Source organism: Alligator mississippiensis, chromosome 11 (genome assembly GCF_030867095.1).
Source record: "Alligator mississippiensis isolate rAllMis1 chromosome 11, rAllMis1, whole genome shotgun sequence".
NCBI classification, from domain to species: domain Eukaryota; kingdom Metazoa; phylum Chordata; order Crocodylia; family Alligatoridae; genus Alligator; species Alligator mississippiensis.
Window position 1 is genome coordinate 10227649 of NC_081834.1, and position 72089 is coordinate 10299737.

At 41.3% G+C, this 72089-nt stretch overlaps 1 long non-coding RNA gene across 1 annotated transcript; it reads left to right on the forward strand.

Annotated features, from left to right (window-relative positions):
- Nucleotides 1–44029: 44029 nt before the first annotated feature.
- On the forward strand, nt 44030–46826 carry LOC109280595 (uncharacterized). Its single transcript, XR_009455848.1, has 2 exons — nt 44030–44360; nt 46142–46826. It is a non-coding gene; the product is annotated as an uncharacterized LOC109280595 (long non-coding RNA).
- The last annotated feature ends 25263 nt before the right edge of the window (nt 46827–72089 follow it).

The window sequence follows — 72089 nt, forward strand, 5'->3', positions numbered from 1 at the left end:
CTTGAAAAAAAAAATTGGATCCATAATGAAAATCCATATAGATATATCTATCTATAATCCATATAGATATATCTATCTGTATCTATCTATATATATATATCTGTATCTATATGGATTTTTGTCTATTTTTCTATCTATATCTATATATAGATAGATATAGATATATATTCTCCATTTTATTCTCCATCATATCTATATCTATCTATATCTATCTATAAATATAGATATTTCTATCTATATCTATCTATATATAGATATATATTCTCCATTTTATTCTCCATCATATCTATATCTATATCTATCTATATCTATCTATAAATATAGATATATCTATCTATATCTATCTATAAATATATATAGATATATATTCTCCATTTTGTATCTTAAAAATGCATCCAGGCTAACAGTTTGTTTCCAGATGATATTAGATGCTCCTATCTTTTCTGGAAATAGGACTTTCATGACTGGACTGAAAGGTACTGTTCAGATTGAGGTTGTGTATTTGAACCTCACTCAGTTCATGGGGTGTGTATATTGGGTTGCTTCTTTTCTTTTTGGATCCAGAGCTCTTAGTTAAGGGTTTTGACTCTGGCGGGGGCACATCCCAAGCTGGAATTCTTTTCTAGACTGGATTTATTTGCTGTCACTAAAGTCCAATATATTCACTTGTAATTGAAGAAAAAAACCTTACTTAACCTTCAGATTTTTGTGCGCGCACAAATCGGAACATACTACACTGCGGCTGGAAAGCAAATACTTACTGACATATTCTATAACACTATGGCTATTTCAAGCTAAATCAGTACACTAATGTTTCTCTAAATGTGACATCCATGCAGGATTCTGACTCCAATGCTGTTAGTCACTTTGTGGTCTTTGCGATGACAGACTCAATGCAGTGAGTTTTAAAAGTCTTAGCTGTAACAGGAAACAAGTGATTGTTTGGAGAAATTATATGAGAACAAAATGTGCAGCAAGCCAGCTCCTACAGACCCTTACTTTATCACTCCCAAATAATCCCCATTGGAGTCTATGGGCTTCATTCATCGTCATCCGATGGCCTCTGCGGTGAAGAGCCCTTTCCACGTTGTGCAAGAAGTGAGAGAGGGCAATCTCAGGGCTTGCTGAAGGCAGGAGGAAGCATGAAGGGGATTTCCCTAAGGTCTGATGATTCTCCCCCGCTGCAAGTCCTGTATAGAGTTGATAACAGTGGTGAATATAAAAAGCCACTCCTCCTTGGTCCATGCTTTGACCTTAGTACCAACACTGGACTAGATCCCATTTATTTTGCAGGACAAGACTCCTTGAATGCAAAGCCCAGGCTGCCTCCTTATTCTGTACAGCCCCAAACACGCAAAGGACTCTAAATAACTAATAATATGTATTTATTATTTCTAAATACATGCCAACAATACAGAAAGCAGCTTTACTGTCATTTCAGTCCAAAGAAAGCAACTCAAAGCCACTCTGACTTTGTAAGGGGATGAATGGCCTTTAAAAAAATACCTAAAATGGGTGAGAATAAAATCCAAAAGAATTAAAAAAAAATAAAACAGTCAAGTCACATTTTAATTCTACTTACCAGAAGACTGACAGAATAGGATACTCCCCACCTCCTACCCCCCACAATTTTCCATTAAGCTTGTTCTTTAAAACACATCTGAACTTTTCCCATCCTGGCGATTCCCACGGACAATTGGCAGAGAATCTAGGACAACTTGCAATACTGGGATTTTTTCCAGGCATGAGTAACTTGTTAAAAAGCCACTATTTCCCTAATACTAACAGTAAACAGAGTTCACATCCACATGAAATCCTCTGTGACCCATTGGGGAAAGTTTTTTGTATATTTATATAGAGAGATATATGAAATCATTTAATTCCTTTATCCATCAAGCACTTGGAACTCAGCATGTCTGTTTATATTTCCCCTTTTTTAAAATAAATACATGCATGCCAGCTAGATTTAAAAGTATCCTTTCTCCCAGTTGCCAGCTCCAAAGCCATGGTTTTCTAAGGAAAGATCTTACGAAGAAGACCTTTTCCTTTTACTAAAACATTGCTTTACGTCACATAGATGAAATAGTATTTACGCAAATGTATTTTACAGTGTAAGAGCCAAGGAACGTCTGCTCTTCTTCATCAATAATGAAGGCATCTCATGAAAAATCATGGAGTAGAATAGTATTTGGCATGTATTAGGATATAGGAATTTGGTGCTCAGGTTCTTCATGTGAATAGTTGGCCTCAGTGATCATGTCTACACTGGACCCAGCAGGGCTAGAGAGCGCCGCTGTGAAAACATGTCCTGCCCACTTCACAAACTTTGAATAGCAAAACAAGGCATTTGGCTACCACTTTCATGAGCCCGTTGAAATCTAAGAGCTGGAGACTGGTGCTCAGCCTGCTCTGAATGGCCCCGAGAAGGCAGCTCCATGACTTTTTTCACCTCCATTATGTACCAAAAGTGAGAGAATGAGAAGGGTAGTGCTCCATAGTGTTACTCAAGGTGGTGTGTCCAGGCCCATTGTAACTGTGTCTTGATCTATGGCAAGTTCGGCTTTGCATCCAGAGCATGGGGTAGGGAATCAGGAAGCCTGGGTCTCATTCGGTTCTGGTGCCCTAATAGTTGATCTTGGGAAAGTCTGTTCTAAGCTCTATGACTCGGTTTCCCCCATCAGTAAACTTAGGATAATTAATTGGACCTTTTTGGTACAGTTCTTTGAAATCTCAGAGTGAAAAGTGGCCAGGCAAAACAAAACAAAAAATCAGGCAAAAATCTCCTTAATTGCAACATTAGAGTTGCCCGAATAGGGACTTAAGTATTGAATTGTATTTGTTTCACAGGCAGAACAGGCACTGTTGTGCATAGACACGCACCAAGCTTTAGCCCCTGCAGTGGTGTGACCTGGCCTCAGACAGTTAAGAGCATCCTCCTGCCAGCTGAAGTCACAGGGAACCAACTAGAGACTTCAGACCACCTCCCAGGATTTCTCAGAGGTTGGTAGGATTGGGTGCTATACTTAAGTCCAGAACATGTGTGAAGATCAGTCTTGTGGTCTGAACCTTGCCTTAACAACAGCGGGTTGTTGAAGGGAAACTTCCAACGTCTAGTTCTTAAGTTTATGCTCAGGTCCATTGTTTCTGATGCGTAACCAAACCACCTCTATGGTTCTTTCACGAGCAAAAGAGCTAGTGAAAAGAAACCACAGCATGATACTCCTGGAATGTCCTCTGTCTTATCAAGGTGTAAGTAGCATAGATAGCTGGAGGTTAGGATGAAAGCATCTGAACAGAGCTGTGTAGCGGAAGGTCTCACAGTAAACCTTTTCTCACATGGCCCCCAACATGGAACAATATCCGTGAAGTCAATAGGAAACTCTACAGCTTTTCCTTGATAGACTTAAGGACAGAACAGGGTTCACCCTCTGGATAGTGAGCAGGATTTTAGTCCCTAATTCAGCAGATCTCCAGGGACTCCCCAGATGCTGCAGCCAGTTGTGTGGAGACCCTGAATCTCTGCCTTGTCTCCTTTTTTTCTCTGGCCTTGGCTCCAGAACAGGCAGCTCCTAGAAGATCAGTGATACTAAGAAGTGGTCTTTAGACCACTTTCTGACAGTGATGGAAGATTCTCTGACAGTAAGTTTATTCTAGACTAGTCAGTAGAACTGGCTGGAAAATAGCAATTCCTTCCAGTGGGAAAAATTAAAATAAACACAAGCAAGGAAAAACTCACAACTTTTTGATAAGGTTGAAATTTCCCAACATAAAAAAAAAAAAAATTGTGGAAAAGGCTTTTCCTGTCCATAAGTCATTATGAATAGCATTCAAGCATTGGGACAGGCCACCTAGAGAAGCTGTGGAATCTCCTTCCCTAGACATGTTCGAGAGTAGGTTGGCAGACTCTTGCCTGGGGTGGTTTGGCCAGGGGTTATCCTGCCTTGAGGAAGGGGCTAGACTGCATGTCCTCATGAGGTCCCTTCCTATGACCCTATGATAAGGGAGCATCAGGTTGAGCCCTCCATTTTAAAATAAGGAACTTGCATATGGGGAAAGGAGATTTTGTCTTGTCGGGGTTTTTTTATTTACTGAAGGGCTTTTGCTTCATTACGGCCCATTGGCATAGTTTGAAATATTCTGAATGCACAAACATCCTTTTAATCCAAGCGTCCTTTTGTGTTCCCTGACAAACAAGTCCTGAGTTAGGATGTTCCAGGGCTATGTTACAGATGAACAAAAGCCATATAGCCAGTCAAAATGTCCTCAGTGACATCTTGAAGAGCCCAACCTGGAAGTTCATTTGCTAAACGAATGATGAAGCAGCAAAATCAATTCCTATCTGCATAAGCAGACATCCTAGAGAAGCACTTTAAAGGGATGGTTTAGACAAGGATAAGAAAAGGGTTGGACCCCCTGAAAGCCCTTCCAGCTTTACTTTTCTATGTTTCTGTTTTTAAATGCATCCATTTAACTAGGCAGGCAAGATTTTTGGGGGTAAATCTGATGTCTTTTATTAAACCAACTAAAATAGTTGGAAAAATTCTTCTTTGCAAGCTTTCATCTACAAACACTCTTCATCATGCTAAGGAAGCCCTGTTAACCTATCCATCCTGAAAAGTACTGTTGCATACATAGTTGGGCTTTATATGGAAGCTCTTGTTAGCGCTCATTCCTGTATCTCTCCAATGTCTACTCTATGATGAGAAACTCTGAAAAACAAGCCCAGAAAATCTGATGGAATGATGTAAGATTATATTAGACCTCCCATGACAATAGAGATCAGGCTGAATAAAAAAAGCCAAACAGTATCAGTTCCTTCTCAAAAGGCTTAAGCTGATATATTTAAAAATATATATATTAGTTTTGGCATAAAGAAAAATATTTTGCATTTAAAAAAAAGTATGATCGTTACAGCAACAGGCTGAGTTTTGTTGTTTGGGTGAAACATTGCAGTCTTGCTGGGAATAAGTAGATCAGCTTTCCCAGCTCCTCAAGGACTCGGTGCCAATCTAGTGAACGCCTTCAAACTTTCTCAAAGTTAGACTGAAGCCAAGATCTGCTCTCTCTGGACAATTATGCTGAAGGGCTGTCAAAGGGCTCAGTCCTGCACTCACCAGTGTAGTGTTTTCCTTGACAAGGAAGTTCAGGATTAGGCCCAACATGTGTGAACATCGTACACCTGGAATGGGTAAGCCAGAAGTTGACATTCCTCTAAATCCTAACTATAACCACCAAAAACTTTGACTTTGACTTTTCTGTGATTTTCTGAACAGGGTCTAGGTATCTGCCTACATACACTTCATTACAGGATCAGAAACCGTTCATTTTCAAGGCTGAAAAAATAGCTTACTGGGATTTTTTAGTGTCTTGGATCTTTTTCGTATGGTTATTTATGCACTTTTCTACATTTTATGCTTTATGAATACCTGAAAGTTGGTATGTCATGGTGGTTGCTTAGAGCTGCCTTGAAAGTAAGAGGCACTCAAAACCTTACCAGAAACTTTGCTTATATGCCCGTTATATTCTAATTTATGGACTGGGCAATCTGGCTCCTTAAATATACCTTCAAATATTTTGAGTTTCTTAATAATAAGAATAATAATTAATAATACTAATACCAAAGGGCAACACGTGGTTACATAGAGATTGTTTTAAAATGACAGAATTTTAGGCTTTCATCATCGGAAGTGGAATATTGCATCCACTTTTCTTTTAAGGCATGTACACAGTACATTTATACCCATGCCGTACCAAACTATTATTTTGATCCTATTTAATGCCAGAAAAAAAGCTGTTTATTTAAATAAGTTCTTATGTCATGGACTAAACCCAGCATTTTGAGGGGAGTTGTTTGTTTTGGGGTTTTTTTTGCGGGGGGGAGAGGAGGGTTTGGCTCAGCCAAAAAGAATGCAATATTGCAATTAACAGATGCACCACCAAACCATCCAATTCTCTTTAATTTGGTCCTTGGCATCTTTGTGCTACTTCTGTCAAACTGAATCAAACTGAGTGTTAATTTTTGAAGCAAAACGTCTATGATCATTTCACTTGTGATTTAATCCAGATCCAGCCTCGGGCTATTGAAGGTCAGAGGTCAAGGAACCAATCCCCTATCAGTAACCAGGGCTCTTGTCGTGTCTGGCTTCTATTAATGTAGATTATACATTCATTGCACAGACGATTGTGGGTTCTGCATGGAACTGGGCATGATTGTAAGTGGGCAGCTTTAAGTGACTTTGGGAGATGTGCACGGTGGCATACGGACCATACCATATATATCAGATAGGAATAAACCTCCAGAATGGACTAAATCCTATCAGTGAATGAGAGTGCTCCTATTGGCCTCAAAAAGAATCCGATTCTTGACATGCCTTCAGACAGTCCGGGGTGAAAAGTGTTAGCTAACAAAGGCTGCAGTAAGTCGAGGCTGCTACGAAGTTTCCTTAATTGCACGCTCACTTGGGAATCTGATATGGGACAATCTGAGCAAATTCAACTGCCCGCCTGACTTTTCAGCAGCCCCTGGGAACGCAGGCACCTGACCTGGATTTCTGCACTTGCCTGAGCTGAACCCTGGTTACATTGGTTCACCGGAGGCTTGGCTTTCTTTGAGCGCTGCCCCCACAGCCAAAGTATGCACAAAGTATGCCAATACACATTTTAATTGTGTTTTGCTAAAAGTTGTACAAACCCAAAACAAAATAAACAAACACAAAAACAACCCACAGGCCAATCAAAGTTGCGAAATAAATCTAGGAAGAGGCCATCATTTTTAAAAAAGGGGGGAAAAAGAGCATCCTCATCTCTGGAGGGAAATGGGTTCTGTACTTGCTATACGTCCCAGGCAGTTGTCACGATGCATCATTCACTTGCCTGGAATATATCTTTTCCACATGTACCTGGAAACCTCTGCCTTATTTCTTCCCTCCCTCCCCATAACTCTTCCTGCCTCTGCATTGGAGGCAAAATTGGCCTCCATAGATAAAATGATAAGAGAGAAGCTATATGAAGAGGGCCTCACCCTTGGTCCCATCCCTATATATTTCTTTATAGGATCCCGGCAGGGTCTCATGGCTCAGTGAACCTCACCTTAAGAGGAGGAAATGTTGAGAGGATGCCATGGCAGAAGAGCTTATTGTAATAGACCCAGTTGCACATGGAGTTAGAGAAGAAAATGTAGGCAACTCCTGAGATGTTTTAATGAAGCATCAAAGGAATTTTTATGAGATGCTCCTGGGCTAGTTTCAGTCCAGACGTGACACCACAGACCCAGAAATGGAGTTTGAAGATGCTCTTATCAGAAAGGTTTCCCAGAAAGGGCACTAACAAGAGCCCAACAGCGCTCCATATGATACAGCTCCCTTTTTTGTGCATAACAGCTCTGGAGAGGAAACAGGGGGTTGGAAAACATCGAAAGCACCCACGATTCCTCTCCCTTCCCTTTCCCCCCTCCCAATTTTTTAACAAACTTTTATTTCAATAAACATTTTCCAACCAGTTCTCTGTCTACTCCCCTCCAGGCATTGCCAGTTTCCTGTACATTTTCCCTATGTGGTGTCTACTACTTCTCCCTATATAAATATAATCTATTTGACCCGCACACTTGTACACAGAGCCTATAGTGTGTACAGATATGCATAAGAGCCACTGAAGTCATCCCAAACCCAATGGGCTCTGCATGTCATTCTGCATATATAAATATTCTATTTTTAGAGTATTACATATCTTTTCCATCTTTCTTTTAGGCGTAACCTTTGCGCAGAAAGGTCACAATGTGTATTGCAGCCACACCGGGCTGGGAAAAAATGGCATTAGCAGTAAAACAATAATCTCGCTGCCAAACGTACAAATATTTGTTAATAACTGCCTCACACTCGCAGGCCCGGAGGAGTGCTTTGTCTTATTAGCCTGGCCTGGTTTTTGACAGAGGGCTTCCCTTTAAATCCTTCCACCACTCAGCTGTTCACAGCTTTCTGATTCATACCAGCTCGGCTCTCACAGCCCGGCCCGGCTGGGCGACCGCGGTCTGAAGCCTCAGCCTTTTGTGTAGGCAGACGGGTTCACGGGGCTGCCCTTCTGTCACCGTGCGGACAGTTTGTGTCTGACCACTTGTCCTGCTGTTGATCACAGAAGGTCGAGCGGTGACCCAAAAGGGAAAGTGAGAGACAGCCAGGCTTACTGCTTTGCTTCTGTTCGAGTTGCGCGAGCTCTAGTTATGTACCGCAGAATAAACCGCGCCTGGGCTTGCATCCACGCACACAAACACCGCGTGTTCCCTGGGTGAACCGGGCTGCACCAGGAGACCACCAGAAACTGCACTGCAGAGAGCAAAAAGGAGCATTCGTGAAATTAATTGAAGCTTTCAAATAAAACGCCTTTAATGTAAAACCGATAAATCCATTAAATACATATTATGACTGCTGTTACTTTATTCGGGCATAAGATTTATTCATGGAACAATTTACTGTTTCCTGTGTAGTTATCAGTGAATAATACTGAGTGACGATCTGAGAGTTTCGTGCCCTGGCTTCCATTTAGAGCATAAACCCTCCCCAAAACTAACCCCCCTCACCAAAAAAAAACATCCTCCCAAATTAAAAGAGTTTTTGTTTCAGACTGGACTAGATTTTGTTCTCATTTATACTTGTGAAACCTCAGAGAGAGTGAAATGAAACCAGCTTATGTGGTCCAGTACATCTTATCTGTGTGCATTTGCGAATAGGTTTATATGCATGCCTATGTAATGCACGGCTTTAGTAGCTGATGTTTATGAAGCAGCATTTATACATACATATGGGCACACATGGAGGCTATGACCATCTATATCCTGCGAAGTGTATAAGGATTATATAGATTTTATAGATGTGAAAATAACCCGGAGGGAGACTTGCCCAGGCTCAGAGTCAGAAACAGAGCCCAAAAACCCCAATACCAAGTCTCCTGAATTCTGCTAGTTTATACAGACACATGCCTGTATACGCACATGTTGATAAGAGTCTGTTCGCAGTCTACCGTACCCCTCATTCGACCGTCCTTTGCAATCTGTGGTGTTGATTTGGAAAAGGGCAGGATCAGGCCCTAAGTTGTGCTCGGTCTTTCATTCTCTCATGCACATATGAAAATAAAGGCACTTCCTATTTGTGCTGATACAACCCTGAAAACATCTTTGGTTTTTATCCCCGAGCCAAGTGAGCAGCTGGAATACATTGTTGTTTTACTTTTTTCTATTTTTTTTTTCCTTTGCTGCCCCATCTATGACTTGGAGGGTCAAATCCATGGCAAGTTCATTTCTGGGCCAACTGTGCCAAATTATATGATGTGAATTAATGTCCACTAGAGCTTAGAACAGCAAACTCTGATTTAAGCTCTTAGGCTGAACTTGTCTACAATTGTCGAGGTGAAAGGCCAGTTCATACCCATTAATTAACCTAATCCATCTCAATCTACTTTATTTTATACCTTTTAGGGTTTGTGACTCCATGAAATATATTTAGATAAAGCAAGGCTGTATAAAATTGCGGAAACATCACTAAACAGACTCACCATCTACTCCAGGTTTCTATTAGAAATCACTTGAACCAGCCTCGAAACACTCAAAACTAATTTAATCACATATTTGTTAGTTAGTCCCAGCACACAGAGCAGTTTTCTATCCAAGTGATTCAAAGAAGCATTTCATTAATGATGGGGTTATTTTTTATTCTGATTTTTAATCTGTCCTTGGTAATTTCATTAATAGGCAAGCATTATTGTTAGCGTCCCCTGCCTTTTCCCTTTACTTCTTTCCCCCCTACCCCTATCATGGCACCAATGCCAAAACACATGAAAATGAGCAAGTGTGATAACCTTGTGAAATCTGAACCTAAACACGATCTCGAGCTTCAGTGTTTAGGAGCTGGTGTGAATGCAGTAGTGAGCGCAGAATATTCAGCGAGATTAGCAAGGTTCAAGCTTGATCTAAAAGCACATGGGAATTTCTTAAGAGGATCTAATCTAAAATAGGATTAAGACATATTACCAGATGTCTGTCCCCTAAATATTCATTTTCAGACTGAAGATGTTTCATGATTGAATGTTATTTAATAAGTTATTAGTGAATTGGAGAGGCGGCTGAAATTGAAATTCCTGAAACATGTCCTTAGTGATCATAATATAGATTTCAAAATAGTGTCTTCTCCGAATAGCTTTTTCTTCTGGGTTTTTTAAATCCACAGAATTTCAAGGTTGGGGGTTTATAGGTTTTACAAATAAAATCTATAAGGAACAGAAAAGTGAATATCCCATAGAACTGGGAAGCATACCATTAAGTGGAAATGCTGATGAGCCAACCACAAGTGGTTTGAGGCTTACTTTGATAAGAATGAGATAAGCATCCAAATATTTATCCAGACTTATCTGAAACTCTTGATTTTGGAAATCAGGCCAGAAACCACAAGAGCATCATGTGCTATTTAGGCTTTGTGTATTTGTTGGGTTGACAAGAAGCATTTCTTCAAGATCTAACTCTGATATGGTCAGATAAATAGAAACTAGATATCAGCCTTTGGCTTCCAGCAATGAGATATATTTGGGACTGAACAGCAGAGCTTGGATTCAGTTCTAGACCTGGTTCCTGATTCCTATTTTTCTAAGACTTGTCTGAGTTCAGGTCTAGCTTTTAGTTTCTCTGTGGGGAAAAAAAAAGAAAAGAAAACGATTTTCAAACTTGGGTTCAAGTTCCACTTGTTCAAGGTCACTTGGGAGGCCCGTGGCTGAGTCAGGCTGAGCCATATAGTCATTAAATACATATGTGCTGTGTTAAACTAGGCCAGAACCACTGCATGAATACCTTTGTGGTAAAATTGGGTATTTCTGCTTTAATGAAAGATCTTCTTTACTTTTCATTTTCACCCCTTGTCCCATGTTCCAGCAAAAGTGGGTGAAGGGGTTAAAAAAAGAGTGTTTTTCCCCCCACATTTTTCTCTTCTTTATTTGAGGAAAAGTTCAGACTGTCAAAAACCAAGCCAAAACAAACAGAAAAACCCATCACACCGTACCCACTTTGTTTTTATCTATATATTAAATGTTCTCTATTACTTCACCCAAAGTGTGAAGTTGTGGGGTTTTTTGTTTTTTTTTTGCTGAATACATCTTTAGGGCACTTGGTTTCATTAACTGAAGTTGCATGACATCCCTGATCCTAAAATGATTGCCTTCTTTAACTGAGAATGTGAGTTAACTCCATAGTAGGAAACCAAGGCAATTCGGCAAGGCAAACTGTCCGCACTGTGAGGGTACTGGGAGAAATCTTCGGCCCCTTTGAAAAGAAAGAAAGCATTCTCATTGATTTCAAGCTGTCCATTCATTGCCTTTTACCTGGGTAAGAAGAGATCAGCCTGTAGCTGAAGTCCTGGGAACAGCCACACTTGGGGAAGAAGTTTAGACCACACATTTTCCTGTTGCTGTCTGAATTAATGATGAAGCCAAGTCCATGGTGGGGAGCAAATTGAAGTATGTAGACTGTGCGTATTCTCCAGAGCAGGATGGAGATTAGCAGTGTACAGGCCAATCAGATAATCAGAGTGGAGAATGACTAACAAGTGTGATGTGGATATTTTGGCTAATGACTGAAGAAGACTGTTCCATCTTCCCCTGCATGTACCTAAAATTTTGGCTCCGGGTAAGATCCGACTTTTTATTGTTGTATTTTTTTTTTATTTATTTTTTTTTGTCCAGCCAGAATAATTAGTTTTAGGAAAGAAAATGCAGTGGAGGCAAGCATTCTTGAAGCAAACTTTCCATTCCTTTTCCTTTTCCTTCATCATTTGCCAACCACAGGCAGAATGCTCGGCACTTGGCTGCTTCTGCAGGAAGAGGCAAACAAGAAGATAAAGGGATGAAAAACACACTGCAGGGAAGACACAGCACCTCATGCCTAAAATATTTCTGCTTTCTTTTGTGATATACAAAAGGATGAAAGTCTGGTATTAGACCAAAAATACCATGCTAAGTGTATTATATAAGGGGGCTAAGTGATACCACAGCCAGGGATAGTGCATCATTATAGGTCAACCCATAATAAAAGCCATTCCAATGGTGGGAGTCCTAGCTTGACCCTTGGATCAACTTCTTGCTCTCCCAGGTTTCCTGTGTAATACTGAGTATATCATTTTTTTTCATAGAGTTCATAGATTTCATAGACATTAGGGCTGGAAGGGACCTCAGAAGATCATCGAGTCCAGCCCCCTGCCCAAAGGGCAGGAAGTCAGCTGGGGTCATAGGATCCCAGCAATTTAATTTATTTTATTATTTATTAATTTAATTTATCTTCTTTGGTTGCTCATCTATAGAATGGAAACAGCATTTTCCTACTTCTAAGATGCATTGTAGGGATAAGTATTTGTCATTTGGTCTATAGGGGTAGAAGAATAGGGACAGGGAATAGGTAGAAGCAGCTGTGGCAGGGCTTCTTGTTGAAATAATCTCTCCAGATCAATGATAGCTATGCGGGGAGAGGAATAGGAAATCATTTGGGACCAACTCCTCATTACCAAGACTGACCGAGCTTTATGCAACGAATTTCCATTGTTTCTGGTATGGGAAAGCAAAATCATCCATGTGGACCACAGTGGTCCTTCAAGTATATGGGCAGCCTCTTCTATATGATGTCCTAGGGGACTCTATGGACTCTATGGGTATCTTTACACGTGCTCTGGGGTGGGGGGAGGAGGGGTGCTTTAATTAGAATGGCTTTCTAGAGCTGCTCTAATTAAAGTGCTTGCAATGTTTTGTGTGTTCAGAACCCTGTGCATCAAAATGGGGAAAACTTTAAAGTATCCCCACCACCATTTTGAAGCATGGGGATGCTGAATATACAAGATGTCGATGCTGCTGGAGTGTGCTAATTACAAGGAATTCATCAAGTTTGCTGCAATGTGCTAATTAGCACGTGCTGGACCAGGCGTTAGGCACATGTATAGGTGCCCTATGGTGGCTCTAGATCAACCAGTCAAGTCTGGACTTCTCTGCATTTCTCTACCTTGCACTGGTGAGATCCCCACTGAGCACAGAACCAAAGCCAAAATAATTAGTTTTAGAAAAGAAAATACGTGTTGCAGATCTGCTGCCTTTGACTTCTTTGTAATGGGGCTAGGCCTGGGGCCTTAGACATTATGCTAAGATGGGCAAAACTAGGGAAGATTTTAATAAGGGTGATTGTTAATAAAATCAAATCCAAGGGTGGTCTGCATCCAGACCCCATTTTATACAAACCCACAAAGATTTTATGTGTCTGAGGGGTGGGGAGGGAGTAGGTTCAGGTAAAAGCTACCAGTTGTTGGCCAATATCTTCATACTGTTGCAATTTCTCCCTGCTTCAGATGGTCCTGTGGTATGGGAAGTAAAAACATTGCATGAAAAGGCTTTATTTGCTTTCCAAATTTCATGCAATTTTGCCTTGCATACTCTTTACTCTGGCCCTTTTCTTTCTGTGGGTTGCCAAACTCGAGTTTTATACTGGACCATTAATGAAATAAGTGAAAACAAAACTTTTATTAACTAGAACATTTTTTTTTTCCACCACCGGGGCCTCAGCTAAAGTGACCTAAGGCTAAATAGGCTCTCAAAGAAAGCTTTCTTGCCAAAGAAATGTCATTGCTGTTAAACAGTACTAATGAATGCATAGATTTAGAACCTTATTTACATTGAAATTTGTTTAGTAAGCCAACTTAGGTCTGAAAATTGGGACAAACTGTTTCCTCGATAATTTAATAACTCCAAAGACCTCGTCCATTTGGAAAAGGCAAAGAGTTTCGCTGCCCACTTACAAATGCAAAGTCACGTTTCCCAAAATTGAATAAAATGCTAATAATACAGCAGATCCACACATCAGCAAGTAAGTGGCTTTTAGTTATGAGCTCAGCCTAAGCCTGAGTGAATAACAACCACCAGCTTGCTCTTGCCTAAGCAAAATGGTTTTATTGCATCAATTGCCCGGGTGCCAAGTGTTCAGGATGGTTCACATTTCTTTTCACAACCTCAGTGAATTTGGCACCCTTAGTTTTACCGCAGGAACCTTCAGGTCAGGCATTATTCACTGTAACAGGCAAGTTTACTTGGTCAGGTCCCTTCCTCTCTAAGAATTGTTTTTACGTTTGAGCCATATTACCGATTTGTTGAGGGGGAGGGGATCTATAATAATATAAATAAGCTCATTCATTTCAACCAAAGTTTTTTCCGGGGACCAGGTTGAAAAAGTATACCCAGACTATTGAAACTGCCAGTAGGTGGGCTATGAGGCATAGTTAGGCAAATAAATAATATATCTACATACATTCAAACACCTCTATGTTTGGAGGCACTCCAACTTTGTGGGATTCATTAGCCTCATCATTATATTTTATGGATATGAACTTGTACAGTCTGGAAATTCAAATACAAACTGCTCTGCCCAGACTGAACAAGAAGCCCAAATCCAAACCAGAATCCTATGCCCCTAAATTATAGGGACGTTCTAGTCCATATTATTTTTAGTTTGTCTTTTTGTATTTCAGAAGTAGACCTAAATATTTTAGAATTGCTTCTATTGTAACTATTGTGTGCTCTTTGGGTCTACGAGGACATTCATTTTAGACTAAGGAAAATAAAACTTGGTCTTTGCCTGGTGTATACATCTACTCAGAAACAGGCTGCAGCAACTCTGAGAACAACATAGCAGGTGTCAGGAATTTAAAAGATACAATAGATTGAAAACAAGGACATCCCAGCATAGTATGGGTTTAAACTGTAAATGCTAGACCTGTCTTAGGCAATGAATGCCAAAGGGTTTCATAGTGAAATAAGGGCCACCTCATGCCAGCAGCATTTGTGTTTCCAAATACTGCAGGTATGAAAAGTGATGCGGGCACTGTTGCTCAATATTGCATTCACAAAAGGCATTTTCTTTGAATGGTAAAAATACTGCTTGCCAAGAGTGTGAGAGAGCAGAGAATATTTCCTCCTTATTAGTTTGCATTCTTTAGCCTTCAATAATATAATTAAATTATAATAAAACATATAATTGATATCTTTTATCCAATCTTCTGGAAGAGTTTTAGAAAGGTAGGTAAGTAATATGTTCCCCCTTCTAGGGATAGGTCCAAACCAAACTAGTACACTGGATCCAAAACAACCCCCAAATCACGACATTTTGAAAACTTCAGAACCTGAATTGTACCAGAAATCAGTGATCATTTTCATTCATTCAGACCGAAGCATTACTCAAGTTACTTGGGCAATCCACACAATTACAAGAAGACCTAATGATTAATAGCAATAACTAGTTCTTATACTCAGTGCATCACAAAGTACTTTTAATATCATTGCACCCATGCTACAGATGGATAGACTGAGGCACAGGGTAGGTAAATAAATTAGTTAAGGTTGCCTAACTCAGTGGCCAAGTTGTGAATAGAATTTGGGTTCTCTGAGCCCCAATTCATTTATCTATCCACTGGGCTACCCTTGATCAATTGAATACCAGTCCAAGCATCAATTTATAAACTCATACACCCATTTTGTAAAAGAAAATTGTAAATGTAAAGGAGTAAAGAAACTTGTATACACTAGGCCACTTTTCCTTACCAGCTTTTTTTTTTTCTGAAAGTGAGGCAAATCTAAAACAAGAAGAGACCCCCTTCAGCATGTGACATGTTCTAACCCTACCTTCAAAATTATATTCTACCGTCATCCTACAAACCTTTCCTGGAGCACAGCAGGTTTCAATCAAAATAGAGCCCCACAAACAACCTGCCTTTCCCCCACTACAAACCATTAGGAAATGCATTTTTGAAGCACAGCCTCTTTCAGAATATGGTATTACATGACACTGTAACCTTTTTCCTTCCAGAAAACCACCCTTTATGAATAAAACATAGGTGACCTTTAAAAACTTAGCAGTTGTACTAGGTGATTGCATATTAACAAGCTTTTTGAAGAACTAGGACAGGCACTGTACGTTTCAGTTAAGGACAGATAATAGAACTATTCAAATAATTTATTATTTTATGCAATATGGGGAAATGTAAGAAAACTACCTCAACAAGAGTCTGCTTAAATTTTTGTGAGTATAATTTTATGCGATTCCCCCCATTCATCTAAATTATACAGTCACTGTTAAATGAAAGACTACCTTTGTAAGGACAACCCTGGTTCTCCTTTGCTTGAAGTTTATGAACAGCTTTAGTTTGAGGCTTCTTGATAGGCCACGCTCCAGTAACTACTGGGCTTTTTTTTTTTTAACTAAGGACCAAAGCACATTTTAGGCAGCTCATCCTTCTTTTGCATAGACAAAGATTTTTTTGTGGGGGGTCAGATCCTCAGCTGGTTTAAACCAGTGGAGCTCAAGCGACACCAGTGGAGGTGCATTAATTTATGTCAAGAAAATCTGGCCTTGACCTTACTTAATCCACTCCACTAAAACCGAGCGATGGGAATAAGGAATAGGCTTGCAGCAAAGAACGGAGGTCATGGTGGATGTCCAATAAGCATCCAAAAGCTTGGACACTTAATTCAAACAAATGTTGGTTGGTTTGGCAGTCATCCACCATCATTTCTGTTTTCATTAGTTTTTGAGCTCAACTCTCAAATGGTGAGAAGGGACTGCTCACCTCGGTCACCTAGTATGTGCTTTTTCAGTTGCATTGCTCACATCCTTAACTATGTACAAAAATCCTTTGAGACACTAATGTCTGTCAGTATGCAAAAGGAAATATCTTGGACTGTTTTCTGGGAATATTTTGTTTGTCTCCCTAACTTTCCTGTTGCAGTCCAACAGGATCCATCTATTAGGAATGCATAAGACCATCGTATCATGCTCTGAATGCCAATCAGTTTGATCAAGTCATTTAGTAATGAATGCTATTAACTCATTAAGTTTTGTAGCAATCCAACTAAATGTTTTCAGAAATATATATGTATCGCCAGGTCTCTCCTTCAAAATCCCTCGGAGGGAACCTGATAGAGCGAAGTTTAATCTAAAATTATGGCAATAAAACCTTATAACTTTTCTCATGTTTCCTTGAACCATCTCAGGTACAATTGCCTCAAGGTAGCTGGATGCTACTTCAACCTTTTTGCTACATAAGCTGCTTCCCCAGAGTATTGGAAATATATCCCGGCACAGGGAGGAAAAAATCACTGACATTCGTCATTTTAGCATTTAGACTCCTTGGTTTGTCTGCGCCGTTCCCAAGTGGGAGTGTGGGGGTGTGCGCGCGTGTGTGTAACTTTCCCTAATGTAAGCAGAGTACACAGTAGTTTATCCTTTGAGCCAACGGTGGGGAGGGAAAGGGAAAAAATGTTCCACAAGGCCAACCTGATAGGTTTTCTCCAATGTGTCATTACAGTGTTTCAGAGCATCTGTGTTGCTGCCATATGAACTGGATGGGAACACAAAGTAATCAATTTCAGTTGAGAGCACTAATTTATCACCTTGCCATCTTTTATTGCAAGGTAGAGAATTTCTCCCTCTCTCTCGCACACACTTCCTAAATGCAAAATCAGGACAATAAAGAGGCCCCTGTCCTCTCGATCGGTGTAACAGAAAACGCAATTAAAATAAATGCCCTGAAAAACAGAAACATGCATGATCATTCTCCGTCAATGCATGTTAACCGGCAAGAGCCTTTCGTATCTCTTGGGGGGGTGGGAAAAATGACTCGCAACAAGATTGCCAATGGTCCCAGTTTTCAGTCACCCTTCCGTGGTTAGGAGTCACCTCCTTAGCCAGAGACTCGCCGGAGCAATGCTGTACAAACTAGAGAAAATGAGTACCTTTTAGCCCGATGCTGCAAGTATAATAAATTCTCCCTGTTGTCCTTAATACACAAGCACTTCATCAGGTTTTGAAAAACTGCATATAATTAGCACAAAAGCCCCAACCTCTGAACATGAGAATCAAGGGCATGCTTCTGCACGTGCATACCCAGAGGGAAAACTGTTGGAGAGCTTGAATGGAAGGCAAAACTTTCCCTAAAAGCTTGTATGTTGGGCCATGCCTTGCTTGCTTTTTTTTCTGTGTGCGGCAAGATCTGGCTTTGGATCTCTCTATTTTTTGACATTCACCTGGCCCTGACTTACCCAAATTGTCATTTCTCCCCTCAAAATAAATTTTTGAGTGGATGTAGTACCACTTTCAGGAATGTTTCCCATGCTGGCCTGAAGAAGCTGGACATATGTGTATTTCTGCTTCACTCCACGATGTGCCCAAGTGGATCCCAGAAACTTTCTGGAACAAACAGCATCAACCTCTCTACAAACCACAGATGCTAGGATGCAGCCTAGAATTGGCCATGACTAGCTTGCAGAGTAGGAGATGTGTTGAGCCCTACCTACATTAGCCATCAACTGTGTTATCCAAATAAACACCCCCTCCAGCACACACATATCTACCTCTTCCCTATATAGTTTGCTGTCAGGAGCTTTTTTGTAAATCTAAAAGTCTTGCACCGACATTTTCCTTTAAAAAAAAATCCGAGTATTTATTAGGGTATATGTATGAGTGTGTGGGTGCATGCACAGATGCCTATGTGAGTACAGGTCTTGATGTTCCCCTGCAGTTCCGAATATTTCTCCCCAGACCCCAATTTCCAAACCAAAGCACATTACAGATCTGATGCTTTCCACAGCTTGGTAGCACATCAATAAACTAAAGATTATTGTGCTTTGTCAGGTTTTATTTTGTAACATTATGGGAAATTCTCTGCTGCTTTGGATGAGTGCATAAACTCTTATTGCTTGACAATTAACAGAGCTAGTAATAGAAAATGCAATGTAATTTACCTTAGTACAAGGGATTTCGGTTAACAAAAATTAAACTATTGAACTCCCCTCTTGTAGTAGAAGGACATTGTCTCATTATGTGCGCATTTTTTTTTTTGTGCCTAAATCAAAAAAAAAGAAGAGGAAATGGGTGCTTGGCCTTGGGTGGATTTATTGTGAAGATTATACTGAGTTTTTCTGAAGTGCTTGCTTTGGAGCTGGACAAAATGCTCTCTTTGCTAAATGAACATGTCTTATTCTTTTTCTGTGATGTAGAGAGAGTTCACGTAGATAAATAATGTTGAAGGGGGAGTTCCTTCCTATGCTGAGTAATTTCAGTATTGTGGAGAAAGCATACTTTTCACTTTCACTGACGAATCAGTAAGGACACTCCCCATCTCTTTCTCTTTCTTTCTGTGGCCTGCAGTGCTATCACTGTTCACATGACTATTTTGTAAGCGAAGGCTACTCGTGGTACTCAAGAACCAGATTTTGGAGTGGGGTCCTGATCCAGGATGCATTCAGAAATGGCCTCTGTAGCCTTGAGCATGCCTTCTGCTCCTTAGAAACTTTTCTTTTCCGTTAAAAAGGAAAGGAAGGGTTTGAATGACGGTGTCCCCATTTCTAAAATTGATGGGCTCTGAGTTTAAGGTTGGAGATCCTGCAGCTACTTACCTGCTGAAGGTCTGGGATGTTTTGAATGCCCTTCCTCACCCAAGGAGTGCTTGAAGACCTTCTATAGATGATCGGGGGTTTATAAGGGTAACTACTGGGATACAGGATCCTCTCCTATTCTTTGGTAATATGAAGACGGTTGCACTAAGGGGACAATTTGTTGGATGGTCACCGTGTAAGTCTTGCAAGCTCTACTGTTCACTGTGCTTCTCAGAGCATCTCCTACAGAAACATGGTAGCTTTAAATATCCAACAGCGCACCCCCTTTTCCATCTCCTCTATCACTGCCTCATCTTCATTGGACTGTCTGGGTCTTTCTTTGCAGAGGCATGATATGCACCAGTTTTATTTGACCAAAGAAATGATCCCATTTTAATTTTAAGCTCATTTCAAGTATTATTTTTTCCTCCTTGGATGTTTGTACCATAGTGTGCTGTCTGTCTCAGTCTTGGGAACTGAATATAACATCCTGACTGGGAAAAAAAGCAGAGTGAGAGCTCAGTGAGTAAAAGATTTGTGTCCGTCTGTCTATTTAGGTATCCATCCATCTTTAGCAACTTAAAATATGACATTAAATCTTAAATGCAGGCCAGCTCTTGAAGCCAATATTCATTTTTGGTCATTCTCTGTTACACTGATATGTTCTCAGTTTATTCAGTAATGACAGGAAAAATTGGACTTAAAAGGTAACTGTTGGGTTTTTGAAAGACACTTAAATACTTTATACTGAGTTCCTAACACCCTTAGGCTCCCAGGAAACTCCCAGTCTAAAATTGCAATGCTATTCTTTTATGGGGCTATAACATTTTGGTGAACAACATCAAAACTGGTTTAACAGCGGACGGCTGGGGCCCAGTTGAACATAGCTCTGATTGGTGAAATGGGTTTATTTGAACAGTGGTCTTTGTGAGCACCCAGCAATAGGCTCACATCAACAGATAATGATAGAGGTTATGGAATTGTGAACTGGGGTTTAAAATTGTGCCCTCCTGCCCTTGAGCCTCCTTATACATACAAATAAAACAAAGCAGAGTTTAGGATGGAAGCTTTAGACTAGGCTGGTTGAAAAGCTTTTCCTTTATTGGAGTGGGTAAGCCTGTATCAGATGTGTTGAAATCTCCTACTTGACCCTTGTCTAACCTTCAGTCCGGAAGGCATAAAGTAGGACAGAGCTAATCCCAGCAAGTAGGTTTAAGCAAACAGGCTAACAATTTAGCACCTCTTTAAGTTTGTTGCTTCCCCCACTTCCAACACACACATGAAAACACGAGGCATATAAAGCAGAGATGCATTACACAGAGAATATGAAACTCCACTTCAAATTCAGCGAACCCCTCCTTCTTCACCAGCAGTGAACACAACAGCTGTTTCTTTACTGGTACAGCTCATGGCATGTCCACGATTCATGGCTTTTCCAGATTATGGCATTATGTTTCTGCAGCAGCTTTCTGGCTTTCATCACTTCCCTGAGATCATTGTGTTTGTCATCAGGCGCGTTTACACGTCGCCTTATGGCAACAGTGCTACCTTTTGGAAGTATTCAAGCATGGCACAGTAACGTGCCCATGCAGAGCATAGTTAGATTTTCCTGCTATGTTGCCATCATGACATGCTAAAATGGAGGAGCACGCCGCTACAACGACATAGCTGGTGATCACGTCACTACATCGCCATAGCGTATTATACGGAGATGTATAGATACACCCATAGTGTTCTCAATGGTGAAAATCAAAACATTTCTATTTATTCTGCTGTGCATTTTGGCCTTTTTGAGGCTCTGATTTTTAAAGAAAATCATCTAACAGGATGTTATTTTGTTCGGGTGAGGAACCTCTGGGCATCTCCTGCATTGCCTTGCACCATAGAAGAGGAGAACAGTAGAGATTAAGACAGGGGTGGGCAAAATGTGGCCTGTGGGATGGATGCAGCCCACCAGGCCATTCTATCTGGTCTGCGGGGCCCCTAAAAAATTTAGAAAATGAACATATATCTGCCCCGGCTGCCTGTCATGAGGCCCTCGATGACTTGCTAAAACTCAGTAAGCGGCCCTCTACCTGAAATAATTGCCCACCCTTGAATTAAGAGTCTCCAAACTCAGCCCAAAGATTAGAAATTATAATTCCAAAAATTAATAAACCCAGATTCTATCAACTCTATTCAGGTAGAGTAGTCACTTAACTATCCAGGTAGTTTCACTGATGTTAGTACACCTATAACTAAATAAGCTCCTATGCAATCTGATGAAAAGTGGCAGTGTAAGACCCAAGGCACCAGTAAGTCTGCCAGTATCTGGACATCTTTCCTTTACTGAATAGCTCTTTTGAAGTCAAGATAGTAACCTGTAGGGTCAAATGTTACTCAGCACAAATGAAAAAAACACAATCTACCTGAACTCCCTGAACTTGAAGTGAATCTCAACACAGATTCTTACTTGGTGAGTGAGCTCTGCTTCTAAAACCAATCTCCTTCCGAAGTCTTGATTTGATTCTGTAACTGTACCGTATGACTTGGATCCATTGTTGATTACTGTTAACAAAGAAGAACGTGATGACTCCAGAGATCAGTTTGGCCTTTGTTACGATGACTTTCATGAACTCACTCCACCAAGAGACGCTTACAGGTCTACAAAAGGTGAGCTTTAAAGGTAAAGCAATGAAAGGTGCTGAGCAAGACACTCCTCTGTCAATGCCAGTGAAATCAAGGTAGCTACTTGGGTGTAACGGAAAGCAGGATTTGGCCCACTTCAGCTCAACACAAGGTCTCACATAAAATAGGGGAAACTAACCCAATGATTCTCTATCCTTAAATAAAACAAGTGATCATACTCCCCTTCTTCACAAGGACAGCCAGTTAACACAATATAAATGTGGACTCAGAAGCTGAGGCAGTCACCAAGGTGTTGCATGACCAACATGGGTCTTCATTGTGCCAGGGATCCATTGAGGTTTGTTGACCAGCATCTGAAATGCTCATTATATAGAGTAAGTAAAATTGCATTGTTGAAACATATTTGCTTTTTTTGGTCCATAGGAGAGCCAGTGGCTGTAGAAGAAGTGTCTGTTTTTCTAAAGGGGGCATAAATCTTCTGCTGTATTCATCTCCTTGAAAAAAACCCAGGAACACAAAGTCAAAACTAGGCTGCAAAGGTTGTTTGGTTGCCTACCCCTGTAAATGGACCCATAGATTTTAGGTTTTGGAGAGCAAGACAACTATGTTTTGCAATGTTTCCTCTACAGCTTAGATAAAAAGGAGTAGAAATACAAGGCAGGGCTTGTGTTCTTTAATGCATGCATGTCATGAATCGAATATATTCTTTTCTGATTAGGAAAAAACCTGCCCTAATTTCACGTCTCAAATTCATAAATTCACCTTAATATAAGACCTTCCTATGCATTGTTCTGTATGTGAAGTTCACTCAGTTGCCTGGAATTAAACAAGAAGATAACCCATGCATCTAAACCCTTTCCAGCTGCTTTCTTTGCTCCAGATACTGCTGCCATTTACACTAGTGTGAACCTGGAGTAACTGCTATGTTGTTATTATTATTGAGGGATCATGGAGGACACAACCCAGGCTTGAAACTTGTGATGAGATTTTGGAAGGAGTCTAAGAAAGGTAGGAAAATACTATTGTAAAATGTTTGCCCATGAGACCAGGCCCTACTGCATGAACTATAAAAAACAGAAGCACGGATCACTGAGGGTACCATGATATTTGTATAAAACCAGAAATGTTACCACATGAGCAACCTGATTTAGTTATATTCTGTTATCCCAATGAAGGAATTACTCCTCATTTTTTTTGGTCCCAATGTGTTGTCCAGATCTGCTGGCACTGAGAAGGCTGTCACCCTCCGCACAACTGGCTGCACCTCAGTGATTCCCATATGTTAATACTAATTACAATGAGTTTACAATGATGTCACAGCACTGATTTACTTTTCAGTGGAGTCACCCAGACTTTGAAACAAGAATTGCCTAATTTTACTTGCTCTCTCACTATTTAGCACTAAGAATTGAAATTTCTCCCCTAGAGCCAAATCTTCTCTGTTATAAGGAACTGCTCCCTGCCTTTATGGAATTGACTCTGGGCAGATAAAATAGAGACTGTGAAATCATGGTCTTTTCTGAAATGTCTGGCTAAGGTGTCACATTTGCTGGGTTTCTTATATATTGTCCTTCTTTAGATTTATTACTGCAAGTTGGTTCTGCAAGGCTGGATTAAAACTTTGACGGACGGTTCATTCGGGCCAGAAACAGTTCTGGCTGAAGAACAAGATACATTGAAAGGTAAAAGTTCAGCATCAGTACAGAGCTTCTGCAAATTATTGCCAAAATACACTGCTTTTGTGAAACACTTGTTGTTCCTTTTTATAGTTTGTTCCAGCATAAAAGTCTCCTTTTAAAGAGGCACCAGTGAAATACAGATCCTCGTTGAAAGGGACAAGGATGTGTGTCCCATTGAAATATAGAGTGAGCTCATTAAAAATAAAGTCAATTTTTTAATAGTAAAACCATTTTAACTTTGATTATATGGGCTGCATAAATCCTGCAGCCTGCATTATTGAGTCTGAAGTTGTGAAGCCTGCATTAGTCTTCCTTTTGCTAGTGGGTCTTTAACTGCCTGTAGTCTCAAGGAAGACATCTTCATCTGCAGAGCATGCAGCAGGGAGACTGAGGGCTGCCATTGCCGTTGTATACCTGAGGCTGCAGTAGCACTCATGTAATTGTGAACTCTGCCTCTGCCATCCTCCACCCACCTTATACCCCTGTGCTATTCCAGAGGTGTGATACCTAGAAAATACAGGCTTGGCATTGAATATATGCAGTACATGAAATAAAGAGAGAGAGTGAATGATTGTGTGTGGAAAGTTTGGGGATTTGGCTGAAATTCCGTATTGGTTCTTATTTGATTCCTTCCTCAATTTTGCTTCATACTGAATCTGCTGGCTTAACTGTTTCGCATTTATAGTACTTGATTTTTGTTGGCACTAGCAAGAATTTTTTCCTTTCATGAAAGAAGTGCCAAGGAGCATATATAAACACTATATGATGTTCTTGTAATGGTATATGAATGCACAGAGTTTTAAAAAGGGTAGGGAATATCCTTGTTCATTGTTCATGGGCGAAGATGGCCACATCCAGTGGGTGGGAAGAAGGAAGAAAATAGAAAATAAATGGGAAAGAAACAGGGATGGAGAAGGGAGAAAGGAGAAAAAAGAGGGAAGAGAGAGAGGAAAGAGAAGGGAGGGGGGTGGAGACTAGGTCACGTGGGTATGGAGGTGACTTATAAGTCCGATCTTAGCCTCAACAACCTTCTGAAGCAGGGGCAGGTAAGCGATGAGGACTGGGTACAAGAGGTTTTCATTTTCCTGGCCATATATTTCTTCATTTCTTCTGCCGTGTGTTGCTGTTCAAAGGCCAGTGCTCCGTTTTGGATTGATGACCTCCAGGGTGGACAGTCACAAGTGATTTGCTCCCATGACTCTATGTCAATGCTTAAACTCTTTAGAGACCCCTTTGGGGTGTCCTTGTACCGCTTCTTTGGTACTCTGCAAGAGAGTACTCCATTTGACAGTTTGCCATAGAAGATTGCCTTTGGCAGGTGAGTGCCGGGCATTTTTGAAAGGTGGCTGGCCTATCTTACTGGTGCCAATTTCAGTAAAGCGTGAATACTGGGGAGAGCTGATCTTCTGAGCACCTCGGTGTCCAGAATCTTGTCCTGCCACTTGATCTTTACTATCTTTTTCAGGCAGCATAGGTGGAAGCAGTTTAGTTTCTGGACATGATGCTGGTAGATGGTTCAGGTTTCACAGATGTAAAGGAGGGTCAGGAGAATGATGGCTTTGTCAACCTTCAATTTTGCCAACCTTCAGATGCCTCTGCGGTCCCAGACTGACTTATGGAGTCTGCCAAAAGCCACATTAGCTTTCGCTAGTCTTGCATTGACTTCATTGTCAATATGGATAGCACCGGAGACCATGCTGCCTAGATTGAAAACTTATCAACCATCGACAGTTGAGATGTGTGGCCCCTGGGGTGTTGTGCCAGGTGCAGGTTGAAACATCACTTTGGTCTTCTTTGTGTTAACAGTGAGTCCGAAGTTGTCAGAGGCTGATGAGGATAGCAGACGAGATCCAGTATTATGTTGACCAAAACAATGCGAAGAAGTTCTTTGATGCCCTAAAGGCTGTCTATGTTTCTTAGGTCCTCAGATCCTCCCCTCTGCTGTCTGCTGACAGGACCACGCTACTAGCTGACAAGACCCAGATTCTCCAGAAATGGGCTGAACACTTCAGCACTGTCCTCAGTCAGACCTCCTCCATCAACATGGATGCTATATGCAAGCTGCCTCAATTCGCTGTCATCACCTTGCTTGAAGCTCCACCTACAATCGCAGAAGTCCAAAAGACCATACAACAAATGTCTAGTAGCAAAGCTCCTGGAGCCGACGCAATTCCAGCTGAGGTCTACAAATCAGGTGGCCATGATCTCACAAAGAAACTAACCAAGGTCTTCTGCATTACGCGGGTACAGGAGGTAGTCCATCAAGAATTCAAGGATGCCTCCATTGTCCACCTGTACAAGAGGAAGGGAAATCGCCAACTCTGTGACAACCACAGAGTCATCTCCCTCTTCTCAGCTGATGTCAAGATACTCATGAGAGTCCTCCTCAACTGGCTGACTGACCATCTAAATGACATACTGCTTGAGAGCCGATGCAGCTTCAGAAAAGGACAGCGAACCACCAACATGGTGTTTGCAGCCTGGAAGCTTCAAGAAAAGTGCCAGGAACAGAACGTCGACCGTCTCCTTATGTTCATTAGCCTAACCAAAGCCTTTAACACGGTGAAGTGTGAAGGCCTCTGGAAAATCATGAAGAAGTATGGAAGCCCTAGAAAATTCATTAATATGGTTCAACAGTTCCACAACAGCATACTGGCATGTATCCTTGCAAATGGCAAATGCTCTGACCCCTTTCTGGTCACAAATGGTGTCAAGCAGGGCTGTGTGCTCGGACCTGCCCTTTTCAGCATGGTATTCTCTGCCATGCTGTCAGATATCGTCCAAGACGATGATTTTGGTATGGGGATCAGGTGCCATTTTGGAGACTTCTTCAACCTTCGCAGGTTGTGAGTGAGCTCCAAAGTCCTGACAGCCACACTTCACGATTTCCTCTTTCCTCTTTGTCACAGGCTGACATGCAACGATAAGGAATATACTTGCAATTAAAATCACATGCTGTATCTTACAAGTAGACTTTCACGTAATGAATGGCATCTTTAGCACTGATATAGTGATACCTCCCCATGGCCTGCTCGAGTTATGATTTTGTTGATAATATAACAACAATAGTAATAGTAATAATAATGACTCCTTGAACAATAAACACTTTTCAAAGCAGCACTCATCGGACAGGAAAGTCAGTGGTTATGATTTTCTCTAGTGTTTTTAAGCTTTTATTGGTGCATGGAAGTCAAAACAGTGTTAACATATTCTGATCCAACTGTAGGATTAGATTAGTAGCCTCGCATTTCTGAATTCTGATTCCTTCTTACATGCACACATACATGTACAAGCATGCACTATGGTACTCCTCGCCCCCACACACCAATTCTAGATCAAATCTCTGCCAGTCGAATTGGACCTATTATACTCAGGTAGATGCTGTGGCACTGCACTTATCTTAAGACTTTACAGAATAAGTTACTGCCTTCAGTATTTGGAAACAGTTTTGGAGCAGCAGTCTTATGAAAGGAGGCAGGGAAGGAAGTGAAGACTACACAGCTTCAACTAATTTGTTTATCTTCCATTTGCATTTTCAATTTATAGTTCAACTCTACCTTTTTACTAATGTTGGTTTTCCCTCGAGGCATGCGGGTTGGTTATTGTAGGTTCAAGTCTGAAGTCTGTAGTGTCAACTTGAGTTCATTATTATAAGGTTGCTTGCTAAAGGAGTGCTGATTGGACACACTGGTGTATTGCTCTAGATTTGTTCCAAGTACTTTATTTTCTGTAGGGGGTCAAGGAAGTGTTGCTGGCACTTACTTTTCTTTTTCCAGAGAGTAAAGAAAGAGCAAGAGAGATCTTATTGGTATCATACTGCAAAACAAAAGCAGCCAAACTTGTAGGCTGTGGAATGGAGTGGGCCACCCGAGCCATGGCTTGACCAAGTTTTAGCATGTTAATTTATAAAACTCACAAGTGCACAGTTGTCATTTTGGTTAAAACTGTATAGCTATTTTTTTAATTTCATAGCTAGCTAAATCAACGTGCTATACATTGGTTGGGCCATGGCCCGGGTGGCCCACCTCATTCCACAGCCTATGGCCAAACATACATTTACTAGAAATTGGGTTGCTTTGGTGAAGACTTAGCACTGAACTAGTAACCAAGCCCTCCCGAAACGACTGGCCCATGTCTTGAGTTCCTTTTCTCTTCCAATTATTCTGAAGTTGAACGCTTCACCATTGGTATTTATGAAAGGTAAGCGAAAGGGCATTCTCCTGTTTGACTAAACTTTTACACTGCGTAGGTAAGTTTTAGCACTGGGATAATGGTTGTAGAAGTCAGGGGAAAGTGGATACAAAACTCAAACAATAAGAATTCACACATTTTTTTCCATTATTAATTTTTATCCTTCTTGTATTTGCCACTTGTCCCACATTTCCAAAGTGTATGTCCTTCTTTGAGATCTTCATTGAGATCATTAGAAAGGTACCCTGGTCATGAGGCTTTTATGTTAAGCACATTTCCACAAGAAAGTATTGCTTTAACAAGGGCAGAAAATGCTGTCTTTAGAAAAGCAATTATCATTAAAGATTCATTATCAAAAGAATAGTTACCTAAAGCAGAAAAGTATGAACGGTCCTACTGATTCATTCTGCTGACAGTGTGACAGCAGTTCTAAGATGAATATATTTCAAAGACTTGAACAAATTTGGACTGTCTGTCTATGCATATCTAATGCACCTGGCGCTGAATTATCACATAGGGGCAGCTCTTCAGCTGATTCTGATGGTGCATACATTTGGCACTATACTTATAGGTCAAAGGATCACACTCATTTCTTTTTCCCTCTTTGTGCCTCACATTAAGCTATTTTTTCAAGTCAAGTTACTCTTGGGGCATCATCACCAAGTTGTACTAGGACTGAGATTGGATCAGCTTCCAAAATTTTCATACTGGTTCAAATCAAAACTTTTGAGATTCCAGCATTGTTCATTTCCAACTATTGATAGTTCAGAACTATGATTTCCATATGGCCTCAAGATGAAACAGATCATTTACACAGTGATATTTAAAGCCCTCAAGCTAATATGTCTGTGGCCCAGCTCTCATTTTTTGGCTGCACGTGGCTCATCCCTTCCTGCATGACCTTGGGAAAACAGACATTTACTTCACAGAAGTTTTGTGACGATCCATAAATTCTCATGAAAGGTGTGGCAAAACTATTGCTTTCAATATGTAAAAGAGGATATGTTGAAAACCCTCATGAAACACAAGTAGATTTATGTCTATTCAATATGAGTTATAAGCTCTATTTATTTATTTATTTGTATCAGAAGTTAAATCCAGTTGCGTAAGAGTAAATCTGATAAAATTAAGTCACGATGCCTCTGTCTCGCTAATAAAAAGAATGAAAGGTGGCTTTGGCAGAAAGAAAAATATAATTACAGTAACCAACTCCATTGGCTTTTGCAACCATTGCAGTGTTGGGCAGGAATACAGGACCAAATGGGGAAGTCTTTCATCAGGCACAGAACTCTCATTGAAATCAGTGGGAGTTGGTTTCAATAGGAAGTGAATTAAATCCTTGTAATTTGGAAAAATGGTAAATTTGCTCAGGTTGGGAATAAGACGACGAGAGTTGTCTCTTTCCCATTTCTGCCATTATATAAATGTTAGTTTCGTTAGGATGCCTTCCTTCACCCCCAGCCCCCAAGCAGTTCGTAGACAATAAAACACCAGGAATCCCTGAAGAGTGGTAAAATGCTGACATGATTTAAGGAGGAAGACTCTGATAAGAAGATAAAAATCTAATAAACAGAGTCTAGAGAACCTTGGCAAGTCTCAGCTGCCTGCCAGGGTAAGCAAAGCCTCTCCCAAGGAAAACAAAAGGAGCCCTTAATCTCAAGGACATTCCACTCACAAACCATCTGAAGGAGAAAGTTAAGGCCGTGACCTCTGCAGTCTGAAGTTATGAGCATACTGACAAGAAAATATTTGACTTGGTTCAAGAAGCAAAATCAGTCATTGGATTTTTTAATATCTTTTTTCCTCAATAAAAGACAAAATAATGTAGTACCATGTATGTGCATGGGTGTATATGTGCCCCACACATCCTTACTACTTATAGAGAGAGTGTTTTTACACCTGCGCATGATATATACATGTTGTTATATGTGCACGGGATATACATTGAATCAAATATCTATATTGCAAAAACTTCCCAAGATATATAAGCTTATTGTAGATGACTGATGACTACTGCGTTTTTGACCAGACTAGACACAATATCAAAGGATTAAATTTTGTAATTAATAGTCTAGCCATTGTGTCTTATTCTATGTATTTCTTAAGGCAGTTAAAAGCTTTCTAAAGACAGCTATGTTGTAATCTGTTGTAGAGTTGTCTAAAGTGGTTCAAGTAAATCTCTAAGGAATCTAAAATCCCTTCCAAAGAAAGTCAAAGCACCCTAAGTTTTGAAGCAGTTTGAACAATCTTCCCTCTTTTATTATGACTCACTGGGTGCATGTCTACATGTGCATGCCTGTACTGTGCAGTAAATACAGTGACTTATGCTGACTTGAAGGTAAATGTGATACCTGCATGATGCAAATTTAAGCCCGATTAGTTACTGTGCAGTAATGCACATGTAGACGCCTTACTGACCAGTAACACTATGTGTGTGGACTGATTTGAGACTAACTTTAGTTCCAAGTCAGTCTACACACAGAGTTAATGCACTTTAATACCTGCCCATATAGACACTGGCCTATATCTGCTTATTGCGCAGTAAATTTAAGCCGGTGTAAATTCACGTGTAGACACACCCACTCTTACGCCCTTATATATACTTAATAATTCCATTCATGCTTGGAAGTAGAAACACCAATGTCACTTCAAAAAGCTTTCTCCTTGTTTTTTTCAGTCATAGAAATTACATCTGTGATTGCGAATCTTGTGAGATATTTTTTGCGTCAAATTGACAGATTCATGGAGTTCAGAGAGTCCAAATTTTGGGTGCTTATGTGAACCTCACTTCTCAACTTCTTGCAGTACTTGGAAACTGAGTAGTCATTTCAAATTGTTATCCCAGCTATGGAATCCACACACCACTAAAAAGGGAAACATGCAGTCTGTCCTGTCATTCAAAACTAAGTTAAAGAATATTTGTGAAGGTTTCATAGATGCCTAGGGGAGTTAGGCACCTACAGCAACTACTTTTTACCCAATATTTCTCCTACCACTGTTTCTAGGAATACATGCATGCATCTTGGAGGTAATTCCCCCCATGCAGCAGATTGGACTTGGATGTTATAACCAACTCATCGTGAGATGATCTCAAGCAAAATGTTTCACTCAGATTTTGAATGCCCCATTTGTTTTTAAGTGCTGGTAACTCTATTAAGGTTAATTGTACAGTGCACTGATATATGGTGGTGATGTATTTGCATTCAAGTAGCTGCTATTATTGGCCTGTCATTCCTCGTCCCCTGGTATGTGTTTAGGCTTGTCATCTGGGGAATGCTATGCTACCAAGTGACCTGCAAGGAAGGCCTGTTGACTAAGCCAATAAGAGATATGTTCAACTTGTCTTAGTCCTAGTTGTTTCTTGTTTATCCATAAGGGCTATAAACTAGTCCTGATTCATCTCAAGACCAGTCTTAAACAAGCTCTATTTTGCCAGCGCCTGGGAAGACACAGGATAGAGTTTTATCTTGTAATGAAGAATGAAGGGTGAGGGGAGGATGATCGGTTAGTAAGATAAGCCTAACAGGCAGAATCTGGGTTCAGTCTGGAACTAGACTAACATCCATCAGGAGTCTGAGCTAATCTGAACTGAATCTGCCCCTCCAATAACCTGCCTTGTTGTCGTGGCACCTCATGACATTTTCTGCCGTGTTGTGTAATGACTTAAGGGCTGTAATGGGTTGCATGCTGTTAAATGTCATCAAATGCCATGAATCATAAACAATTCTGGCTTCTAAACCAGAGATTAGGGATATTTATGAAGTTTAGTCTCAGTTTGGGTTTTCCAGATCCTTGAAGTTCAGAGAGGTCCTTTTATTCTTCCCTTTTTTATTGCACAGGCTGCTTCCTGCTGCTGTGATTGACCCTGCTGCTAATATACCCAAACTACAGAGCTTGATGTTAATCCAAAGGAGTTGAACAGCTGAGCTGATTGCCCGCTGACAGCCACTGTAAAACTCAAAGACAGGAGGACTGCAAGATATTGAGATTAGATATCAGAGGGGGGAAAGGATACAACTGTTTCTTCTCTGTTGAAAAGTCAGGAAACAACCCCCATTATATTATACTACTCCTAAGTGCAGTTCCTTGTTCCCCAAACTTTTTAATGTTGCAAATGTTTTCATTGATCTTATACGAATGAAAACAGATTCAATGAAGCAGCCATAAAGTACCAAGATAACCACAAATAAAAGAGACAAGGCACTTATGGTTGTTTGCTACTGTCTTAAACAAAATTAAGTAAAACAAATTAAGACAAACACTGTAATAGGACAGAAGGGAGGCAAGATACCAATACAGCAGTAATTTCCCATATGGACATTGAGTCAAATTGTTGTACAGACACTGTTAGGATGCTACTTAGGCCAAACACGTTCTTATTTTATCCTTGCTAAGTTACCGAGTTAAATAGAAATTAAGAAAGAACAGAAGACATGGCCCTATGCTCTGTTCATCATTTCTACTGATATCATAATACCCCTATACACTATGGATACAGCTGGGGCACGTTTACACACTCATTAATATGCCATAATTATGACACATTAAGTTTAGTACTCGTAATTACAGGTACTAACTTAACGCGCTGTCATTGGTGCTACTGCACAGAAGTGCTGGCACACTTTTTTTGTGATGCTAATGCACAATAGACTAATTCTACTGCACATTAGCACGTTTTTTGCCTGTCGCACTAATATGCAGTAGATTTAGTCTGTTGTGCTTCTAGTGTCTTGTGTAGATGTGCCCACTGACTCCTCTGCAGGGTACCATTCAAGAGTAAATCCTACTCAAGAACTATTTTGAGCCATTTTGAGCCATATTTTGAGCCTTTTGGTTAAACCAATGGTTGATATTAAAAGTGTATCTTAATTGTGGATTACCTCTTGCCTATCTTGCGGGTATGAACTAGCCCTGATTCTGCTCAGGAAGTATGGATTAGGTCTGATTCTGCTCTGAATCAGCCTGATCCAGAAAAGAATCAACTCTTATATTTTGAGTGCACTTCAACGCGGAGGGAATATTTCCAGAGGATTTGCCTAGGTTTTTAGAATATCATGTTGCAGTGAAGAGTGGGGGGCACAGGTAGAAATGAGGTAGAGAAACCCCGTTATGAAGATGAACTTAAGCAGAATATGGGGGCCTTGAGGATTTTATTGGCATTTACCTGTCGGAGAATAATAGTGTAACTAGGATGGAATGAGAGGGTCACCAGCCGCAAGTGCTGACTATGAAGAGGTACCAGAATTGCCACCCCCAGAGTCTTTACCATGGCCTGGGCAGCCCTACAGTGCACCTGCCCAGCCATAGGAGCTGGACAATGCAATACGGCATCAAGCAGCATATCTAGGGTCATGGGGGTTAGTGGAGCAAGTGGAACGGTACTTCCCCCACCCCCCTGGGGAGCCTTTCTCACAGCAGGCACAGCCCTGAGCTCAATATGTCTGTATTTGGGAGGCTGGAGGGCGTGAACGGGGTACCAGAGCCTGTTCCCAGGGAGCCCAGCCATGAGACTGCTGCTACTGGAGCTGATGCAGCAGCAGGAGCCCAGGAAGGCAAGCCTTCTCCTGCCCTCACCCATGGCCCTCCTATCCACACCATTTACAGTGGTTGGCATACCACTATGCACCCTGACCCTCCACCCTAGGAGCTCAATGAGCTTGCTACACCTTTGCAGGATTGCACATAGATCCTGATCTTCTGCTTAGTGGTGAATTCCAGCCAAGATGCATAAAGGTCTAGGAGATGCTAAGGATTACTGCTCTCTTACCTAATCTACATTTGATACCGGCTTTGCCTTGCCGGTTCTCCTAATACTGCTGGTACTTATTTCTTCTCATTTCCAAGGCGCTCCAGTCACTGGAGCTCAAAAGGCTGAATTTGCTGAACTTCTCCCAGCCTGGAGGAGGAAAGCAGCATCACTTTGGTTCCCTGGTGCTTTGAGGATAATTAATCCCAAGTCTTGTACCTGAGTCACTGATGTACGGGCTGCTAAGGAATCAATTTGAGTGGTCTCTGCCACAGGAGGACAGACTGTTTTTTTTCTTTATCGCAGAGATCCTATTACACAAAGAGGTGGAAGGAGGGGAAATGTCTCCATCTCCTCTTCAGGCTATCTCTCACGCTATCTCTAGTGCTTGGACTCCCTCTCTCCTTATCCGAAAGCACCAGGCACCCACCCTTCATTCAGATCCTCCCACAAAATCCATTTCTTGCAGGAAGTCAGGAAACAGTCCTACGTTGCAGCAGTAAAAATAGCATCCATCACTTGATACTTTAAAGTAAAACCTTGCCTGTGTCCAGTCAGGGTTGCCCATGTGTTTAGATATCAGGATCCTAAGCTGGGGGCCAGGCCTCTGTAGGAGTTTGATGCAGTGGTCAGGACACTTTTGTCCTGGCAAATATAATTATAAATAATCTTGAATCCTTTCAAATGGTGCATGTCAGCAGGACAGCGGGCAAGCATATGCCTGGGCTTTTGCCCTACATAAGCAAGCAGATTGCTCGACCGCAACTACTGAAACTTTAATATAGCTAGGCTGGGATTTTCAAAGAGCCCAAGTGAGTTAGGTGCTCCAGTCCCCTTACAGTTAGGTATCTAACTCCTGTAGGCATGTTTGAAAATCCCAGCCTCAGGCACCTTACAACACATTTTGAAACCAAGGGCTTAAACCCCTGCCCCCAGCAAAAACTACATTTACATGCTCCCGTGCTGCTGAACTGTGCTCTTAGAAATCTATGCAACCATCCATCCCCCTTCAACTCTCCCTCCGCAGCCATCCTAAACTTGTATTAGGAGTCGAGGAAGAAGTCAGAGGTGGTTATTGTGCACAAATCATCTGCTGGGTGAAGTTTTTGGTGGCAGCCAAGAGAGAAGAAGGAAAAAAAATTAGAAAAATTTCAATTTCAGGACCATTATTATTTTCATTAATCATAAGAGGCGCTGTCACCCCTGTCCTTATTCTTTAGAGGGAGATCTATTATACGGTCCATTTAGTCCAAACCATATTACCTCATATGTTTTCCTGGCTGACCAAATAAGACTTAAGAGATAAAACAATTTACTGTTCATTATGATCCGTGTCACTGGAATCAATCTATTAACCTACATTAACTGGATATGTGACAATAGCTCACATACACGCTTCTCCGATTTAAAAAAAAGAAACAGAGGGCAAGGGAGGGGCTGCAGAGGGGGTGGGGGAAGCAGAGAGTGAGATAGAGAGAGGAAAGGAAATCAAGGCCCATAAAGTGCAGCAGACGTATAATTTGCCAAGCGAATACAACTTCATTTTCCAGCGGCCACTGCTGTGCCCTCCACATCTTCACGCAGCCCCTGACCTGTGAAGAATTCTAACAAATTGGCTTCTATTGTGAAGCCAAAAGGTGCCATCAATGAAGGGACGGTTCGCTGGTCCTAAAGTATGATGGGAAATCGCAGGCTGGAATAAAGAGCTGCAGTTTTATGAAGTTAACCCGTTGAGGTTAAATCCAAGCAGGGAGGCTGGAGCGGACTCTCGCCCCCTCAGATGACTTAATCGGGAGAGGAGAATTTATTCAGATGTGTTGCCCAGCCAAGGGAAATGTCCCTCGCCAAGCTAGGGCTAAGGAAGAAATTATCTCTCATACGCAGATGAGGCAACTTCTCCTGCTGTGCCCAGGGCAGATTCATTCTCTCTCTTTTGCTCTCTATGCTTGACAGATCGTAAGCATCTTCAGGGAGGAAAGTGAATCAATAGGTGGTCGTCTTGATGCTCTCTTGCACAGCAAAATAACTTTTGAGTAAACAGTCGATGAGTTAACATAGTGCCACCTATACACAGCTCAATCATCCTATTTATCCTGCATTTACAATTGCTTATTAAGAGCCCATCTGGGAACCAGCTCCTGTTCTTGTTTTTGGAAAGCCCCCTCTGATATGACGGTGTCCGTGTTGCAACTGGTGACGAGTATACGTCTGTGTTGTGCAGACTGCCAGGTTCTCCGTATCCCATGTGCTAGTTTGATTCAATCAGGCTGCCTCACAGTTGTTACAGTTAAAGCAGATTGCAACCACTGTGAAATACTCAGTGCCTGTTCCTGCCCTGGGACATTACATAGGCAACAGTCTGCCTTCAGGTACATGAGTGTAAATCAGGAAGGACTCCATTCGACTCCCAGAATCTAGCCTCCCATGTCCAGAGGATGGAGTCTGTCTGCAAGCACTGAATACACAGCCTAATATTGCTACAGTACCTACACGATTCATGCTAATAGAAACAAAATAAGGGCTTGATTTTACCACCCTTACACAGAGAATAGCAGCTTGGGTTACTCTCAGCTGATCTCCGTGCCAAAGGAATACCCTTAGCTGCCCATGCAAGGCAGTAGGGCCCATTTGAGCTGCAGAAGCATTGCAGAGGGGCCAAAGAGATTACATTTTACTAGACTGGTTGGCTTAGGGAACTGGGAATGGGATACAGGGCTTGTGGCTACTGCATCAAGTCTAGTTCAAGCAGGCGGTGGGAGAAGGTTGTTATAATTAGCTTTTAAGCAATGTGAAAAGGAGATCTAAGTCTTAGATATTGGTAGTAGTACCACAATGCCTAGGATCATAGTATATATAGTACAATATGGTCTGTGTGTACATGCACCAAAGTGCATGCAATATATGCGGCTTTCTCAAAGGACCAGATCCCGAAGCCACTATTCAGTGTTTAGTCGGTCATTTTTGGGCAAACCAACTCTGTGGAGGCTGTGGGAGTTCTCCCCAAGTAAGGAGCTAATTTAAAACTTGAAACCTCCAAATTTGGCTTATGCACAATACAGGCAATGAGTTGGTGGGTCGCCATGCATTTGACCTTCTCAGAATAGAAAATTAGGATTAACGAGGTTGCGGGCTTTTATTTCCTTAAAGATGGCTTCCTCCACAAAAGTGCCATTGATGATGCAAGAATACATATTTGGTATTGTACAATAATGCACTATTTTTTCATTATTCCAATATTTTGGGGCATTGTGGGGGGATTTGTATCTCTACCAGTTCTCTAGGTATGCAAGAAAGTTCATTTTCCAGAACCAGCAACTCAGTTGGGGGTCGGACTCGATGATCTATTGAGGTCCCTTCTGACCCTAACATCTAACATCTATGAAAAAAGCACCTTATATGAAGAGTGAATTGCCTTGGTGAAAGCAAGGAAACAAACAAAAAAGGAAAACCTAGAGAGGGTTCTGTTACATGGCTGGCTAATCAAAAAGAACAAGTCTGGTATTGCTGAATTAAGTAACACTTAAGGTTTGTTTATCTCATTGTAGGTGAAGATCAGAGAGAATTAATACTTCTGTGTTAAACAAATGGAGGGAATAGGAATGCCAGAAGCATCTCCCCTTGAGATCCTGGGGTCCCAAGAAAAAGCAGAAAAGTGAATGTACTAAAGGTCTTGCTAGTCAGCAATTGGTGGAGAAAGTAAAAGTTTGGAGTGTATTAATGCCAAGGAACCAGACTATTTCCTTTCCAGTGCACACACCATTGAAACCTCAAATTCTGAAAATTAAACAGAAAGGAAATGTTTGTTCTTACGAAATAGCAATTCATTACTGAGAATGGAGATATTTAACCAAGAAATGATTGCTAAATGGTGCGTGGGACTTTTTGCTGCCGCTACAAAAACCCTGCGTGTCGTTAAACAACCAAGAATACCTATGGAAAATGACATGCTTACAAATACCGTGGGGGATTTGTTTTGCCACCTGACAAATGGCCATAAACAAGGTTGCTTCCCTGTTATCCCTTATATAGCACAAATGCAGGGTCAGGATGGGGGTGAGATGGCAGTGGAAGAGGGCATTTTAGGATGGGAGAAATGATATCCAAAATATTCTTATGTTTCGGTAATTTTGCGTCCTGATAATCTTTCCTCACGTATATAAACATATCATATGGTATGAGATGAGATCATATATCATACCATATCATATTAATACAAATTATGACTTAGGTTTCCCATCATTCAGGGATAAGATACCCCAACAGAATGAAGACAAAGGCGTTGACTGATATATATTATTTCTTTCCCAAGAGTACAGATCTTAAGGGGGACCTCTGCTGGAGGAGGGTTGCTATCTTATGATGTCATTTCTGTCCTGGCTGTCTACAGAAACAAGCTGGACAAGCTTGTAATGGCCATTGTAAAACCTCATTCTTCTTCTGTGAAGAGCTCAAATTCCCAGCAGCCATGACAACCAGAGCTCCCATTTAGGGAGTACAGATTCAGGGATTTGGATGCCATGCTTCTCAAGGTAATTTCAGGCACCAAGGTTTCTTCAGCAGACTGTAGGGTGTGCTGCTCACTGCACCGTTTTTGAGATCCACTAGTTATCCCTAGCTGCAAGGATCTTTAACATTAGGGGCTCCCATCAGGACAATTATTGGGAGAAATCAAGTTACCCCTGGCATCACAGCCCCATGAAGAATAGAGCCCGCAGCAAGCTGTGCTCTTGAAAACCACTGGATGCTTTATCATTGCTAGAAACAAGTCATGACATCTGGAAATGAAATTTTGTATGTGTTTCACATACACACATGTGCATGCACACACACACAACATGCACATGCACTTAAAGAAGCATCCTTCTAAGTCCAGAGATTCCAGTGAGGTGATCTTCATTTCTCCTCTGTCCCAGGACACCGGGAGTTTCTCATAGTGACAGGCTCATAATTAGACACTTCCTCACTCATTAGTATTCTGTCCTCAGCCTCTGCTGGCACACAGACCATCCTGAGATATTTTACTTTGTCTTTTGGCAGCTGAGCTTTCTAGTTCTGCCCCATTCAAGGAACCTCACAGCGACTGCCAAGAAATCAAACTGCAGTGGCTGAGGGTCTTGGTGCCTTCATCAACTGACAAGCGACACAAGATGATACTGGAGGAGCATATGGCATGGCTGATTGGTGTCACAGGCATTTCCCTACTCATGCAAGTGTAGCCGAAGTCAGTAGGTAATAACAAACAGAGCTAAATACTGTTCTCCTATAGAAATCTAGGCATTATATTTCAGGCTGCGGAATTATTTCAGATTTACATTGGTGTAACTAATAATGGAATATGGTAAAGACAAATGATAGATCACGAGCAACGGGATGTTATAAATAAATGGAATATTTTATCAGGCAGAATTGAACCCGGCAATGTTGACACTACACTGCACACTCTTTTCCCCCTGGGGAGAAGATAAGAGAACAAACAACATATGACAGATGTCATTGCTTAATGCACTCCTGGATGGCAGTCAGATACAACGGTGATGAGCGTGGTGTAAGAACCTGAAGAGAATAGAAGAGGAAATCTAGGAAGACTTTTGTTCCTGGGAAATTGATTGGGACAGCAATAAGCAGCAAAGAGTTGATAACTAGCATAGGGCAAGAAGCAACAAGGACATCCTTCTGGCTGTAGCTATCCATTCGTGGAAGCAGGAACCGCACGTAATGGCAATTCCATACTTTGTCATACCGAAATTCTGCATTTGATGAAGTGAGGGAAAAGTTTCAGTGACATTTTTGCTGGACACAGACATGGTCCTTGTATACAGTGGGGGGGAAACCTTGTCCTCTTCGTAGAGTTTGAGTTTATTAAAAGAGAAATGAGCAATAACATTCTACCCAATATAAGCACTTCCTAGGGGAGGATCTTTGTTTAAAACTGCTCAGTCCCTACCCCTTGGGATCTTTCTACCTTAGACACAAAATCTTTATGTCCAGGCAGTCTAGCTCTCAAGCCAACATCCTCCCCATTTTTTGTTCTTGCCTGGCTTGACTTTAATGGCAGATGTTACAGAGTAGCTTCATCTCCTACCTTGAAAGCAGACATTAGCTCCTAGCTCTCATTCCTCAGTGTGTGGCATGTGCAACCCATGTACACTCACTGGGTGTACTCCAACTTCAGAGGTTTGGGGGATTGTAGCAGTTCCATAATATTTATACACTCTTCCCTGGTCCCCATAACAGGAAGCTGATTGTCAGAATGCAGGGCTGTTTTTAAAAAAATCACCTGACCACAGTGCTAAAAACTGGAATTGAGATGCAGACATTTCTGTTGGCATTTGGATTTAATTAATTCTAACCTAGATGTAAGATGCTGGTTGGTCTCACTGAGGAAGAGGGAAAGGAGGACTGCAACAGTGAAAATCCTAGAGGGAAAACCCTAAGAACGGTACCAAATGGGGGAGAAGGCTTAAGGTGAAGTTTGTGTTTTGTTGAAGTTACCATTAAAGGCAAACCTTAGGAAGGGGAAATATTTGAAGTACGTGTATATACTTCAAATATTATGTATGTGTGTGTGCCTGCATGGGTGTGCATGTGTGTGTGTGTACATAGACATACAGACATACAGACATACATACATATGTATAATATTCCGTATCCATAATGCTATAGGATAAAAAATATTCTGAATTCATACCTATATGCATATGAATATATATGTGTGTAGAGGGATGTAGTTAGCCATGTTAGTCTGAAGTTGAGTACAGGGCAGGGTAGATTTGCACACTTACTAGCCAAAGTAGATACGTGCACACACACACACACGTCACTTCTAGCGAGCTTCAGCCCATGAAAGCTGTTACTTTATGTATATATGCACTTTGGTTAGTTATAAGGCACAGATCTACCCTGCTTTATAGATGTGTGTGGGTGTGTGTGTATGTGCATGTATGTGTGTATATATGTATGTGTGTGTGTATGTATGTGTGTGCATGCGTATGTATGTATGTGTGTGCACACACACACAGTTAAATGAGACAATACTATTGTCTGTGTTAAACTTGCTGGGCTGCCATCCCTTGACTCCAGTAGGATTTTCCAGTGGGACAGCTAATGCAGGTTCGTTATCCTACTGTATGAAAGGCTTCATTTTCAATGAAGACACAGGCAGCAAGGGGGGTGACCAAGTGGTCAAATATCTCTGCAGGATCTTTAATTTCTTATCTGGGCAGGGTGCTACAGCACAGTAAACATTTATTCCTAAGCCATATCGGCTGGCAATTCTAGGTGATGATGACCAGGGCTGTGATGTACCAGGCACCGTAGCTGCTAGACGTTTCTCCTCATCTATACTTAAAAAAAATAAACAAGGAAACCAACAAAACTACTGAACTTATAGTAAAATCAATGAGCCATATAGGGGGAAGTCTAGGGCGATGCCGTAGGAGATGCATGAAGCTCCAGTTCTCAATTACGGGGGTAGGTAGTGGTCCACCTTTTAACATGCCCAGAAACTGCCATGCTCCGAAGAGCCTGTGACATGCCAAGGTCTGCTGGCATCAAGCCTAAATGTCTCTCCTCTTTGTGTTCAGGTCTTCCATTTGGCATCATAAGATGACATGCTGCCAATGTCAGTCTACCTGGGCTCCAAACAATGCTTGCATTCAGTTGTCAGCATTTAATCAGTAACTAGTATCACCGGTATTTTCATTCCTGTAGCGCAAACTCCAGGTGCCCTGGAACATCCCTTGATAACAAGGGAGCAATGGCTTTACTACTTGCAGTGAAGGCATGCTGATATTCTCCCACAGCAGAACCAGGCAAGCTCAGTTTGCAAGGCAGCTCCCATTAATGAATGCATTTGCCAACTAGTTAGCACTAGAACGGACTTAACCAATTAGCAGAGTCACGCATCTGCTGGCTGGACTTGCTGTGTGTGTGTACTGTGCAGGCTACTACAGCCAAAACTCAAACCCGGCCCTGCCTGATCCAAGTACTCTTGGAGATGACCCAAAAGGGAGCCTCCTGCTGGCTGAACCAGACTCCACGTCATATTCACATTCTCTGTTAGTCGCCAATGTTATCCTATGAGCAGACACTTGAACACAAGCAACAATCCAGCTTAGCAAAATGCATTTGGGGACTGTTTGGGGTATTGAATAGACCTTTGGGGGCTAGGATAACACTTTCCCCAAGTCTGTTTTAGCGGTACAAAACTATAATGCATCAATGAATGAGAAGGCTAAACCCTGAACTATACCTTTACATTAGTATCAAAGATGACTCCAAGCGTTAAACAAACAGAGGACTCTTCAGGAAGGTGAGAAAGAAACAAAGGACTGTGTTCATCCTTAACATCGCTGCCCTGCTTTTAATGGAGTTTCAGGCCAGGGCCCAAAACGTCCATTGGAAAGTAGGGTTAAGTCATCTCTAGCTAACAAAGATGAAAGGAATAATTTGATGGAGGTGGGGGCCAGAATGCAGTGTAGGGATGAAAGGACAAGCAGTAACTGAGACTGAATTTAAACAACTCTGGAGAATAAAACGATCCTTTAAAAAAAAAAAGATAATTATGTCTTACAACAATTACCCTGGCTATGAAGCAAAATTAGCATAGTCCTTTCTAATTTAAATGTGTTGAAAGTGCCTGAGCATGACAGCAGAAAATTACAAGGTTTACGACACGGGCTTTGGTTAAAGTGATGGCAATCGGATTATTGTAGCTTTTTTGTCTGTTGATAGCAATGATTGCAAAGTTACCTATAAATATTAACTGTTTAGCATGAGGAGAATTTTGGCTTTGGTTGCTTAGTCGTATGTCTCCCAAGGATTCAAAAGCTGCAGAAGCCTGCACTGAATGTTTAGGGTCATTCATCTATTTTAATTTATAATGGATTGGTCCTGATTCACCATTGTGTTACTTCTATGTCCATGAAACTCCCTTTTTAGTAAGTGCCTTATTATGATCATAAGTATAAGGTAGTTACAAAATGAATGTCATTATTTCAGAGATGAACTAAGTATTCACCTTCCTTGTGAACTTTTGTGGATTTAAAATGTTCGGTTCGGGAGCTGATGAAATCTAATATTGACCTTGTCAACCCAGTCTAAGTAAAAAAGTCTTTGTAAGTAAACCATAGAGTTTTTCCATGTCATTACTTTAATTCCCTCTCGTAGCTCCTTCCTGTAAATTTATACTAGAGTTACTGAAAAGTAAAACTAGAATAAATAATGAATCATGCTCATGTAGTAGCTTTGCTCATCCATAGATCTTAAACTGCTTACAGTTTTACAACTTTATCTTTAAAGTAGATTTTCCTTTCCTTCCTCTGGAGACCTCTCGGGGGGTCATGATGAATAAACCCCGATAGGTTTGCAGGTTCCACCTGGAGCTTCAACGTACAGGGCATGCTTGATTTGCACAGGCATGCAAAGTGGATACATTCTGCTAAAGGACTTGGTATTAGAAACCACCAAGGTCTTCATTGTGCAATTCTATCTGGTTCCTTCGTGCAACTCAGGAGTTGCAAAATATATTACTGGCCAGCAAGAGCCAAACTATGAGTAATCCAGAAGGGGAAGAACAATAGCTACCATGACAATGGTAAAGCCAGATCTTGCACTCATTGCCCGCATCCTGGGGGGATATGTCAGGGTATACTGGGTATGATCAAGGTGCAGAACATTACCCTACTATACTGTTCCTCAGGTAGAGTTCTTGAGGACCAGATGTATCAGTGGCTTAAATCAGAGCAGCCTCTAGAGTAACCGAACAAACATAAGATCTAGAACTGGCAGAGACCTGCTCACAGAATCAGGAAGCAATAACTGGTTGCTTTGGGCCCCCTCCCCACTCTTCAAGCTTGGACACTAGAGGGAATCAAGTGCCTTAAATTTATGAGTTTATGTAAATGTCATTTCTAATATGTATCAGAGCCTGGGATAAAAGTGTTCTCTGGACATGACGAAACCCACAGCTCAGTATGTGCCTCTCAAAATTCTCACAATTCAATTATTTTATACCACCAAAGTTCATGGTGCACTCTACCAAATACACTGTGGAGGAGATTCTGTTCCCACTTCCATGTGAATTCAAATACTGTGATTTATATTTGCACTAAGAAGGTCAATCACTCAAATACTTTCATTTATTAAATTAGCTCTGCAGTAAATTAATATGAATTTCCTTAAACAACTTTACAACTTGGGAGGTTTAGAAAACAGAAATGAGCTCAGCTGCTTCCTCTGCAACCCTATTTTCATAACCCCATTGAATCATCTCTGCTCTGCTTGATGTTTATATATATATATATATATATATATATACACACACATACACACACACACAATGTGTGTGTATATTTTATATATATATATATATATATATATATATATATATATATACACACACACACACACATACATACATGTATAGCTTAAACGTACATGTAAGAAAATCCCAGAATTTGAGCCCTTTTGATTCATGAATGAGTTCACTGGGACTTCAGATTCATGAGTCTGGTATGCACATTTACTGAGGTTGGTACTTCAACAAGTTTAATACAAATTGCTTGCTCCTCAGCTTTGATTTTAATTTGTTTTTTGGTTGGTCCTAGGAATCCATAAATAGGTCCATAATCAGGTGTTGTCTTCTAAATACGAGTGGAAGTCTGCAGATTCTCCGACATTCTCAGGTAAATCTGGTTCAAATAAACATCAGTGCTATTTATTTTTTGTAAGGAACACATTGTTTAGATTGCTGAGAACTTAGGAACATTGTGTAGATAATAAAGAAGCAGCTGTGTGAGATGATGAAGTTAAAACTAGCAAAGCTGGCCTCTCCCTGGGAGGTAGTAGGATCCAATGAGTAGAGCCCTGATGGATGAATCAAAACATCTGGGCTCCATTCCCAGCTTTGCTACAGACCTGCTGTTTGCTATCGGGCAAATCAATTTACCTCTCTCCCTCTGTTTCCCTATCCATCGGGGGATACAATGATAACAACCACAAAAATAGCTAAGTGTTTTTATAAATAGAGGCTGGCGTTTGGGTGCAATATTGGCTTTCCTTGTGATTTAAGCAAATTCTCCTGTCTCTTACAACTGGGAGATTACAGGACTCAGAGGCTTGGACCAAGTAGATGGGACCCAGCATTCATACACTCCAGAGACATTACATTTAATTTGGCTGATGTTTCCTATAGTAGAGGATATAACTAGTAACAGGAAATACTATGCTATAGCAAATGCTGAAAGGCAGGGATACACATTGGGTGGGTGTGCATCCATAATTCTGGCTTTGGTCACACCAACCTCTATGTTGCTTTTCTCTCCGTCCCTTTCTGACTTCTTTATCAAGCCTGCCAATTCTCTGGGACAGACTTTTTCTATATGTACAGCGCCTTGCACATTAAGGCCATGAGGAATGCCGACTATAGAAATAGTAATGATGCTGATTCTTTTTAAGGGCCTGATATATTTTCTTTTCTATGATTTTATCCAATTTGTTTATAAACATGGTAAGCAGTGGGACCTCCATCAACTCCTTTGGGGACCCTTTCAAACATCTTGCTCTCAGGACAATTTTCCCATGTCTCAGCAGAATTGCATAACTTTGAAAACTAATTGGGAGAGTAGGGGAAGAGACACCCTAAGTTCCTGACTATCCACGGGACTCTTCAGTCTGGAAAAGTGCAGGCTCAGGGGTGGCATGGTGGCAGCCTATAAGTATATAAGGGGTGTGCATCAGGATCTGGGGGAACACCTGTTCACCAGAGCGCCCCAAGGGATGACAAGGTCCAACAGTCACAAACTCATCCAAGTCTGGTTTAGGCTGGACATAAGGAAAAACTTCTTTATGGTCCGACCCCCAAGGCCTGGAATAGACTCCCTCCAGGGGTGGTGCAGGCACCTATCCTGGACTCTTTCAAGAAACATTTGGACACTTCTCTTTCTGGGATCCTGTGACCCCAGCTGACTTCCTGCCCCTGGTGCAGGGGGCTGGACTCGATGATCTTCCGAGGTCCCTTCCAGCCCTAATGTCTATGAAATCTATGAAATCTATGAATCCAAAATCGGCTAAAGTAGAAGTTAGTGACATTTTTGGGGCAGTTCACTAGATGACCCAGCTCAGGTCCTTGGGAGGCTGGCATTTGGAGCTAGCTGCTGTCTTTGACATTGGGCTGCAGCATGGCACAAGTGAACTCCTTGCTGCTGAATGCCCCCAGAAGACTCCCAGAGTGGTTTTACCAAAACCAACTGCTCTGCAGGCCAGATCCAACCCATGGACTATAGGTTACCAACCTGTGAGATAGGTTTCCCTTTGAATTTTATTTTGTGCATTCTGGTTCCCCTTCATTAAAGTAAGCCTGGGAGGGTAAATGTTGGGGGGACGGGTTGTTATTCGATTAAACATTCTTTATATTGATTTCATTTTTCTCTACTAAGTTTCTTGTATTTCTTTCTTTCTTCTCCAGCACCGGATTGCATTTGGCTTGTGGACACATTTCAAGAGCTGACTCGGGATGTTCTTGAGACTGTCTGGGGCTCAGCATCTCTTTACAAGATGCTGGATGTGTTCATCTTCAGCACTCCCTTAAGAGTGCTCTTTGCCTTGGAGAATATTCTGAGTCTCACAGGTTGCACACAGCAGTCTGCCCTTGCTCCTGCGCCCACTGCAACCAATTGCAAGCTTCTATCACTTGTACAGGATCATGCCCTAAGCCTGACATAAGAAAATAATACTAATGTGGGACCGTATTTTCCTGTACACTCAAGGCCTCTTTGCAAAGCTCTAGAGATGAGAAGGTGCATTAATGTGAGTACAGATGTAGCTATACCCATTTTAAAGGCCCCTTTACTAAACATGTCCTGGTGATTCAAACCAAGGGCATTTTCTTGTTTTGCTGCTCCTGTTCCTGTATGAAACCTGCATCCAAAATAAGATCACCAAGAAAAGAGAGAATGGGACTTCCCTGTTCATAAAAGTAATTTTAACAGGAAGGTCCTTTTTAGGGTCGGAACACAAGATTTTGGGGAATACATTGCATGTGCAATTTCTGTTTCAGTTCCTGTTCATTTTAGCACTGAGTTTTATGTTTGTACTTATTTAAGCTACCTGTGGAAAGAGCTGTATATAAAAAAAGACTAGTTTTTAAAGTACTCCAGGATTCCTTTTTTTTTTTTTTTTGGAGGGGGTGGGGAGGAGGGTTTTTTTTTTGTTTAAACTAGGGGTGGGGGGGAGGGCTCCTTCCTCTTCAGCTAGAAAACATAAGCTGTAGCTCTTAAACAGATGAATGCAGAGAACACATTTACCAAAGAAGAAGACAGCAAAATAAAAGTGCAGAAAAAAAATCCAAGTCGTATAATAGTGGCCCACGGATATTCAAATATAGGGGCAGATCCTGAACTGCTGTACTTGATGCAACTCCGTAGAAATCCATGGACCTGCATCATTTGACTTCGGCTAAAGTTGTGCGTGTGTGAGATATCTCTATATATTCAGCTTTAAACAAAAAGATAAAAGTGTTCTTGAAAGTGAATGACGTTGAGCCTCAAAAAAGTGATTTTTAGATGTTGAATATTTAATTCGCTGATAAAAGGGTCCTGATTTCCTGCAGACGGCTGCCACAAACAAAAAAAAGGGGGGGGGGGGGAAAGAAAGAAAAGAAAAGCACATCTTTAAAGGGAAGCAATGAGCAGAAACTGACCTTTCTGTGAGCAAGCAGATGAGAGAAGGTATTTGGCTAATCCCAGCTGTCTCTGATTGGCCAGACAGAACCGTGTTGAAAATGTCTCCATCTGGGCTAATCTGCTCTCAGTTGGATGAGCTGAGGCCTTCAGAGTTAACCTGACATTTAACAATAATTACCCTTTCGGATGACCCCTGCCCAATCTCCTGCTCTCTTAGAAATCTCTCTTTTTTTGTGTGTGCTCCCAAACCCCTTGACTCTTGTGTTAGAGATAGCTGAAAAGTGATGATACGATAATGAGATATACTACACACACACACACACACACACACACACACACACACACACAGTTAAAATATACCTGTGAACTGTGCGATGTGGTAATTTTGATCTCCCCCATGCAGCTTATCAGACTTCAGTGGGTGTCATTCAGGAGAAGAGGTATTAAAATATTCCCGGGTGATAATTGCACCAATTAAACAGTGGCTGTGCTTATTTACTGGTCTTTGTTAAAAAAAAGCACAAAAAAAAAGCTCCAAGTTCCTCCCTGGCACCGAGATGTCCCTTATCTATGGTAAGGAGAAATGGTGCATGGAAATAGGTTCAGATAGAAAAGCAGAGTTCAGAGGTCACAAAGGCTAACCGTAGATGAAATGTGGCTATTTCTTTTTACCTGAGGCTGGCTTCATCTTTTCTCTGAAAGGTCATTGTGATAAAACAAAAACACATCTCAGGAGAGGAATCATTTATCTCTGGGCAGGTTCTCCTTTCCATTCTGGTGCTTTATGTTTCTGACCACCTTCCTCCCAATGCTGTCTCCTTGCCAAGGTGGACAGTGTCAGACCCAGTACTGCCAGGGTAGACACGGTACTATGGTATCATCAAAGGGAGTATTGCTGTCATGTCCAAAAGTTTGGATGATTCTTCATCTGTTTCTAATCTCTTATTTAAGAGCTGGAAAGCTTGTGAGGGCAGGCACAGTCACGAGACGAAAAGAAGGCCACATTCCTTTTTTTTTATTATTGCCGTTTCCTCGACCTTGCAGAGTTTTGGGGTGTGGACACGCATACATCGGGAGCCATTTCATGAGGGCAGCGGCTGTTCCACTCTGCCTGTTTTGTGTGGACAAACTGGGAACAACAATACAAATGGAGCAAAACCACTCCAACTTGAACCAGGAGCGAAGCAATGATAACACTTGGACTAGAACAGCTATTACCTTTGGAAATGTCCCTCTTTTGAAATGACTCCATGCCCATCCCCTCTGCGCACACCTCAGTTTCCACATTTGTCAAAGAAGGATAACAGCAAGAATGATAATAGTCATCTCACAAGGGAATTATGAGTCTTAATTTAATATCTGAATGTACTTTGTGATCCTTGAAGAAAATCAAGAACTGATACTAAGCATTTTTATTTGTATTTGGTATACCCTGTTACCAGTTGGGCTGGCTGCAATAACCACCCATATTTATAACGCTGGTCCTGTCTGGGACTTAGAAGTGCAGAGGTGACTACAAAATATCTCATCACAATCAAAAGTTAAATTAACTCCTGAGGAATTCCTTTAATCCTTTGACCCATTCCTGCTTTGTGCATAGTTGGTTTTCAGAAGCTATCCAGCTTTATGGATAGACTGTAGATCACAGCATCCCCAAACCTAATATGTGAGTGGATTAGAGGCCCCAAATCAGGCCCAGCTCTTGATTTGTTATATAGTCTCCTTTGCTTTACCTACATTTTTCTTATCTTAGAGCTCAGAATACATATGGGTGATACCTTCAGCACTGAAAATGGCCGTTCTGCTCATTCAGCTCAAGCACTGCCAGAGCCCAATATTTCAGAATACTCTCGTGAATGGAGTTTGAGAGACCTCTTGCTTTTTGAACCTCATCCAGACTTATTGGCAAGAGTCCAGTCCTGTCTATGCCAAGAAGGTAGCACACATACCTGCAATTGCTAAGGATGGTTGTCCCTCAGCACCATGCTTCAGCCCTGAAGCACAGAAGGAACATGATTTCATAGATTTCATAGACATTAGGGCTGGAAGGGACCTCAGAAGATTATTGAGTCCAGCCCCCCATCTGAAGGGCAGGAAGTCAGCTGGGGTCATAGGATCCCAGCAAGATAACCATCCAATTTATTCTTGAAGGTGTTCAATGTAGATGCTTGAACCTCCTCCGATGGCAAGCTATTCCAGACCTTGAGGGCTCGGACAGTAAAGAAATTCTTCCTTATGTCCAGCCTGAAACAGTCTTGCAGTAGTTTATAACGGTTCGACCTCGTCATCCCTTGGGGCGCTCTGGTGAACAAACGTTCCCCCACATACTGATGGTCACCCCTGATAAACTTATAGGTGGCCATCAGATCACCCCTGAGCCTGCGCTTTTCCAGGCTAAAAAGCCTCATAGATCTCAGCCTGTCGTCGTAAGGTCTGTTTTCCTAACCTCTGATCATGCGCGTGGCTCTTCTCTGGACTCTCTCAAGCTTCTCCACATCCTTTTTGAATTGTGGGGCCCAAAACTGGACGCAGTACTCCAGCTGCGGCCTCACCAAGGCTGAGTACAAGGGGAGAATGATGTCCCAGGATTTGCTTGAGAAGCATCTATGGATGCAAGCCAGCGTTTTGGTCGCTTTACTAGCCGCAGCATCGCATTGCAGGCTTGAGTTCATCCTGTGGTCAACTATGACCCCCAAGTCTCTTTCTTCCGTACTGCTAGCCAGCGTAGCACTGCCGAGCCTGTAAGGATGCTGCAGGTTTTTGCTCCCAAGGTGGAGAACCTTGCATTTTTCAGTGTTAAACACCATCAGGTTCTTGTCCGCCCATTTCCTGAGCCTGTCCAGGTCAGCCTGGATTGCCCTCCTGTCCTCACATGTGGATGCTTTACCCCAAAGTTTGGTGTCATCGGCGAACTTGGCCAGTCCACTTCTGACTCCAATGTCCACATCATTAATGAAGATGTTGAACAATATGGGTCCAAGGACAGAGACTTGGGGGACCCCACTGGTCACAGGGCACCATGACGATTGACTTCTATCAAATACCACTCTCTGGATCTGACCACGGAGCCAATTTCCCAGCCAGTGGATCATGGTGGACCCAAGGCCACAATTGGCCAGTTTTGCCAAGAGGTGACCATGGGAAACCAGATCAAAGGCTTTTTTGAAGTCAAGATATATGACATCAATCTCTTCTCCCTTGTCCAGGTGATAGGTCACCTGGTCATAAAAAGAAATGAGACTGGTCAAGCAAGACCTGCCCGCTACAAACCCATGCTGGCTATTCCTCAGGATGTTAGCGTTGGCATGATGATGGCATGGTATAAATGATTTAAGTCAGAGCCTTGGACCTAAGTTCCCCTCCCTTATGCACCAGATTTATACCACTGTGACTCCATTTGCTTCCATATTGCTCTGGTGTGAGATCAAAATATGTCGCTTTTTCAGCTTGTTATAGCTTCTTAATAAGTCCTAGACAAGCATTTCACTTTCCCCCCTTTTTCACTAGTCTTTTAGAAATAAGTTCAGATTTTTCTCCCTACTGTAATATCCTGTATTGTTGGTCTCATTACCCCGTCTTGATTCTTCCAACTTCTTTTATCATCCCAGAGTGACAACTTGGGGTTCTGTGGACCAATGAGACATCATTCATTGCTCTTCACATGCTTTCTGAGGCTCCTAATTTACAACAGGCCACTAGCTACTTTAGTGGAAGGACATGATCATTTTATTTAAGAGGCATTGGAACTGGCATCATAGAAAAAAAGCCAGTAGTCCATCTACATGAGTATCTCTACCTGTCATGGTGCTTCAAAATGCCCTGAGGAATGTAGCTCTAAGTCTACTAACTACAGATTGCGCAAGGTTGAAGGAAGAAAAATTTGTGGGAGCCTTTACTGCTATCCCATGGTTATTTTCCTTCATGGCCCTGATCCCCTTATGCCCATCTACACTTAGGCAAAGCAGCCCTGGTTGTGCCTGTCAGCTCCTATGTTATGATCCAGCTAATTTTTTTATATGGGTACAGCCTTAGGACGTTAAAACCACACCTGTGGGTTGACTTGTCACACTGGAAAAAAAAAATCCAGGCTGAAGAGATAATTCACCATTTGAGCATGATTAGCACATGCCAGAACTTTTTCCCTTTGATGGGAAAGCATGCAACTTTAATTTTTCACTAGCTATTACTCAGTTGTCATGAAGAAAGCTCATTGCTTTCACAGTGGACTTGAGCCTTGTAATTTATTGTCCCATAGTCCCAAGCAGCTTTGTACGTCATAACAACAAGTCAAGCCTTTTCAAACAAAAGCAAATATTCTTCTAACATGAAGGTTATCTGCAGGATTAATATATTCATTAAAATAACCCGTTGACATTATCATCCCCTAGATTTTTCCAATGCATCTTGTATTTTATATCCCCATCACTTAAGCTGTAAGCACCTTGGGACACCTTTCCTCTGCGTATTGTGCAGTACGAAGACCGTTGTTGGCCGTATGCAGATAGTCTGTCATGTTACCGTATCCTGGGAAGAATCCACTGAGGAAATTAGACTACTGATGGCATAAAGCACTCCTCAATATAAGTAAGGGAATTAGAATTTAGAACATTTATTTCACATCAAAGTACACCTGATGCCTTTAATCAAAATAAGTAGTATTCTACTTCTTGAGTAGTCCCCATGGCTTGAATAGAACAAAGTATTAATTAATGATGAGTAAGGTTATCAAAATCTGGCCCCAAATAAACAAATAGCACTAGTAAAATTATATAATTTCACTGTGATTTCCTTCACCTAGGTGAAGTCGCTGTTGGCTTTTATTCATTCACATGCTTTCAACCTCTGAGGGAGAGAATGATAATATCAGTGATACATAGAAATAGATTGGCTCCTTTACGTGTTTACCACTTTGTTGTACAGGAGCTATATCCCTTGACAATGTAATTGAACTAATGTTTTGCTTCAGCTGATTTCCATCCACAAACTGTTCTGGAGTTCAGAAAAGAGATCACCTTAAACCACTGAATTCTCCACTTTCACAGTCAATTAGTGATGGCTGCCAATATGGAGGAGGGCAGGGGATATGGGCTGCCCTTGAGAAAATGTCATACTGTGCTGATGTCATAAAAAAATAATACCACATACTAGGCGTCATTACTTTTGCTAGTACATAAAGGCAGTGGAGCACTAGAACTACTTGGCTGCACTGTTTACACAGGCTGGGTCAGGGGAAACTGTGACGCTAGAAATGCAAGTTGAACAGCTTGTGCCATTTGGAAAACTGAAATCTAATACTGTGAGGTTAGAGTTTACTGCAATCGCCTTCCTATTACCCAGTCCAAATTCTTAGCTAGTGTAAATTGGCACAGCTCCTTTGAAGTCAGTGGAACTCTGCTGATTCATGGTGCCATGTTGATTTACACCAGTTGAGAATATGGCCCATCGGTCCTCTGCCTGTTGTTCAGATAGGGAGAGCAATGTGTTGGGTTATACCAGGTCTTCCTATGCTGCATGTAAGTGCAGCCTTTATATCACAGAGCACTTAGGAAGATTTGCCTAATCATCATTTAAGAAATAATCAAATCTTTTATACGATCAGCCGTACAGAACCAGAAACACAGACCTCATCTGAGGTTCAGAGCCAGACCTCTCTAGCTGCCCGCTATCCAGGGTGAGCCATGTCTACCAGCGGTTGAACCCTGCCATTGTTCTATTTTTTTCTGTAGCATAATAAAAGTCATTAATTTAATCACAGTCCAATACCTATCAGTTAACTGCAGAAGTGGAAACAACCTCGTCTAGCAATAGAAGGAACTACGGTCTTTAGGAAAGAACTGACCGACCGTACTCAGACAATACACCTGTATCATTTTTTCCCCTTTTTCCACATACTTGCTCTTTTCTTTCTTTAAGTCACCCAGACCTTGTCTTTTCAGTAATGTCATAATCAGCAAGCTGAAGGCAAAGCTGCTGATAATTGTTCTTTATGTTGCTCTTTGTTTAGTATCTGATTCAATACATCTGCGTGGACACCATTCCATCACCTTCTTAGTAACAGAGGTGAAAAAAATCAATGGCAATCAGATTACCTTGTTAACAGAAAGGCTAAAGGGCCAGTGTGTTAAGTTCACAGTGCATCACCTTTCATTTAAAACATCTTACTTGTGGGGTTTCTGTTTTATTTTTTTATTATTTACCCTTTATTATTATTTATAGCATCGAGTCCAGAGAGGGCCTCCTTAGCATACCACCATATGATTGCGCTATTCTTCCACCAAAACAATTTTGGCTGCTATATCTATTTCAACAGATGCAAGTATTATCTCACACCAGGTAGAGATTATACAATATGCCCAATGCCAACAGAGGTGATAGAAATCTTCAGGTGAGAAGCGAGCTCATCAGAAACTATTGTTTTGCCTAAATAAAAATTTTCAGTGGGAAAAAAGAACATTTCCCAATTGTCTGAAACAACACGTTGGAACGAAACAAAATGAAATTCTGATCGAAACAAAATATTGCATTTTGAAGTGGCAGTTTGACTTGAAACATCACAGGCATGTTCATTATGTTGAAATATTTCAATTTGGATAGGCATTTCTTTCTGATGTGTCATTTCACAATGTTGAAACATTGTGTTCTTATAGAAAATGGCAATATTTTCCATTTTGAGCTACTCCCCCCCCCCCCCCGGCAAAAAACAAAACCCCAGAATAGTTCATTCTGTGAATATTTTCCATATTCCAACTTTTGGTACCATTTTATGCTGAGAGGAGTGGAGAGAAGGGAGCTACAAACAGAAAACAGTGGGAAGCCCTGGTCTCCTAAAGCATGGCGGGGGGGGGGTGGTGATTTTTGTGCTGGAGCACGCCGGGCTCTGATTGGCTGAGGACCCCAGAAGTCCTTCCCCTCCCTGGAGATTGACAGATGGCCATCCATCAATCTCTGGGGAGGGGCAGGGCTTCTGGGGCCTCTTGGACAATCAGACATGTGGGGAGCCTGCCACACACTGCTGGAAAAAGGGTGACCAGTGCCACATGCACCACGAAACTGGAGGGCAACCACCCCAAATTCAGTAGGTCCCTACTCATGTGACTTAAAATCTTGATGGCTTAAATGTGTTACTGCTTATTATTTTAAATATATAACAGTCTAAAGTGAAGGTGAAAACTAATAGTTATGCAGACACATTTTAAATTGTTATTTTTATCTTTGCATGCAGCAACGCTACCCTTCTGGGCAATGCAGCAATTCTGGACCCCCCCCCCCCCAATCACAATGATGTTTGTGATCGAAGTGCGGTCCCTGTTTACATGTACCCGATTGTCCAAACAAAGTCCTGTACAACTTCCATTAAGAAGCTTCAAATCAAATAAAGCCATTAAAATTTCTTTCCTGAGTCAAAAATCTGACCAATTTCAAAGGAAAATTTACAGAGCCTCAGGTTTTGGCTGACTCTGAAACCAGGCAAAAACCATGGGATTTTGTCTGAAGACAGGAGAAATGTGAAGATTGGGTGGAATTGTCTGGGGATATGGTAGGAAACTGGGGTCCAAGAACTGTAGAGTTCTATACTTATATGTCTCTATATTTTATGGGCAAACCCCTTAACTCTGACCACTAAAGTCTTCCCATTAGTAATTACACTGACACCTGAGAATCCACTTATCTTATCTAGCCATCAGTTGTCAGCTACTACACTCTTCTGGCTTTATTATGAAAAAAACCTATATGGATTTCCTTAAATGTTCTGCAGCCAGATCCTCCAAACTGTCATCTCTAGGGCTAGCTCAAGACTTTGAGTTCCCTAAGCAGTGGATATAGCATGCCCCAGGAGAGCAGCTCTGCAGAGAAGCAGAACCTCAGAAAATCACATTTCCCTAGTTGCTCTCCATTTGCTCATTTGTATTTGTGCATTGTTACAGTTCCTGGTAGATGTGTGGACTGTTCTTCACTCATCATTTCAGTCCATCTCTGTTGGCAGTGTATCAGCAGCCTATGAGTGTAAGAAATTCAATCCAGGTCCTATATATCCCTACAACTCCTTGCTGATTGCTTGATGGAAACACCATGTCATGTTTTCCTAGTTCTGTACATCAAGCATACCCAAATCCGGACCCCGGTGGGCTCTGACAATGCAGCAGGTGTATGTGGATTGGTCTTGCTCCTGTTCACTGCCTTGTATGGCAGTGTTAGGGTCAGGCATAATGTGGTCTATCACTTCTAAAAAAGACCGGTCAAGACCTGTTAGTATTTGGGAAACAGTATTTCAGAGCACACCAAGTATCACAGTCCTGAGGCAGTACTGGACCGCTGTCCTGATATCCAGGGTTACGGACAATGCTGAATGACAAACTTGAAGTCCGGACTACTTGTGGTCCTCCTTAAAGATGCCACATGACTTGTGCAGGAGTAAAAAGTTGTGCTAGCCTGGGTATCTTCATCAAATGCCGTGCGAGTGACTTAATTTTTGCTTTCTTAGATCTTTCTACATTCCTTGTTCTAAATGGCTTTTGACTGTTGTTGTTCACTATTAAACAGCTGTCAAGTCCCATATCCAAAGCAGCATTTCAGTCATGGGCAAAAACATTCACTTCATCTCTGGTATATAAAGATTTTTAGGATTTGCCTGGACATAAAGCACCACACCAACTTCATTAGTCAGATAGGGTATCGCCATTTGTTATAATAAACAGGAGTGAGGCCAGAATTTGTGATCTGCAAAGTGCTAATAACTTCATACCTTATCACATTATTCACATTCATCAATGGCATAGGATTACTTTAGATTGGGTTAGAATTAAATACGGGTCTATGAACTCACCAGCAATACTGAGCTCTCTGCAGATCAAATGAAGGCAGTATCATAGCCTCCATTGCTCCGGTGTCTTCTGAGAAACCTAAATTGTTCTTAGGTGGTTAGTTTGCGTACATCACATGACCAAGAATTAAATTCAACAAATCCCAGAGGAAAAACAAGAGGCAGGATAAAGAAAGCAGATGATTGATTAAATTCAGTAGGGTCTTCATTTTTCATTCCTTGAAAATGTTGTTCAAGTATCTTTTAGCTCTAACTGAATTCCAGGTCGAATCGCGTGTAACTATTAGAGACCTCTTCACCACAGAATCCCACAGCTAGAGTCGTTTCAATTAATTAAGTGTTGCAGAGGTTAGTAACGATTTTAGGCTACAGAATGAAATTACTTCATGAAGTGGCAAATTCCTTGTGTGTTTTTCTCCTTCTTCATCTGGATTATGGGAGGCAAAAATTGAATTTTGTCACTGGATTAAAAGGATCCTTGCTCCTAATGGCTTTAAATTAAGATGCACTCATCTTTCCTCTTCCTCTCCCCCAGCCAAAGGCACAAAATCCAAGCTAATTCAGAGGTATCTGAAACAAAAAGTATGTTTCTATTGTTTCGGTAAGTTTTGAAAGTGGTATACGTTGCAGATACATCTCACATGGATGAACAAAGTAGCTGTAGTGAAGCAGAATAGGAAACCCAGGCAAAGGCTTTCAAACATACTCAGAGATTTGGGACACCCAACCTGAGCCACATTAAACATAAAGCTTCTCTCTAAAAAGAGTGAAGCACATTGCCTTTCTGAAAACCAGAGATCTGTCAAGCATCTCTACTTCTGGATCACTCATCTGTTTTGAACATCTTGGCCCAAGTTTCCTATCATTTTTCATTTGCGAGCTGTGAAGGCCTAAGACAGGTTCCCTAGTAAAATGTAAAATGCTACATAAAGGTCAAGCTAGGGAGACAGGTTTAATGCAGCCAAGAGTGTAGCTGCAGCTAGTTCCAGCAACGAGCGCCCTAAGTAGATGGGGGAGAATTTACAGCCTCCCAGGACTGCCTGCCTGCAACAACTTCCCCTTAATTACTTATGCAACCTGCCAATAACCAGCTTGGCAACAACTGAATTCCTGGCTCCATTATTACAAGATGCTCATTTCATATACAGTTTTCGGTGGGGGGGAGCCTAGATCCTACAAACTCTTATTCAAGGAGACACAATAGCAGAATGATTCAAGGCACCTTGCTATAGCTCAGAGGGGTGAGCACAGCCCCTTCTCTAAGCTGAACTCCAGGTTAGCTCAGCTCTAAGAGGGCACCTTGGACTGTTGCTAAAGGACCCCTGTTGCGAGAGGCATGGCATTATTGTGGACCTATGGAAAAACTCACAGTGATTAAAAAAGACCATTGCCCTCCCGAAAAAAACCCCATTCTTTGAGGAACAGAGTTGGCTTCTCCATCAATGAAGCATTAAAGGGACCTATGTGTTAGTAGGCACATTGATCGTGAAAACAGCAGTCTCCTCAGATATTTGGTTTTCTGGCTCATAGATTCAGGCCCACAAGACACTCTAATGGTAAAAGACTGTGTCTAGGAGATAAATTTCTGATTGGAATCAGCTAATTAGGGTAAATTGCCTTAACCTGGGAGGACTTGTTAACCTAATGAATCTAGCCCTATGGTGATTGGTGCTTCTGGTTATACCGCATAAAATATAAGGAATGTAGAGGGAGTGGCTTGTTTTCTTCTGTTTCCAATGATGAATAGATGGGCTGGGGATGAGGGTGAAGGGAAGCTTGAATGGAGGAATGTGGTGGTTGCTTAGGGAAGGTTGAGCAGGAAAAATGACTTACAATGTCACAGTAAGGAAGCTAAATTGTCTCAAAAGTTTTGTATTAAAGTAATGACCCTAGCTAGTAAATGAAAAGGCCAAATTGCTAAATATAACTAAAGGAGAGTCCAGCTGTGGGAACCAGACTCCTAAGTATTCTGTTGGCCCTGGGCATAGAAACATGGTTAATACAATTATTGTGGTGCTATCTGCTAAAGTACATGCATCTCTCTAATTTTAATCTCCGTGTATCACTTGCCAATCAAGAGCCTGTTTTTGTACACACAGAACCATATTCTGCCCCTTAACTCCAGATATTGAGTAGTTTGATGCCGTTTTATTAGGACTCTATATGTGTCCTAGTTATGCTTTCTGTGACAAACTCTGAATGCCTTGTTCTCTTGGAAACGAATGGGGAAAAAAACCCAGCTAAGCAGGACTCCTAAATGAAACATTGCAAATTGAAGTGCATACAGTTTTACTTCTATGCCATCTGAAACGGTGTTAGCTCAAAGTGAATGAATGGCTTTCTTAAAAAATATTATAAAACAATACTCATCCCATCCCATTACAGCATAAAATTAAGCAAAATACTATCCTGAGATTATTCTCCCCTCTTGGATATTGAAATTGTGCATTTTTTTTTGTAACAAAGCTATGCCCTTTCCCCATTTTTTAGTGCTAAACAAGCGATTAGTGTCACTTTAACAATCTACCTTTTTTCCCTAACACAGACCTATTCCTCTTACAAGTTTCTTCTACCTAGCCAGCACTGCAGATTCAACCTGGGACTGAGGAAAGGAAGGAATCAAGAGATTACCTCTCTCACTCTTATTGCAAGTGATTGACAATAATGATTCTATACTTGGTATTTCACAGGTGGTTATTGATGATGCCCAAGGCAGAAAATAATCCAGCTGTCTCCTTTGTAGCTTTGTGGTATCAGCAGGATTATGTAGTAAAAACTTCTTTTTTTGTAGGCAAATCTCATTCAGAAGCATGTTAAGAACAGGGTGTGATGCCAGCTTTTCAGAATAATTTTCCTGATCATAACTATACTGAATTGTGGCTGAATGAAAGCCTGATTTTCACAATAACCTGGGTACCACATTTCTAAACCCAGCGTAATAAGTCACCTAAGGTAATGAGATTCCCCCACAGGTATTATGAATCAGGGTGTTGCAAAAGCCTAATGACATCAGGTTTAATTGGAAGACTTAGTCTGAGAGTGAATAAAATCCTTTAACCATAAGCAGCCATGTGGGGGCTGGGGTTCTGGCCGCAAGTAATTGGTTAATGGTATAAAGAAAAGCCCAAGACATGTTTTTGCTATTAGAGCACATGGCTTTTAATGCATTTGCTTTCTTGTTGGGATGTTCTATGCATTTAAGAGATTAGATTAATAACAGTCTAAACTGACTATGTTGTGGCTAGGATAATCTTTAGCTATTCTATGTCAGGGTAGGCCCATGTGTTAATGTGGCTTTCAGTTTTGTCTTGCATCTTGAAAATATTCATAGAGCAGTTTGGAAAGCCATGTGATTCGGTCTGAAAAAAATGTGGCTCTTGCTGGCCTCATCATCATGTAATATATAATAAACTAACTCATAGAGTAGATTTGCATTTCCAATTGGTACTGCTGTTGCAGCCAAAGGGACACTATATTATATGGCAACATGGGAATCCAATTTGATGTAGCTCTAGGTAGGCAGGCTCTCAAAAAGCAGCACATCTTGAAAGGAAGTTGTAATAATTGCCAAGTGGGATGATTCCTGAAGGAACCATGATGTGTCCTCGAGTGTGTGCATATGCTTGTAATTCTATATCCTACTCTGTACAAATAATGGGATTTGAAAGGCACAGTCACAGCAGGGAACAAAGTTCTCTATATGAAAGAATTATTAGAGTACATTCATTTGGTAAACCCATATGCAGCTGATTAATTATTGCTGCTTTAAGTGGGAGGACTGTGACTCCTTGGCTGACCTGAATAATGTAAAAATGTGGGAACCTAGTGCATGGCCATGGGTAAGCCTAGGCAGAAGCCTCTGAATGGAAGACCTCCACATTTTGCTACAGTTTATATCCATGCTAGCTCCATTAAGGGCTCCTCCCTTCCCATCCCTCCCAAAAATGAACTAACAGTGATTCCCCTAAATTTTGGAAAATTAAGATCTGCGTGTGACATTTGCATTGTATGGCCCTTCTTTCTTGTCAATCTATGATAAATCTATAAAATCAAATACAAAGCTGTTCCAAAATATTAGGTATTTGGTCAAGTGCTTTCAAATCCTTGGCTGAAAGACACCGTGCAAGTGCAAACTATTGGGATGATAATTAATATACTTCCATCTTAAGGACTATTTGTCTCTTGGGCCTATAATTTACTTTGGACAGAGACAAATTTTGATTAATATAGTTTTTTCTACGGTTTGAGGTAAACACCGTTTCCTGTATGCTCTGTATGCTCAGAAGTATGTAATTACACAAAACAAAAGATACCTGCCTTCCATTTCATTAAAAAAGCTAAATATGCTTTACAGCTATTGTGTTATCTTGGTTTCAATGCTTATAGCAAAAGGATAATACTGTCTTTATGATAGTTACCTTGGATGGCATCCTCTCCAGCCTATTATTTACCCCAAGACATGGGAATAGATTGCAGGCCTAAGGCATCCATTAATATCAATAGGAGTTATTAGGTTGAACTCGTGATGCTTTATCCAAAAAAAAAAAAAAAATATTTTCTTGTTGCTTGTCTAATTGCAGATAGTGGCTCTCAGGCATGCTCCATAAAAATGCTTGCCTACTTAGCCATAGTGTTCTCGTACAGGCCCAGCAACACAATGCTAACTAGTGCAAAACCTGGGAGGATGAGATTTCTGTGGTCAAAAAACACCAAGTTGTATTCTTTTTTTATTATTATTATTATTCTTTATTTTCCAAACTGTCCTTGTGTGCTTACGCGTGCCTCCGAAGCTGCCATATTGTGCAATGTATTATCACGGTCGGTCATACTAGAGCTGCATTGCCAACACCATTCAGAAAGAGAGCTGGCATAAAGAAAAGATGACTGAATTAGTGGCCAGTTGGGACATCTTCTGACCTACTCTTTAGGAACCAAGTCCTCTGAACTTTCCCATTATCCTTCGGCTTCATCCTTTTAATAGGGACCAAATCTCCATTAACAATTGAACGCCGACAATAAGTGCCATCAGGAAAAGGAAATTCAATTTTAGTGGGGGATGACAGCCTTACCTTTTCGCGCTTAATTGGCCGTATTGTCTCCAAAAGTTAATTGGTTACTTAGTCCAGGTAGTTAGTAAAATGTTTAGCTGCGTCAAAAAGCTCAGGCTCCTACTGTTAATGGGGCATGAAATGGAATGTTTGATACTGCAAATAAAATCAGTGATATTCAAGGATGTTATGGTAGGTAATGCGTTGAAACTGCCATTTAATGGGTCCTGGAAGATTAGGGTAGTGTCAGCTGGAACCGCCCGGTCTCTTTTCTGACATTGTTAGTTGCCTCTTCATTTACTTAACGGCTGTCTGCACTGATTACATAGGCATAAAACTCCCTACAAAAAAACAACAGAGACACGCTCTATTAGCAGTCCAATTAGAACTATTTGCATATTACAGTTCATTTCTGCTTAAGTGAATCCCTAATACAACTTTAGGAAAAAAATTCTATTGTCATTAAAAAAAAAAATAAAAAAAGGCAAGAAAAGGAAGGAAAAGCCTTAAAGGTGATCTCCCCTCTACCTTGTCTTTCTCTCCAAATAAAACCTGTAAAGGTCCATAAAAAAAAATAAGAGGTGGTGGGGCATTATTAAAGCGTAAGAGATTTCTGTCGCTACCTTTTACTTTTGACGACACCATAGTATTACTCTTTAAAATACGGCAACTTGCTTTATTTATTTTGCTCGCTCATTGCCGAAACTAGGTTATCATTTTAAACCGTCCTTTTATTTTCCCTTCAAACCATGCATTAGATCAACGCTACTCTTGGATTTCTCAAGTAAAACAGTTAATGTCTCTAAAAATGGGCCTCGTGAGGAAGAACACTTGATGCTGTGCAGTTCACCTAACCTATTAGTAACTGGTGGTAAACAATTCTGATTTCCCCGCACCCTTCGAGGTTGAAACTACAGAGGAAACTACTGTTGTATTGGAGAGTGCTTACTTGAAAGTACTTTAGGGTGAAACGAAAACCCAGCATCAAAAGGCATAAAAGTTTAGCGAGGAGCTGGAACATTGGAGGTCAGTTTAGATTTCAGCCAGGAGAACTGCAGACCACACTGCCTCGGTGTTTGTTTCGTCCGCTTGTTCCTCAAAATTGTGCTAGAAACAGCTCTGAGTGATTATATTTTAAAAAGAAATGGATCCCTTTCTTTTGGCGGAGATGTATAATGGTTATTCAATAGCTGATTGCATTGAGGTCTTCACATTTTAAAAGCCAAATAGCATGAAGGCAGTTGGCTGGTTTCATTTGTTGCTATGAGAATTGTTTAACTGAGTAGGGCGTGTGTGCACATGCCCATGGGTGTCTGTACACACACATATAGGATGCAAATCCTGTGTTATAAGGCATTTAAACCATCCCATGATCCCCTTGCAATCTCACAATCCTGCATATATAAATACATTATATAACAAAAAATTTTTTTTGGAACTGGTTTGTTTGACAATGGGGAAGTGGTAACTAGGCGTCTGTAATAGGAACGTGCCATTGTTCAAGGGATACAGAATTGAGGTTATGGTGTAATAACAAGCAGGTGAAGGGTCCTCACATATACACCTTCTTTGGGTAGCTTCATAGTAGTTTTATAGTAGCTAGGGTCAGGAGGGACCTGAACAGACCATCTAGCCTGAGCCCCGGTACAAGTTTATTCTGTCAGATTGTCGGCAAATGCTTGTGCGGATACAAAGGAATAGTAGCGTGGTCAAGATGAGCCCCTGCCATTTTGGCATGAATGTTGGAAAGAGTATTTCTAATCTTATGCAGCTGCTATTTCTCCCTCTTACATAATATATCAGAGAGGTGCCGGGTGGTTTGGATGAAGTTCAAGTACTAATGAAACAAACTCCCTTCCTACCAGCAAAGAGGGATGGAGTGCACTTACAACATTTGGGTCTTAATCTCAGGAGTTTTTAAAATTTGCTTTGTAACCTTGCATTGGATTTAATGTCCCCATCTGTAAAATGGGAATTGAACTAATACTTAGCTCATTATAAGCATCGATTCATTAATCTATCACAATGCTTTGTGATCCTCTGATACTATGGAAACGTGTGCTCTCACCATTACACAAATAGCTGTGTATTTCACACTTTTTTATTCATTCACCATTTGTGAGCCCCAGAGAACACGAATGCAACTTCTATTTAAAAAAAAACACCAAAAACTTAAGTACCCCCCCCCCCCCAAAAAAAAACCCCCAAAAACACGAAAGCATTTTGGTCTTGTTTTTCATTTCAACTCTACGTAGGCTGCTAAGCCCAGTGAATTTAGAAGCTTTTTTTTTTTTAATGGTAATTATTATTTGTAAGCATGCTTGCCCATTGGGTGGATGGTCTGTGTCTACTGTTAAATAAAATACAAATTTTTCTCTTCCCTCCACGTTAGTGAATTTCCTGGGGCTCTAGCTCATGGAAACATGGAGTAGGACAGCCAATGAAAACCCTGTCGCCTGCCTTTCGATTGGCCGGTCTACCTCATACGGTCTCCAAGATGGCAAGTCTGGATGGAAACGCTGAACTATTTGATTGGTGCTTGGATTAGGGGAAGGCTTCAGGAGCCCAAGGGAGATCTTTGATGTTCAAATGCTAATGTAAATACCGACAGAGTTATTTCCAAAGCTCACGCAGCTCAATTCCTTTTTACATGCAGACCTAATTTCACAGGTCAGCCAACCCACCTCTGCTATTATCTGGATTTAGCGATTAATAGAGGATTTCAGTAGTTGACTGTGACAAATGCGGGTTAGGGGGGTAAGGAGGAAGAAAAACTGTACAACCCCCTCCTCCCCAAATATTTTTAACAGGTCTTGCGTCTTCATTTTTTCTTCTTCCTCAAATCCATGAGTTTGATTCTGACACACAAACTGTTCACAACAAAGAAACCGCTGCAAATCTCTCGATGCAAGGGTGAAATTCTCTATCTGTCATTTTAAATTCTTTTCTTGCCCTGTGAGAGGAGTCACAGTATGCAATATGTATTGTTTTTATGCCCTGTTGGGTCCTTTGTGTCTATTCCCCTGCTTTGTTTCTAATGCTCATTCACACTTGCCCATAGATGAACATGGGCAGAGGCAGAACTCCTGACACTAAAACCCCTACTGCCTTACAGCAGGAGCCTGCTCGCCGCAGTTATGAGGCTAGAGATGGCTTGGGAACCAGCAGCAAGAAGCAGACTTTTGCCCCTGAAAGCAGTCTTTGCACCCTGCCAGGAAAATGGCTCTCTAGAAAAGCACTGCCTGCTAATAAAATGGACTAAATCAGTAAACAGTGATTAAGGTTCGGGCAGCACGTTCAGCTGCTGTTGCTTCAATATGCACTATTTTCTTACATTTAAAAATGCTTCTTTTTTTTTTTTTCTCCTTTTCAAAAAAAGGAAATTTGACTCATTTAAAGTGGCAATATTTTGTTCAACTGGGGGAGTTGAACAAATAATCATTAAAGCTCTATTTTGAAAGATGCGTCTATGCTTTCTCTTTTTCTCAAAAGAGTGGCAGCCAAAATTGCCTTTCCAGATAAAACATCAGCTTAGGAATACAAGCTGTAGTCTGTTATATTCAACCTCTAGTCCTATTTTTTTCCATCCAGTTCAATGTTATTTCTAGCGTGCATGCAACTTATTAAATAAAGCACATCAGGCCTAGTTGTTCCACTCATATCCATATTGAACTGTACTTTACTATAAGCAGAGAGGGACTGATTTTAGCACTTGTGCACTGCTCACTGTGGGTTAGTGTGACTGATTAGGTTTCCAGATGCTACGAAAGGACCTGAAGCACTATATGAAAGGTACAGCTTCATTTTTTAAGGGACTCTGTCAAGGAAATAATATATTGAAAATCAAACTGTTTTACTTGCTTCACTGTTACCATCTTCCATTAATAAGTATGGCATATATTTGAACATCTGATTATTTGCCACTGACAGTCTTCACTCATTTGGAAGCTTTTTCTTTTGTCGGGGACAGTATAGAAAGGACAACCGGTTCCTCTTACTATGCATGATTCGGTTTCAGTTTCTACTCGTATACTAGAAAGAGTCTTCTGTATTTGGGTTTTCAAAACCAGAATGGATGGGAAGTCCAGCAGGAGATCTGTGAATCACTAATATTCATCAATATAAAGTAGAGATGTGCCATTAGCTCCAGGCCCTAACAGAAGCAGGAACTACAGGGACATAAAACACAAATAAAAGGACAGTTAATGAAGATTTATGGAAAATAAAGTGAATGAACTCAAATGTAGCCAAAGGATTAGGGACCAGAGCAGATCCAGAGGATACAGTGGTATGGCCATACCCCATTTCCTGATCACATGAGAGGAGCAGAAGCTGGGGACTTTTTAAGACCATGAAGAAGGTAAAAATGTCCCTCCCTCCCTTCACTTCTGTGCTCAGTCAGGCCCCCCGATGAATTCCTCCTTCCCTGGCTGCTACTGCCACTGTCTCTGCTGAGCTGCTGTGGTTGGTGGGCATGTGGAGGGAAAACTCGCCTGACTCCCACCACTGCCGCTGACCTGAGCTGAGCCCAACCTCCATAAAGCCCAGCTGGCATGGATCTGGAGCTCCCTTTGGCTCTGGCAAGTGGGAGAAGAGAAGAGAGGGGAGAGGAGAGGACATGGCTCTGAGTAGAGACGAGACCTGGGGGGAATTCTTAGCTGGTCTGGGAACCGAAAAAAAAGGTCCCCAGCTGCTCCTCCCGTGGTGTGGTCTGCCTGCCCTGAAATGGGGAGGATTAAAGGCGTTGCTGCTCTTACACCCCCATTTACAAAATCTTGGATCTCCTTCTGGTTAGGTATAAGTTTGATAGGTCAGGGGTTTTTGTTCTCCTCCCTCTCCCCAATAGCCTCGTGTGTTCCTAGGATAGACACTGATTTTTCCACAAGATGAAACTATCTAGCTTATAATCTTTTACTAGCATGAAACAGGCCCTGGAGTCTGGTGCTGGCTGGAGAGAGCTCCCATCCACTCAAATGGAGTTTAGCATGAAAATAGCATTCAGGACCCTTGTTATAAGTGAATGCATATTTAAATAAAAACAAGATCAAATAAGCTGCCACCAACTAGGGCCTGGCTGAATTAATTTCTGTGCCCCTTACAGTTGTTCTTTGCATTCAGGTAGGTCTTTTAAGGATTCAAAGCCATTGATTTCACTTTGACTCAGTCCCTCCCACACCTAATCTAACCTCTTCCCTTCCCTTCAGAAATAGCTGCTAATTTTATTTTAATGAACTGTGTTGTTGTTTCTGTCTGTTAATTAATACTCTGGCTGTCCTGATAAATCTTCCTCGAGGTCTTTCCTTTCCAGGCATGGTACTTTGGCAAATAACATTTTTCAGACATGATATAATGCCGTATTTAACATCATTTCCAGTAGTTCTGTTCTGCTGGATAAACAAGTCTGAACCTTCACTAAGTCTTGTAAGGAGACAAGGAAAAAATAACCTTGAGCTAGAGATGGACCAAACACAATAATAATACTCCATGTTCACTAGCTCACCTAGTTCATCCACTTGCCCATAGAGATTGTCCCATGCACAGTACACTGCTTATTGGTCTGTCCAGCCTGATTCTAAAAATCTCAGGAACCGAAGCTTTGGGAAATTATTTTACTGCCTATTATATCTTTGTGGCAAGAAGATTTCCTTGTATTCGGCATGCACCTCTAAATTATGGATTTGTGTAGAATGGTTTGGATAGGGTTGATCCTGCCTTGGGCAGGGGTTGGATTGGATGGCCTCTGTAGGTCCTTTCCAGCCTTACTTGATTTTAAGATTGGTCCAAAAAGTACTCATTGCACTAGTCTTAATAATTCTTCTCTCTCTTTAATGTCTACTTCTTTCATGTTTCATGACCCTTATGTTCCTCCAGTGCTTGTTTCTTTAGCCAGACTGAATCTGTAAGCTCTTCTTTGTCTTAAGTTGATCTCACAACTGCCCTGATCATTTTTGTTCCTTTCTTCTGAATTCCATCCAATTTAACAACGTCTCCTTGGAAATGGGGTGTACATCATTGCTGGCAGTTTTGTAGGAACAGTCGCACCAGATTTTGGCATTCAGAGCTCATTGAAGCCAATGGGAATTTCATGCACACACATCTGAAAGCAAAGTTTGACCCCAAGGAACCCCTTAGTTAGACATGGGTAGCAAACATTATTACCTGCATGCACCTTTAATTATAGTGAGGTGCATGTAATTAAAAATGAAGGGCCTGTTTCGCCACTCTATTACTCCCTTTCATGGTGACATAATTGAACTGAACAGAGCTATGCCAGTGTGAAACTGGAGTAATATAACTATGAGTAAGGCCCAGGCTATTCTATAATGAGCCTACATAGAGTTGGTGAGTCTGAGAGTTGCAGCCCTGTAGCAGAGCTAGCTTTCTATATATCTAATAGAAATCCATAGAGTGAACACACATGCACGCACACACTACATTTTCATCATTGATTAACCAGTCTCATGACCTTTTCAGCAGGAGAAATAATTGGCAGTTTTAACTAACAATAAATTGATCCCATTATTCAGTATGGAATATTCCACTGATTTCAAAAGAGATGCTTGTTAAAGAGGCCAGCTACTTTCTATCAGTGTCATGCATATGTAAGTAACCATGGCTATTATATGCCATCTATGACAATGGGAGGACAAGTCATAAACACAAACATTCACATGCAGCCAGGTCTCCAAAGCTCCTGTTTGCCAATTACAGTAATGCTGATGACATATCTAGTTTAACGCACACAGCATTAAAACAGTCCCCCCTTTTCTAGGAAAATCTAATTACACCAAACCCAAGCACTCAATCAAACCTGTTATTCTGTGGCTAAACAGCCCAGCGTTAATGCAATTTGAGGAGATCCAGGCCGTGACTGGGAACGTCATGTATTAACAATATCTAATGGGAGCTCCCGTAGGTAAATGAATATGCTAACAAGCAGGGTCGCTGCTAAATCTAATATCTTTAAGCTGTTTAATTCCAAACAGTCCCTTAATAAATCAATTGACCGGGAGAGCTGATGCCCCTATCAATTATTCAAGAGGGCAAATAAATATTTCAGATGATTTGATAGGAAGGCTAGTGCCGGTCTTATAGAAAGCTTTGCATTTCATTAGCCGCTTGCTAAAAGTTTTATAATGTGCAGAACGCTGGTGGTTCTCCCCCACTCCAGACGTTCCAGCTGTGGGAAAGAACAGGTTGAGGTGTACTACTTCACCCACACCATCCATCAGTCCATTTATAACAACTGGCATGGAGAAAAGGTGGTTGGGGATGGAAAAGGCCTCAAGACCATGTCACGAGGAATTCTCCTCTCTATCAAATAAGCACAACAATATACTTTTGTTTATTGCATTAAAAAGCAATCTAGGAAACACCCTGGTCTAGGATGGAGATGATAATTGGGGGAAATCATCCGTGTTCTGAGCTGGGGGGTTTGGGCTTTACATTTGTGTTCCACCGCGTGCAGATTCAGGTTTCCAAAATGGAAATCTCATGGAGGAAAAGCTGAGTTTTATTTAAAAGAGGATCTGCCTGGTAATTGATCTGCATTAAGTGAGTGAGGCTTGCAAAGTGCTTTGAGGCGCTTGGCTGGAAGAAGCCATGAGTGCAAAGTATTATTTCGTAAGTGCAAAGTATTATCATTGGATCTGAAAAAATTGCTGATCACTGAAACATGTGGTTTAGTATAAAATCAATAAAGATAAAGTTATAAGAGAAAGAGAGCGAAAAATGTACATGTCACTTGAGAACAAAGAGGAAAAGGGAAGTCCCTGAGGAAGTTCCCTGTGTAAGAGAGTGTAAATTTGTCTGCCTGCCTCTATCTGATCCATTTATGCCACCAACACAGATTAAAAGGCAATGATTACTTAAGTAAGCATTTCAGTCTATGAAATAAAACCTGTTATGAAAAGATTTTTTTTTGCCTGGGGAACACACATCCTGGATACATCCACCGAGCTATCCTGTTGGTGATTATGGGAGGGGACCAGCACCTCTATTGTATCTCTAGCTTTCAGAGAATCCTTTACCCAGTTGGGAATCTGCAGGAAGAAGGGGACGTTAGAAAGCAAATGCATATGAGTCTCATATGATCTGAGGACTTCTAAATTGAAACCCTGGAGGCAACTGTCAGCAAGGCAATCTCTGGACAGTGCATTTGCATTGGAGCCAGAAAGCTGAGGGGACAAAGGACTGCAGGAGGCAGGGAGCCTTAGTCAATGCAAGGTCCCTTCTTCTCACATGGATAACTCCATGGTACCATAGCCCGTGGTGTGCCCATGTTGGTGAAGAAAAGGAAAGATCAAACTCTGTCATCCTTTTACCTATGGATGAAATTCTAGGAGTGGTTCTTTGCAAAGTCTTCCTCCCCACTCGGCACTCTCCCCACAATACACCTGTGATTTTTCTACAATAGTGGAAAGTTAATATGTTTCTTTAAAAACTGTACCATCCTTTCTACTGCAAGTAGTGCTTCAAGCAGGGGTGGGCAAAATGCGGCCTGTGGGCTGGATGTGGCCTGCCAGGCCATTCGATCGGGCCTGTGGGGTCCCCCAAAAATTTAAAAATTCATATTTATCTTCCCTGGCTGCCTGTCATGCTGCCCTTGATGGCTTGCCAAAACTCGGTAAGCAGCCCTCTGCCCAAACTAATTGCCCGCCCCTGGTTTAAAGGGAACTTAGGAAGATTAAACCAGTTTAGATGTGCAAGTTAGTTTTCAGAAGGTTTGAGCACAAAAGGAACTGAGACTTAGGGCTGGATCCGCAATGGAGATACGATGATTTACACCAGCTGAGCTCTGGCCCTCAATCTTTTTCTGCTTCTTCTTAATAGTAAGCCCCATATAAAAATCACTGAATGAGGATTTTCTATGGTGGCTGTTTTACTCTGCAAACTACTCAATGAGGTATGAAAGAGACATCTCAACTGCACAAAATCATAATTTAAATGTTAGGTTTGGTTCATTTTCAGCTTCATGACTCAGTGGAGTAGATCCTTTATATGACACCGAAAGTAAAATCTGGTCATGTTTAAAATCTGATTCAGAGAGTTTTAACTCGTCACAAATGGGACACTTGAAGTTGATAGAAAACTTTTGCTTCTCCTTCCACCCCCTACAAAGCTAACATTATCATGTGTTGTGCTGAAATGAATTCCTTGAGTGTCCTTTGCCCTGGAAAACAGTTTGAATGCATTTAGGACAACTAAACCAAATGTTAAAATGTAAAATCCTAAGGTTTAAGAATCTTAGAAACCAAGTTGTTAAATGTGCTGCTTGAATTTTGTTTTGAACCCAGTTTCTGCTTTGTTTTATGAAATTAAACTCAAGGGAAAAGTTTGCCCTTCCCTGCATTTATGTGGTTCACATAAACACACATCTGAGGAGAGAATTTGGCTTCCTATTTGCAGGAGAAAGCATTTAGCTGCGTGTTCTCTTTTTTTTTAAATCTGCTCTCACAGAGTGTTTCTTTCAGGGCTGGTTGGGAATAGAGGGGTTGGCCAGATGGAGATTCAGTGGAAAAGGTTCCCCTCAATATTTAATGACATTTTATTTTCAGTAAATATTTCTGACCAACTTTTATTCTTCTTCTGCCAAGCTTCTGATAAAAGGACTCCACTTATACTTCAGGAAGTATGGGGAAGCCTCTAGGATGTTAGTGATTTCATAGATGTTAGGGTTGGAAGAGACCTCAGTAGATCATGAGGTCCAACCCTGTGTCCTGGGCAGGAAAGAGCTCTTCAGGTGACCCCAGCTGGGTGCTTGTCCAGTCTGCTCTTAAAGACCTCCATGGTGATGACCCTGAAACTATTTACTTGGTTTGGAATCCCATTTTTGACCAAAGGACTATCAGAAAGATACCTGACAGTGGGTGCATCTACACGTGCTCATTTACTGTGCAGTAGCCAAAATTACTGCACTGTACACGTGCATGGCTGCACATGCATGCCCATACTGCACAGTAAATATGGAGACTTATGCATGAACAAAGCATGCCCTGTGCAGCTGTGGGGGCACGGCGGTGACGGGAGTGCATCAGCAGCGCCTTTTTGTCAGGGGTGCACTTCCATGCTCAGGGACTGCATGTACACCCGTGTGCACCCCCTACACATCGCCACTGGAGTTACACTGACTTGAGTGTAAATTGGATACCTGCATCATGCAAGTATCGAATTTGCACCTGACTAGTTGTTTCTTTCTAGTCTCATGGGTGAGGGACAGGAATCTTTTTAGTATTATTGTTCCTTGATGTTTTCACCTAGCTATGGACCAAATGAATATGCTTTGCTGTTACTGAGAGGTACGCCCAAGGCTGTGGTGCCTTGTAGCAATAGGTGGAATCATCTGAAGCAGCCTTTCTCCTTTTTATACAGGAGCTTTGAGATAGGTGGATAGCTATCCAGAATTACTATCTCAAAGACTCTCTCATGCTGGGTACCATAGGCCTCAACTCTGTCACCCCTTATGTTTCATGCATATCTAAAGCCCCAGTGGGCAAATATATGCAAATGGTATCTGTGATGTAGGTCTTCATAATAGCCAATCATGCGAATGGGATAAAACCTAGGAAGTGTGAGGGTAAGCTTGCTGAAGCTGACTCTGGGTGAAACAGGAATCAAAATGTTTTCTTTGGAGGAGGAATGGGGAGAATTGATTAGAATAATATCAGCATGGTTAACCATTTTAGGAATCAGGTTTGCAAATTAGAAGTCATCTTATTTACTTGAATGTACAAAAAAAATCTCTGAATGCCTATGCTATGTCCGGGAATTAAAGCCATGTTTGGATTTTGAAGTAGCATTCATGTCAAACAACCTACCTTTCCATCTGCATTTATGAGGGCAAGCTTCCTTATTCAGCTCTGT